This window comes from Tubulanus polymorphus, chromosome 9 (genome assembly GCF_964204645.1).
Source record: "Tubulanus polymorphus chromosome 9, tnTubPoly1.2, whole genome shotgun sequence".
Lineage (NCBI taxonomy): Eukaryota > Metazoa > Nemertea > Palaeonemertea > Tubulaniformes > Tubulanidae > Tubulanus > Tubulanus polymorphus.
The window spans coordinates 10,857,398-10,929,486 of NC_134033.1; the positions used below are offsets into that span (position 1 = coordinate 10,857,398).

Here is a 72,089-nt window from a genome sequence, read left to right on the forward strand (position 1 = left end):
AGCTATAACGCCCGGATATCAAGTCAATTTGAGGTTTCTTATTATCGGGTCAGAAGCGCCACGTGGATGTAACCCCCCCCGCATTAACTGGCTGTAATCATAATGATCATATCAATCATAACAATAGATGCAACTGTCAATGTTCTTATCATTAATGAGTTAATGATCTCTACTTATTGTGTTCTCTAACTGATAAGTATTATCGGTAAGCTTGTCCAGACTGTATAAAATGACCAGTGGTCAGTGTTGTGGTTAGTGCTTCAGTCTCCATAGATACTGCAGGCAATGATGAAGTGGTTAATTGTTGTGTTCGTGGTTGCATTGGTGCACCAATCAGTCGCTGGTGAGTTTTCAGTTCCAAAGTTCTGGATTCAGTTCCACAGTTATATATTGATTCCACTTCCACAGATCTAGATGAATGTGGAATTCCCCCTGGATCCAGATCCACGGTTCTGGACTGTGGAACTGGATCCTGGAATGATTCCACAGTCGTGCCTTCAGTCCGAAAGTTGTCTTCGTTTGATTAAGGGAGTACTTTAAAATATTTGAACCAAACGCTTGAGGTTTTTATGAATTATCGAAATTTGTTCTGTCTTTGTGTAGAGTATTTCGAATGCGACAAACAACTAACACAACACAGCGCCACCATCGACTCGCATAGAAACTACGGCTCGGTAAATTTACCAATCGTCGACTGTCGCTGGATCCTCGTAGTACCGAGCGGATATGACGTCATCATCGAAACGGAAGAATTCGATATACCGAAACAATATCCATCTTACAGGTAAGTTACGCAGTCACGTGACCGCCCGCTTCTGGGATATTGAGGGCCACTTTTAAAACTATATCATCAACAAACCGTGGTGAATTTAGTTAACAATACGGCATATCGACAAATTTTAGTTCCGCTATTATTCGTTTGATGGCACTTGTCAGAACCGGAAATTGAAACCTGAATCCGCCATGTTTTAGTTCATCTGAAACAAAAAATCTCTCGCTTCAAGCGTTATTTGACTAACTAAACCTCGTCACGCATAACCCTTTATATATTTAATACGATAAAATTCCCAAAGACTACAAAATCATTATATATTTACTGCTTTGATTTCAGGTTTAACACGACTCATTTACCAATCTCTATTATCATTGATATGAATATAATTGATATTTCTGTTTCAGTTGTCAGTCTAACGATGGATTGCGTCTGATATCTCTAATGAATTCTAATTCCTGGTCCCGATATACGTATTTCTGTGGAGATAAAGGACCGGCAATGCGCATTAAAGACGTTCATTTAGTTTATCTGATGGTAGTAAACAATCACTCGAACGCGAAGGGTTTCCGTATTAAATACCGATTTGTAGGACCGGACGCGAGTAAGTGAAATATGATATCTTTACTTACTCGGTTCAATGGTATCATCTCTATTGTGATATCTTTCAATGAAATTGCCAAAAATCAATCCGATTTTTAGGATGTTAGAAAATGGAATTAGTTTAAAAAGCTGAATGAAAATCAATTTATTTATGCATTAAACGAGTGATAAACATGAAACACGAACAACTTATTCGAGCAAATTTTAAATATGTTTTAAACTAATATCCATTGATTATTTGCCTTAGCTACAACTCGTGCCCCGATAACGAACGGACCGAGTATTCCCTGGGACGGTGAATGCGGCGTACAGAAGATCAAACCGATTCTAGGAAATGGTTTAGACGGATTCCGTATTGTCGGTGGTCGGGAAGCTCGTCCGGGTAGTTGGCCTTGGATGGTTCGTATGTATGGAGTAGGTTGTGGAGGAACTCTCATTCATCCTCAATGGGTAGTGACCGCTGCTCATTGTATCGGCATGTAAGTTTCAGCTCTAGGGGGTAGAGCGGAGAGTGTGAGCGGGTCAGAGAGGGAGGGGAGAGCTAGAGAGAGTGCGGGGAGAGAGAAGGGGCCGAGAGTGGGGGGAGAGAGAGAGGGGAGAGAAAGCGCAGGGAGAGAGAAGGGAATGGAGAGAGTAGAGGCTATGAAGGGGAGAGATGGTATTTTCATACTAAGAATTCTTGCCGCTTATGATTCTTGATACAAAGATTTTTCAACAACTTTAAAAAATTCTAATAACAAACTGTTTAGAAGAGATAAATACACGCTTAAAGAATCAATCTTGAAATAAAGAGTCGTTTGTTGATCGCTGATGTTTGTATATATATTTCAGCGGCGCTGACCCGAGACGTTATCAAGTCGCTTTAGGTATGCATACACGCAGAGAATCAGACAGACAAGTGATACAAGTGGAGAAAGTCTTCGCTCATGAACTTTACGACAAAAGTCGAACGAATCGAGACATCACTTTATTGAAACTGGAACGGCCGGTGAAACTGACTGATCGAGTTTGGCCTGCTTGTTTACCATCGTCGGACGTGTACGACGGGCAGAAATGTTACGCTACCGGCTGGGGTGCTACGAAAGGTAAATGACAAGATTAAAATCCACAAGATTAAGCAAACGAAATTTACAAAAATCTAAAATTACAATACACGACGTTTTGGACTCAACATCAATAACTTCAGTTGAATATCAAACTGTATTTGATGAAAGCTGAATGAATTACTCAATACATTTTGCTGAATGTCAATTTTTTATCAATAGCAATGATTTGAACTGATTTGATTTTTATGTTTTGTGAATTTCTAGGAACGAGTAATCACGGTAACTTGAAACAGGCTTTATTACCAGTTATAGCCAGAGATAGATGCAACAGGTACAACTACGGACGTGTTACTGAGTATATGATATGTGGAGGTTATGTAGCTGGAGGTCACGATTCCTGTCAGGTGAGTGAAGCTGGTGCTGCTCTATTTTTGACGCCGTAAAACACAATGATAATCCATTTAATACAATAGTAACTACTATGCATTTTCTGAGGTGAAGTGTGTCCGTCGGTGTGCCGACATTAATATTGAGGTCGAAAAATATGCATACATATTTTGGCGTTTATTTTCTAATTAATCAAATTTCATGACTCATTTTCTATTTAATAAATTCTCATATATTTCCAGGAATGAATTTTGGTTGAAATTATATTTTGTGTTATATTTATATATGTCATTTTACAAGGCGTCCAATAAATTCGAAAATTAGTTCCCTTGTTTTTAACCGATTTTAGCAGACGATCACGTAGTTTTTCGTGTTAATGATTTTGTAGGGTGATAGCGGCGGACCATACGTGTGCGAAGTGAACGGACGCTATGAACTGAAGGGGGTCGTCTCCTGGGGCTACGGTTGCGCCCAGCGGGGTAAACCAGGAGTTTATACAAACGTCATCAAATTCGTTGATTGGATCAATGAGAAAATCGCCAATAACTAAAATCTCGATTGTATTATTGCGAATTTCGTTAGAGCAAAATAAAATATATTCTATAAAATTCTAAATAAAGAAGCATCTTTTTGTCTGGTTTCTGTTCTTTGATCTGAAAAATGCACGAACTCAGATGAGTTTGACGAGGAGCGATTTGTAAATGAACCGTGTTGACCTCTATGGTGTGAAATCAGTAATCCTGAAGACAAATAGTACTGCGAAGGCTAGCTTCATTTGACTAGAAATTACAAGCTTTATTTCATAATGCAATGAGTAAAGCTTCATCAGGAAAATGACGCATGATGAAGCTATTGTGTGCACTAGCAGCGAAAGCTTGTAATTTCTAATAAAATCACTTAACCTACGTATTACTACCTGTTTACTCATTTACCTGATGATAGAAGCACTAGTTGCAGAAGTTCATGCTTGTTTACTATCATAACTATTTTCTATATATAATAGTTACGTACAATGTATACTACCACTGATAATCGACGAAGTCCCACAATTGGAATTTCTAAAAGATATAATCTATTAAAACGAAACCACAACGTTTCGACTGTTGACTAACAGAATCAGGTGGAACCACAACGTTTCGACTGTTGACTAACAGCCATAATCAGGTGGAACCACAACGTTTCGGCTGTTGACCAACAGCCATAATCAAGTGGAATGATCCATTCGAATTGTGGGACTTCTTCGAATATCTACAGTGGACACGGAGGATAAGAAGGCTTCATTCAACTATACTTGGGATACTTGGGATTTTCGCTGATATTCTTTTTCAGCGCACTAATCAAAGGGTGCAAACGTCAAACGCTATGGTCCGTATTGTCCTGCTGGTGTGGGAAATTATGGTCGTTCAGTTGTTAGTCTGGTAACATCAGGAGGACCGGTTACTGTAGTAACATATACGCTTACAACTGGCATGATATAATAGTGAAAAGAAAACAAGGTTTCTTAATGTTTGTTCCTACTGACTGTGACGGTTATGTTCTACAGGACGGAGAACGTCAGATCACTATGACGTCACATTGTCTCGTGATTACACTTGAAAATCGACGCCTACCGATAGAAAACATAGATGTTTTATCAGAACATGGATATCAAAATATAGCTGCAAAGCAGCGATGACGGTTTTCTGCAAAGCCATTCACTAGGACGATGAGAATCGTAGTTAATTGAAATACTGTTACATAGAATAAAATGCATCGACAGATTCGAACCTAATATGCAACCAATGTGTAAACGTCAAATGTGATTCAGCTTTGAAACCGAACATACGTGGACATACAATCAACAAATATAGATTTATTCGACCAGGCATTTATTTTGGCATTCAAACATCAGTTACTCTACATGCCACCAACCTCGGGGCCATAGCGTTGTCGATTATGCACTAGTAGATTATCACTTGGTCGACTCACTGTCATGTTTTAATATCTCTGATGAATACGGGATATCGACAAATTCAAGTTCTTGAATTACTCGTTTGATGGCGCTAGTCAGAACCGGAACTTGGAACCTAAATCCGCCATGTTCTAGTTCATTTGCAATAAAAATCTCTCGCTTCAAGTTTTTGGTTAGCGATATTTTACTTACTATACAACGGCACGCATAATCCTTTGAGTATGATACCCTGACAATGTGTTGAATTCGATAAAACCTCAATTCGAACGCTAAAGATCACTAGAAATGTAAAAAAACTACCAAAAATCACAAATTTAGCGATGACGCTCCAAGCAGCTAACGGAAGTAATGACAGGTGCCGGGTGTCAACACTTTGTTGTTGAGTTTAAGACTCTTAAGGTAAATTTATTGCAGGCTACACTGATAAATATGAAATAATATTATGAAATGAAATTGATTTTAGAAGGACTAAACTCGTAATATGAAATGTACCAGGCCTCAAACCAACAATCAAAATTGGGCCGTCAAGTGCTGCCACCATGTGATACCTGGCAACCAGTCCTTACATCGTCAGCAGTTGCAAAATGTTTTTTGATAATTTTAGGACACTTATAGTGATTTATAGCCTTTGCAGTGAGGTTTTATCATATCCAACGTAGCGGTAGGATATCATATTTAAAGGATTATGCGTGACGATATATAGTAAGTAAAATATCGCTCGTTAAAAACTTGAAGCGAGAGATTTTCATCGCAAATGAACTAGAGCATGGCGGATTTAGGTTCCAATTTCCGGTTCTGACTAGCGCCATCAAACGAGTAATCCAGAACTTGAATTTGTCGATATCCCGTATTGCCTTTTACTGATCATTGTATGCTTCAAATTTCGATATCCTTGACAATAGCTAGTCGAATTGAACGCCACGAAGAACCAGAAATTAATCACGCTCTAGATATGGCTATTGGGCAAAATGAAGTCTTACGTGCCATGAAGATGTTGAAGAGAAATAAATCTGCTGGGGTCGATGGACTAAAAGGAGAAGTTTTCATTGCCGGAGGGCAACCGATTATTCAGCAAATAACAATTTTATTCAATATTATTTCAGATAGCGGCTTTTACCCGGAGGCATGGAGTCAAAGATATATAGTGCCCATACATTAAAGTGGGCCACGAAACGTAGCCAATAATTATAGGGGAATATCTATTTTATCTGTTTTTGGAAAACTATTCTCTACCATCCATCAACCATGAATGACAGATTATCGTCATGGTGTGGTTTCTATCATAGGTGAATTACAGGCCGGTTTTCGGCAGATTTTTTGTACTAAATGCTGTTATAAACCATATTGTCTATATTAAACATCGGAAGCTTTTTGCAGCCTTTCTGGATTTCTCAAAAGCATCTGACCATGTCGACCGAAAAAAACTGCTCCAACAACTCGTGTCTAATGTAATTGAGGGGAAGCGTCTACGTATCATCAAATCTATGTATTCCTTTGCTAAATCATGTGTTAAGTCGAATAACTCGTACTCTGATCATTTTCAATGTAACAAAGGAGTTCGCCAAGGCGAATGTCTCTCGCCTTTATCATTTACTCTATTTATAAATGATATGGAGGAATGTATTAGATCAAATAACTATGACGGTGTTGATTTAAGTTTGTTAAAAGTAATGATACTTCTCTACGCAGACGATACTGTCATACTAGCCGAAGCAGAGGCAAGTCTGCAGGTAGCACTTAATAATGTATCTGACTATTGTGAAAGCAGATAAATTATGATAAGACTAAAATCATCATTTTCCGTAAAACTGCCAGTAAGGGTCCCAATTTTCTACATAAACGGGCGTGCCATTGAATGCGTTAATAGGTTCAAGTATTTAGGTCTTATGTTTAATTTTAATGGAAAGTACAATGCTGCTGTTGACACTTAAGCCGAAAAAGGAGGTGCAGCTTACCATGCTTTTCTGAAGCACTCACAGCATTTCCCACTCATGAACTCGGAATTGTTATTAAAATTTTTCAATAGTCTAGTTGTATCAGTCCTGAGTTATAGGCGTGAAATATGGGGTTTAAAAAACAAATGAAGTTAGAGAGAATTGTGATGAAGTTTTACAAATCTATCATAGGGTTAAAACAAACTACCCCTGACCGTTTTGTCTATGGTGAGCTCGGTATTTTCCCCTTAATTATCCAGAATAAGGTGGAGATTCTGAAGTATTGGCCAAGGTACTAAAATCCAAGCCAAACAAGCTTACGCGAAAGTTATATGAAGTTATGCTTGCTGATATATACAGTCACCCACGGGTACGCACGCGATCTATTAAATAACCTAGGCTATGGACAGATATGGCATGACCAGAGTATAGAAAATGAAAAATGATTTTTCCGCACTATTGAGCAGCGACTCAAAGATCAATTTACCCAGGCATAACTGGTTAAATAATTCCAATTTAAGCCAAATTTTGTCGAAGTTTTAAATCATCAATTATGTACGAGCCGTATCCAAATTTAAGAAAACACATCCGGATATCAGTGGCCAGATTTAGGTGCTCCAATCATAATTTTCGTGTTCAATCTTGTCGTTGGCTACGTCCTGTCTTGCCCTATCATGAAAAAATATGCCAACACTGTGATCTAAATGTTGATGAAAACGAATATCATGTACTAGTAATCTGCCCCTTGTGTAGGGACAAAAGAACGAGACACATCCCACAAAATATTTTTGCAACCCAAATATTTATAAAACTGTTCGTTTTCTAAAAAACTCATGTATTATGAATGACCTTCATTTGTTTCTTTTAAAAGTCAAAATTAAGCGTGAGTCAAAATTAAGTATTTCTATTATTTAAATGATTTGTTCTCCGTCATCTGTATAATTTGTATGTATCATGATTATTTGTCATAAAAGAAATATTTCTTCGACAATGAAGTTTATTATTATCAAACTCTGTGCTTAAAGGACGACTCCCAAAAATAATTGAAAGTACCAGATGTTCTGACGGACTAATGCGAAATACACGAATCAATAAACGAATCTAACGACCGAATTCAGATCTAAGAGCTACGACTTTATTGTTCACTGCCACGTAACAAAAAACTACTTCACCACCACCTCAAAAACTCACTTCCCTTCAAACCCCCAGAGGTAGCCTAAAGTTGTGTTATAGTGGTTCCTCGTATACAAAGTAATACACCAAAGAAGAAAGTATCTGCTACGTGTGTGTAAAAAGAAATGATGGCTGTAAAGGAAGCTTAATGACGAATAAAGAAATCACTGGTCCAAGAGAAACCGCTGAATTTAGTCATTGTAAAGATATGACAGAAATTGAAGACAAAAGCAAGATTCCAGATGAAGAAACGAGCTGAAAATACGAGAGAAATTCCGAATACATTCAGAAATAATTTCAAGATTTAACAACCCAGATGTACAAAGCCGAATACCTCACGCTGATTACTCACAGGCACGAAAGTAATACAGAGAGTTCGATGCAAGAAATATCCGAAAGATCCTGCAACCATGATGAACTGTTCGTTACAGATATATGGTATCTCAGAGAGGACGGGGAAGAGTTCCTGAAGTATGATAACGCGAGCACAACATCAAGAATCGTAATTTTTGCAATAGACGTATGTTTGAAAAAAAAAACTCAGTGAAGCTGATACGTGGTTTTTGGACGGAAATTTCCAGACGGCACCAATCAACTTTGTTCTTGTATGTAATCCATATCCCTCTGGCTGATTCTGCTATTTCTAAAGTCTATGCATCCCTTCAAAGGAAAACTCAGGAAAAATAAGAAGAATTTCTCACCGTATTATGTGAAAAGTGCGATGAGAAGGGACCATATCTCTTGTCGAAAACTGTTGTGATAGATAGGCAGACAAAGGCATAGATTGACATAAAACATCATTTATTTTTGGCGAGGAAATTGGCAAACAATAATCAGTCATCTCTTCGTGGTTGTCTGATGATACTGTCCGGTCCTTCCGGTGGAAATTCTAAATAAACCGCTTCACCAGTTTCATACGACACCCAACCGCAAAGTCTGGCAGGTTCACGTGACCCAGTGTATGCCGCTAGTTCGCCGTAAAAATTCCAATCGTTGCTGATAAAACCATCGCAATAGATCTTGTGATCTGAGAAAATTGAAATACTTATACACAAAATAAATGACGGCTCGAACGGGTTGAAATAAATACAGTGCTGAAAGAACATGTCAATTGTGTAAAAATGGGATTGGGGACGAATTTCGCTACCCTTTTTACTCAGGCGCGGATCCAGAGCGAAGGTTTTAGGGGTCGTAACCTCCCCCCCCCCCCCCAGCTCAGCTACCAAAAAGTTTTTTTTCAATCGTTTTCTTGAATTAATGTACTCAAGACAAAGCGGGTGAACAGTATTACATAATCGGTACCATACCATCTTATATGCCAAACAATATGCCCCTATATTGCCCCTATCAGATATTTTAGTCGGTTGTTTAATATTAACATTCTTTATGAACCCCTCCTGGAAAAAATCAGATCCGCGCCTGCAACTGTACACATTCAAATGATAGTAGGGTATTATATCTGGACGGAAGATCTTATACGAACCCCAACCTTTTCAAACATAAATCATTAAAGCAAACCAAAGGCAGAACCGAACTTCGCAAACTGTGTATTTTCATTGGTAGAATTATCGGGATTTTCACTTGATTCCCTAAAAATAGCTCGCATATAAATTAATATTTAAATAGGTATCTACCTACTCTACGTCGTATAATGTATTTATTTCTATGTACCGTATAAATCACTCAAATTGTCTTTGTACTAAGACCAAAAGTTTATCAAATAGAGTAAAGTGAAGGAAAGTTAGTGAAGTATAGTCATCGTAGTTGGGAGGATCATTGGTGGATGGTGGGTTGATATATATTGAATATATATTGTCATCAGCAGAGAAAAATATACCGTATTGTTTATTCTTCTTTATAAGTGTGTGTACTACACTTAAATGACAGATAATCAAGAACACGCACGTATTAACAAAATACTTTGATATATTAAAAAAATAGAACATCGTTGATGGGGTAGCTATATTTTACTCAGTATCGTCGCCTCGGAGTATTCTAGCTCCGTAATCTCACACCTGACGTTAATCTTTAGGGTGAGATCGAAACGTCATGTCTTTTTTGAATGAATAGATTCTCGATTTTGATATACTCTTAATTTGTACGTAGTGGGTTTTTATCTTATTATCTTCCAACAGATTTAAGTTTTCGGAATGAATTAGCAGTTAAAAACTGGATGAAATTTGCCTTGCTACAGTGTTCTATAGCAGTACATCCTCGTTTGCCAAGGTTTGATTACCGACGAGCTCACGCCAATACAAACCCTGGCCGCAAACCCTTCATTGTTCTATTATAATCGCCCACGATTTCTTGGGTGGACAGGTTAACGTTCAGCGCCCACCAGTCTATCTAGCCAATGAAATGCGCGGTATCTTCAGAGCAAACGTCGTGCGGTATAAACGCATCTGAATTGGCACGCTGTTTTGGCACTAAGGATCGAGTGAGTGGTTTAATTGTGAACTCGCATTCTAATTAGGCATGGGCCAAATTTGGCCCGGGCCAAATCGTCTCCGTGTGATCGCGGCTTTAGGCTGCCAATCCAAAAATCATAATTGAGATTGGCCTTCTCGATCAATTTATCGTACAGATTTTACTTAAAATTGATAAACTACGTAATGAGAAAGGTTGACTCTAATATGAAATATGGAAATTGAAGGCGTGGTAACCCGACCCTGGTACCCCAGCGTCACTAGCTCTAAAAGACTTGCCTCCTTCACACATTTCAAAACAGTAATCTGTAGCTTTTTCACGTGGTTGTCCGCCCTCTTCACACGGTCGACCCTCTTCATCGTTACACGTTCGTTCTTTTTTTCCGAGTCCGCAGTCTACACTACAACTACTCCATCCCGACCACTCGCCATACAAACCTGAACAAACGCATACGAATTAATGTCTTGGACTGCGCAATGATTATCTGTATATTGATACGAAGCTATGTACCAAATAGTGTCGACGTGGAGAAGAATTTGTCTTTGAAATTTTGTGTGTGGTAGTCAATCATTGTATTACGTATTATATGTATTTTGTTTTTCTTCTCGTTTCGAGACCATATATAATGTCCCCGGACGGAGGCAGACACAATTTTCGCAGGAATTCTAATCATAGACTCTCACTGCATCAAAACGATTTTACAGAGCAACTCCATTATGCAGTCACAATGGCCCAAGAGTTCGAGTCCCGCGTAGCTGCGCACATATTTTGTTCACCCCGGATAGTTCCCGGTTTACATCGCACAGGTCACCATAGCTCATGCGGTCTCCACGGGCATGGACACATTAGATTTTTAAATGGCCTGAATAAATTCCGTTGCCAATATAATGAACAGTTTGAAATTCTGGGCCAAAGGAAATCACCCGTGGTTTCCACGGGTATAACTCTAGTATATTTTTGTAATAGGGGCTGTTGAAAGATTACCTAACGCGTATGGGGTTAGCAGTAGGTGTGTCAAAAAGTTTGTTACAGCAGGTTAAAGATTGTTACAAAGGGGCCTGATGGGGTTGTTTGGTGTCTGATCATCTGTTGAATTACAACTGTTGGAATTTCTCGGTAGATGAATCGCGTAACCCTTTTTGGCGTAAAACCAGGACAGGATTGAAGATGGGCAATTTTCTAATGTTGATGCTCTGTCTAACTCTGGAACTGTTAAACATTAAATACAACATCAACATAACTCATTAAGAATCAAAAGTTGAAGTTCAAAACTGGTACGTGGTAAAGAATTTAGCAAAAATTTAGCAAAAATTTCGGGGATGTGACATTATCGTATTGTTATTTTGATCATTATCGTAATTGGATTGTTAGGTAATGTAATAATATAAAAGGGACTCTGCCGGGGCCGAATTGGCACCGATCAGGCCCGATTTGACCCGTGCCTAAACAGAGAGCGCGCTCACGCGCAAATCGCTCAATTATCGATACTAAAAAATGCTCGAACAAAGCGAAGTGAATCATTTCCAAATTTTAGCACTGGACAAGATGATTGCGTTTGAATTGCAACAGGTTCCGGAATTGACTCACTTCGCTTTGCTTGAGCATTGTTTAGTATCGAGTGAGTGACACGGGCCAAATTTGGCTCGAGCCCTCTCTGTGCCAATTAAGCCCGGGCCAAATAGTCTCCGTGCGATCGCCACTTACCTAATGGGAACTGCGCCGAAACGATTTTCGTTGATACGAAAACTAACGCAAAGAAAAGTAACAAATTTGTACTGAAATATAAAATCCCCATGGCGCTGTAGAGGTGGACTACGTCTGTTAAGTGTCCAGTCTGCGTGGTGTTTGTATATACGTGATATTTAGTGATGTGATGTGATGTGTAAGGAATTGCAATCACTGGTGTTACCACCAGACACCACGCGATGATTGATTCGAATAACCGCATTGTTCACCGGTAAATTAAAATCAAACTTGACCAAACGATTCGAAATATAGATTTTGAACGATTATGAAATACGCGGTCATAACCGTTGAGAAAACTCGGATAATTACATTATATACTGTTTCATTGTCAATAAATGTATAAATATGTAAATCTTGCAACTAATTTTATCGCTACAATAATTTAAATACAATATTTATTTTGTCATGTATGTATGCAGTATATATTATACTAACAAGTTACATACTGAGTATATGATATGTGGAGGTTATGTAGCTGGAGGTCACGATTCCTGTCAGGTGAGTGAAGCTTTTTATGCCGTAAAAACAAATGTTTCTATATATCGATAAATACCATGCGTAATTTAAGGGGTTCTGTGTGAGTCTATGTGCACGACGTCATCAATATTGACGATTCCAAATGTGCATACGTTTGTTTTCTAATCAATTAAATTCTAATGACTAATTTTCTAACACATGAATCTTTGTACTTATGAAAATGAATTCTGATTGAACTGGTATGTGTCAGGCGTCGATAAATTTGATAAAAGGTTATACTGATTTTTACCGATTTTAGGAGAAATTCACGTATTTTAGTCGTATTTATGATTTAACAGGGTGATAGCGGCGGACCTTACGTGTGCGAAGTAAACGGACGCTATGAACTGAAGGGTGTCGTCTCGTGGGGTTACGGTTGCGCTCAGAGGGGTAATCCAGGAGTTTATACAAACGTCAATAAATTCGTTGACTGGATTAATGAGAAAATCGCCAATAACTAAATTCGCGATTTCATTATTGTGAATTTCGTTAAAGCAAAATAAATAATATTTTACGACGAAAATGATCATTACTTTGTCCGGTTCTGTTCTTGGATCTGAAAAATGTACAAACTCAGAAAGAGTAGAGAAGCCGTGTTAACCGGGTGTCAAATCGGTTGTCATGAATACAGATAGAACTTTTATAGGATGACTTTATGTTATTTTATTCGAGTAACTTCATGCACATCAGCAGTGAAAGTTCTTAATTTCCAATGAAATCTAGTGAACCTACGAGGCACTATTTGTATTTACTGATCCGCAATACTTATATTTAGAAAATGAATTTCAAACGATGACGGAAATCTTACTGCACATCAGTCCGAAATAATTTCTCTTTCATGACGAAGTGGTGGAATATAGTTAGCGGATCATACACTAATGTGGGTCGACTCTGGCAATCAACGAGTGTTTCAATGCACGTCGACTGCCAGAGTCGGCTCATGTTAGTGTCTAGATAAACGGCTAACGACGAGCATTGCGGGAGCACCTCACGGTAACTCGGTAAGACAGTAGATTGTGCTTAGAACTGAGCCGAGCATGAGGGAGATCATTTCGGTTGCGGTTTGTGTAAATCCCTGCATCCGGCCTGTATTTTTTCTAAATTTGCACCGAAAATAAGCCAAGACATTGTGACGTATTTGATCATTTTAGGCCCAGTCGCACTGACAGATTTGACCGAGATATAATTCTCAATAATATATACAGTGCAGAACTGAAGCTGTCCTTATGATATATATTACAATAGTGGACGATAACATTTCAAATGAAACCGTCTGCTTATTTTAGGGTGGAACCGTAGCTAGACCGCACCTAGATACTACATATTATAGTAGACCCGGAAAAACTACTACTATTTATAGGCTAACCCTTAAAGCCCACCCTACCCCTAACCCTAAACCGGCCTCGGCTGTGATTGTGAAACACATATTATATAGTGTTGTTAAAATACAGTGTTTATCTATGATAGCGTACTGAGGTCTGTAAAAATAGAAAATTAGACGTAATCTACGGAGTGATAGCTTTAGTGATTCAGACGAAATTGTGGATTAAATCTGCAACTCCTTGGACGATTATTTTACAATTAATGATCATTACAGAAGGAACCCCACCGCTACTGAGGGTGTTGTTTTATTGATTAATTGGTTGAACACGTTAGAGATTTCATGTCATCAAATTACATGATTATTTGCGCGTGACTCCGAATAAATCTGTCATATCGGAGCGGTTCATACCTTAGTGCGAGTTACGTCTAGGATTCGCTCTTCAAAAGTGATGATTTATAGGTTTAGAATTCAGACTCGAGCTTGTAATATTATTCAACTTCGATATATTTCCATCTTTAATTCATCGACCGCAGTAGCATCAGCTACAGCAGCTACAGCATCAGTTCATCATCCTTCAACCGCTTCAGTGATTCTATTCTATCTAGTTCTAACTGTACAGTTTATGACGTTGCATGAAGATTCGCGGGATGAATAATCAGACATTTATAGACAAGTCGTTGTATTTTATACCGTATGTAGAAGCATTAGTGGCTAATCACGCGAAGAGTCACGCGACTAACACGATTCGTATTATTGATATCACTGTTTTGACGGTTATCTGTATTCTAGGAATATTTGGTAATCTTATGATTATAATATTGATGATATCTCCAGAGTTGTGGAAGTTGTCTTACAGTCGTTTCTTCCTCGCTCTTGCCATTTCTGATATTCAAGTTATTCTACATTTTCTCATAATTCTAATCAATACGGTGACGTTGTCCGATACGGTAAAAGCGACCTCGTGGTTAAGCTGCGCGATGCAAGAATATATGGTGTGTTGCGCAGGTGCTTTTAGTCCTAGTTTATTGATTTTGATATCATTGGAAAGGTTATGCGTCGTACGGTACCCGTTCCGCGGACCTCGATTCTGGACACCTAAAACCGTGTCTATATCGATATTTGTACTGTTAATCGTTGTATTAGGTGCCTACGGATTCATCTTCTTTACGATAACTTACAACGATATGATTTTAAACTGTGTTCTATCGGAAAGCGCGATTTACGCTTATTCTAAAATAGTGCCGTTAATGTACAGTTACATACCGATAACTTCATTAGTTATATTGAACTCTTTATTAATCGCTTCAGTAAGATCCATGCAACAGAAAGTCGACTCTACACAAACAAATAATAATCAAGTTACTAAAATATCCATTTTAGTTTGTGCGTTTTTTCTGATTACAGTCATGCCTAATATAGTAGTAGCGACGTTAGTTCTAGATCCTCAGTGGTCAGAATCGTTGAAAATTCCATATCTCGTCACTCATCGCATATTCTGTTTTAATTATGCCGCAAATTTCTTTATCTACGTCATATCCGGTCGACGCATTCGAATGACGATAAAAACTCTTTTTACTAAATCATGTAAATCATAAGTTTCTCACTCAATACTATCTCATCCCCGCACCCAAAATTATGGTTCACCTAACCTGATGATATGGCCGTGTCGATTTCGTTGGTTGCCAGTTGCACAGTTGTGACTTAAGTCCAAAAGTGGTCTGAAATCCTAAGACTGATTGATCTTTATTTGTTAGATTGGCTATAGAATCCAAGTCGGTCAAGGACTGATATCAGATCTAAGCCATTACTGTGCAACAGACGCCAGTATTCTTATTTAAGTCTCAATCACTTCCAATAATGTTCAATAATCGAATGGAATTGGCTGGCGAGGATAGAAATTACATTCAGAAGCCGAAAAACAGCAAGCAGTTTGTTTTAAAGTCGAACTACCCGTACTCACTGGTAAATGCCAATTTCACGTTGTTTGGAGCCATTTTAGAACAGTGTCACTTCGACCTAGAGAGATTTCACCTACCCTGAGTGTTACTTGATAAAAGTTCCTGTGTACCAAGTTTAATCGTAATCGGTCCATTTGTTCAAGAGATATAGACATTTATCCAAAGCGACACCTATGGAAAAGAGTGGAAATGGTTGCATACCAACCGTTAAGTAGATATTGTGTTATATATATATATATTGAATAATGTCACCAACTCTTTCATTCATTTAGAAATAAACTACTGTATTGAGCGAAGTATCCTTTAAAATAAGTGGCCTTTACTAGATAAAGGATGAAGCAAATATTTGTGTTCAAAATATATAAGTTAGTAGAATCCATTGATCAAAAAACAACCCGAGTCAAACAGATGATCATCATACTACAAAGACCTCGCTGGGCCAAAAATTAGCCCCAACCCGAGGCACTAACCCTAGTTAAGTTATGTATTTATTCACAAAATAGATTGATACAAAGCATTTAAGTATACATGTATAATAAAAAACAGTGTAGCAATAAATTATGCGAGGGGTTAGGAAAAGCCAAGTTAACGGCTTAAACAAGTCCTTTCCCCTCCACAACATACAAACCTTCTCTCACCCTCTCACAGCAATCATTCACTCGTTACGCAATCATACTAGAAAAGTAGCATGACAAATCTAATCAAGAATTATTAGATTTATTATGATAAAAAAACCGAAAAGAATCCAAAGGCTAACATGCTAATGGGCTCAGTAATTACTATAATTAGATGAGATTTTAGGGATATAGTGAAAATATTCAGTTGACGTATAGATTTTAGATTATTTGGCAGTGCGTTCCAATGTTTAGGTCCTTGAATTTTGATAGAGTTAATTCTGAGATTTAATCTAGCAAACTCTATGTGCAGGTTTTTGGGTCGACGTGAGGACCACCTATTACGTGTAACATTACGAAAAACGAAAAACTCGCTAAAAACTGAGGGCAGCAAATTATTAACTGTGAAAAAACAAATGTAATCAGTTGAAGTTTGTAAATATCATGCAATTTTGGGATACCCAATTTCTTAAAGATCGGCGAGGTATGCTCGAGCCAATCCGAGCGTGTTATTATCCTGACTGCCTTCTTCGAAATACGAGAGTTCCCCCAAACGATATTGGAATATTGCAAATGTGAATGAACAAGACAAAGGTAAAGATTTTTTAGCACATCAGAAGGAACGAAATACTTGAGCCTGTTAAGGAATGATGATATGATCTTTCCATGTTAATCTCTGATCGAATATAACTCCCAAAAATTTTGCGTTTTCAACACGGGTTTTTTTTTTGTCCACCGAGGAAAAGATTGAGATGGATATGGGGTTCAAAACAAAAAACCATAAACTGTGTTTTTCAAATATTAACAGAAAGCCTATTTTGCTCTAAACCATTGTAGGAGTTTATCTAATTCCGAGTTCAATAGAAGTTCTAACTCATGTGGATTTTGCCACTTACAAAAAAATTACTGTCGTCCGCAAATAACACAGAATCCAAAAGTTTACAGGAAGATGGGCAGTCGTTTATATAAAGCAAAAAAGCAAGGTTCCTAAAATTGAACCCTGGGGAACCCCTGAAGTTATGTTAGCAGTGTTGGAAATATGTTTTTTATATTTTACGGCCTGTTTTCGTGCTGATAGATAACTTTTGAACCGAATAAGAGGTTGGCCACGTATTCCATTATACTCCAATTTAGCTAAACGGATTTGGTGGTTAAGCGTATCAAATGCTTTGGACAAGTCGATAAAGACCCCAACAGTTGTATCACCCTTTTCCAGGTAATTTGATATGTTATCTAGATTATAGGACAAAGCCGAGGAAGTGGAATGCTTCTTCCTGAAACCAAACTGATGATTACTTAAAATATTAAATTTTTCTAGGAAAGACGACAGCTGATTGTAAACAAGGTTTTCAAGGATTTTAGAAACCGACGGAAGAACCGATATTGGCCGGTAGTTACTAAAGAGTGACTTGTCGGCATCCTTATAAATGGGAGTAACGTGGGCAACTTTTAGTTGGCTAGGCACAATGCCTGCAGAAATGCTGCAATTGAAAATTGAAAAGTGATTGAAAAGTGGTTGTGATATTATTTCTATAATAGATTTTAGTAGTTTCAAACTAATTTTGTCACTGCCACAGGAGAATTTACTTTTCATTTTTGAAACTAGACTTACAATTTCTCCTGGGCTAGTTGGCATAAGGAAGAAATTATTTGTGAATTTCTCATCCAGAAAATCATTAAAATCATACGCGGAACTAGGAATATGGGATTCGAGCTTCGACGCAATATTTACAAAGTAGTCGTTAAAGTGATTAGCAATATCCTGTTCGTCAGATAAAATCTCATTATCATATCTAAATTCAGCATCAAACCTGTTTTGTTTATCTTTTTTCAGTAAAGAATTTACAAGTTTCCAGGTTTCTCTCTGGTCATGTTTACATGAGAAAAGATTTTTCTCTGTAGTAACCATATTTACCTTTCTTAATTACAGAATTTAGAATATTACGATATTTGCAATAGATGTCTTTGTTTTCTAGAGACCTGGACTTTATATACTTTCTGTATAATTTTTCTTTACGTTTTATAGAACATTTGATTCCAGACGTGATCCAAGGTTTACTAATACTACTGGATTTTGGAGAAATATACTTAAAAGGAAAACAGGCTTCATTATTATCTACAATATTATAAAACTCATTGTACGATATTTTGGGGTCATTACTGTTATAAACACACTGCGAGTTACTAGTTGAAAAGACAGCGTGAAAGACGGTCGATAGATCTAGGGTTTATATCACGGATCTGAATTTCAGGCGTCAAGAGATTAGCTTCATGTAAAATTCCAGTGATAATAGCAAAAACGGGGAAGTGATCCGTGATATCAACCAAGAATACACCGCTATATATCTGGAATTCTTCATAGAAATTTACTAGAATGTTATCAATAATGGTCGCTGAGTGGTCAGTGACCCGAGTAGATAAGTTTATAAGCGGAGCGAAAGAATTGGAAATTACTTCGTTTATAAAAGAGTCACGTATAGCACTATTTCCATAATTACCACAGTCAATGTTGTAATCACCCATTAGATATTTTTACCATTAAAGATTCAAACTCACTTAAAAATTTATTAAGATCTGATTCTGGTGGTCGGTAGATCACACCTATTAATATCTTTCTAGAATTGCGACCGCGGATCCCTATAAATAAGTTTTCAGCTATAGATAGATCTTTCTAATTTTAAAAGGAATTGAATCGTTGATCAAAAGACCAACTCCACCCCTCCTTTATTAGATCTGCAACAGAAAATACTAGTATAATTGGGGAGGTGGTACAAGGACTCGTTAGGAGCATTGCCATCGGTCCATGTTTCTGTTAGCCCGATAACAGAAAATTTATGAGTTAATAGATTTAAATAGTCCGTCTGACTCCCAAAGTTTTTCCTGGCGCTACGCACATTTGCGTGAAAAACACTCAGAATGACATTATTGCCATGCTTTCCCGAATTTGCGTTAAATTCGGTAGACGAATAGTATTTACAATTGTTGAACTCGGTTTCCATAGGACACGGTCTATTGGGACGAGCGGATATTCCGGGATAATAACGATTTGCCACAGAATACAGTCATATAATAGAGCGCTAGTCTAGCCATATGTGAAGTCACATTAAGAGGTTTAACTATCATCCACATTTTGTTTTTTAGCTTGTTTCTCAGCGCTAGGTGGGGTCTCTGTTGATGACCGGCCTTTTCGCTTCTTTGGTAATGAAAACATCTGCATCTGATTCAGACTTCCATGCATCTACGAAGTTCAGAAAGTGCCGATTTACCAAGATCGTTTAGATGTATGCCAGTCATGTCGCTGATATTGTAGAAACGTTCTCGTATTGCTCCCAATGGTTTGAGAACGAAATCATTGTTTATATACATGATGTTCTGTTTAGAGCAGAATTTGTCCATAAATGTATTAACTGTTTCAGATGCAGCATTAAAATTGGCAGCAGCGGGAGTTACAGCTTTCCTAGGTATTATGCTAGAGAAAGCTATTTTTGCATTTGGATAATGTTCGTGTACTTTGGCCATCACTACTGTCAAATTCATCTTCGCAGCGTCGATTTCGGACCTATAACGGTTAACGTCATTGGTACCGAGATGAACCACGACGTTAGTAACGGAGTCGGGTTTAGGGATCTGAGAGTCGGCTTTGTCGAATAGCTGCTCGATGTTCTATGCCGTTGCTCCAGATTGATGTATTACAATTCCGTCAGGATACTTTAAGTTTCTCATGTTAGAATCTCCAATCATAACAACGTTTTTGGAGGATTGTTTACTCGGTTCCGGTACCGGTTCCGATTACATTGTCGGTGATTTTTCGACGGAGGTCAATTCCGTATTGTTGCCCTCATCGGGATTTGATTGACTGTCACGAGGTTCACGATTTAACTGACAGTCAGGGGCTTTATGGTCTAAAGCTCCACATCTGAAACACTCGATTGATCTTGTTTTTGATTTCTGGTGACATTCGTATGAGCTGTGATCACCTAGGCAATGTTGGCAACATATGCCTGTACAGTACAAACGAACTTTATAGCCAAGTATATTCGTGTATGTCGGTATTACATCGGTGACTTTTTTAAGTTTAAGATACCGCGTACCAGTAAAAATATCAGTCCCTTTTATGGTACCTTTCCTGGTTGATCCGTCCACATAATCTCCGTATTTAAAAGTTCGCTATGGTTTATCGTCCATTTCTATCGGAGCATCCACTACCTTAACGGTCATATAATTCTCATCAACATCCATGAAGTTAATAGACACTCCATTAATATCTAATCCCGACAATTTCAGTGTTTTTACTTTCCAAATTCGCTGTTGTTATCACAGAGTCTTTTGCTGTTATTTGAACAGAGTAAATTAAACTTACATCCATTTTGTGCCTTATCGCCTCGATAATTTGCTGGTGAGATATTTTTCTTTCATTTCCTAACTCCTGTAATCCAAATTTAATGGACATGTCCCTTGTTAATCCACTCATATTTATTATCTTGCTATATATGGTTGAATCTAGACGTTATAGATAGAGTAAACTGACCAAAATCATAGATTTACGATGAAGAGCTCCCTAAGCACGGCTGCTCATATCCGCCATGTTCTTTTCTTTTACCTAACCCTAACCCTAAAAGCCAACCCTACCCCTAACCCTACTAACCCTAAACCGGCCTTGGTTGTGATTGTGAAATACATATAGTGTTGTTAAAATACAGTTTATTTTTCTAAGATGGCGTACTGAGGTCTGTAATAATAGAAAATTAGACGTACTCAACGCAGTGAGCTTTTTAATTCGAACGAAATTGTGGATTAAATCTGCAACTTCTTGGGGGATTATTCTACAATTATGATCATTACAAAAGGAACCCCACCGCTACTGAGGGTGTTGTTTTATTGATTAATTGATTGAACACGTTAGAGATTTCATGTCATCAAATTATATGATTATTTGCGCGTGAGTCCGATTAAATCTGTCATATCGGAGCGGTTCATACCTTAGTGCAAGTTACGTCAAAAGTGATGATTTATTGGTTTAGAATTCAGACTCAAGCTTGTAATATTATTCAACTTCGATATATTTCGATCTTTGATTCAGCTACAGTAGCAGCAGCAGCAGCCGTTCATCATTCCACCGCTTCAGTGATTCTATTGTATATAGTTCTAACTGTATAGTTTAGACGTTGCATGAAGATTCGCGGGATGAATAATCAGACATTTATAGACAAGTCGTTATATTTTATACCGTATGTAGAAGCATTACTGGCTAATCACGCGAAGAGTCACGCAACTAACACGATTCGTATTATTGATATCACTGTTTTGACGGTTATCTGTATTCAAGGAATATTTGGTAATCTTATGATTATAATATTGATGATATCTCCAGAGTTGTGGAAGTTGTCTTACAGTCGCTTCTTCCTCGCTCTTGCCATTTCTGATATTCAAGTTATTCTATATTTTCTCATAATTCTAATCAATACGGTGACGTTGTCCGATACGGTTAAAGCGACCTCGTGGTTAAGCTGCGCGATGCAAGAATATATGGTGTGTTGCGCAGGTGCTTTTAGTCCTAATTTATTGATTTTGATATCATTGGAAAGGTTATGCGTCGTACGGTACCCGTTCCGCGGACCTCGATTCTGGACACCTAAAACCGTGTCTATATCGATATTTGTACTGTTAATCGTTGTATTAGGTGCCTACGGATTCATCTTCTTTACGATAACTTACAACGATATGATTTTAAACTGTGTTCTATCGGAAAGCGCGATTTACGCTTATTCTAAAATAGTGCCGTTAATGTACAGTTACATACCGATAACTTCATTAGTTATATTGAACTCTTTATTAATCGCTTCAGTAAGATCCATGCAACAGAAAGTCGACTCTACACAAACAAATAATAATCAAGTTACTAAAATATCTATTTTAGTTTGTGCGTTTTTTCTGATTACAGTCATGCCTAATATAGTAGTAGCGACGTTAGTTCTAGATCCTCAGTGGTCAGAATCGTTAAAAATTCCATATCTCGTCACTCATCGCATATTCTGTTTTAATTATGCCACAAATTTCTTTATCTACGTCGTATCCGGTCGACGCATTCGAATGACTATAAAAACTCTTTTTATTAAATCATGTAAATCATAAGTTTCTCACTCAATACTATCTCATCCCCGCACCCAAAATTATAGTTCACCTAACCTGATGATATGGCCGTGTCAATTTCGTTGGTTGCCGGTTGCACAGTTGTGACAAAAAGTGGTCTTAAATCCTAAGACTGATTGATCTTTATTTGTTAGATTGGCTATAGAATCAAGTCGGTCTAGGACTGGTATCAGATCTAAGCCATGACTATACAACAGACCCCGGTATTCTTATATAAATCTCAATCACTTCCGATAATGTTCAATAATCGAATGGAATTGGCTGGTGAGGATAGAAATTACATTCAGAAGCCGAAAAACAGCGAGCGGTTTGTTTTAAATATCACTCAAACTACCTGTACTGGTAACTACCACTTTCACATTGTTAGGAGCCATTTTAGGACAGTGTCACTTCGACCTAGACACTGAGATTTCACCTAGACCCTGAGTGTTACTTTTTAAAAGTTCCTGTGTATCAAGTTTAATCGTAATCGGTCCATTGGTTCAAGAGAAATAGACATTTATCCAAAGCGACACCTATGGAAAAGAGCGGAAATGGTTGCATACCAATTGTAAAGTAGATATTGTGTTATATATATATATTGAATAATGTCACCAACTCTTTTATTCATTTAGAAATAAACTACTGTATTCAGCGAAGTATCTTTTAAATATGTTTATTCACCAGGCCAACACTAAGGTTTCTGCGTTGATTAAACAGGCCAACACTAGGGTTACTGCGTTTATTAAACAGGCCAACACTAGGGTTTCTACGTTTATTAAACAGGCCAACACTAGGGTTACTTCGTTTATTAAACAGGCCAACACTAGGGTTTCTGCGTTTATTAAACAGGCCAACACTAGGGTAACTAGGTTTATTAAACAGGCCAACACTAGGGTTACTTCGTTTATTCACCAAGCCAACACTAAGGTTTCTGCGTTTATTAAACAGGCCAACACTAGGGTTTTTGCGTTTATTAAACAGTTATCCATAAACTACTGATATATAAAGAGACTTTTGCGGAATATATTATTCGACTGTGATGTCTTAATCGAATTCTTCGCGTGGGCCCGATACAGTTTTATGAAAAGTACCAATATTTTAAATCACCGAGTATACGGTAGGTTTTTTTAATGAAATTACGAACGACATTATCACCAGTGGTGATCATACAGTGACATCATCACTCCGATCTGGATTACATTGGAAGCGCCGTGACTTTGCGGTTCTTACGATACTTTTCGGATGCCAGTGGAGCGAGTAAAATTAGTACCCCTTAATGAAAACATGAGTCTCTAAACAAAAAACACCACATTTTCTTCGATTTCTACCCGCCGCCGTTCCGCGGGAATTTACGATTGCGATTACGATTTATTTACACTCCAACCATTTCCATGGTATATGGAGGAAAACTATTACACACGTATATACAAATATTTACAAAACAACACTGAAGTGATTAAAATTTAGAGAATGAAAACGTAACAAAATATATATACATCAACTATTTACAATACTATATATACTATAGGAGGGATCTATATACATCTAAGCCGGTCTTAATGAAGTTGACCGTTGGGTTTTTCAGAATATCAAGGGTATTGAAGGTATTCAAATTCAAATAGTTTTTCCGGGGTTCGTTAAGTAAGGTACAGTCAAACAGAAAATGGGATTCGTCACCTAAAGTATTACAAGTGGGGCATATTCTATCGGCTCTGTCTAAATGAAGGTTCGAAAATTTGTTCACAGGTAAAATATAGGACCCGACCCTAAATTCAAATAAACTAGTTCCTAAGTCATCACCAAGTTCTATTATATACTGCTCTAACCTAATATCATTTTTATATTGCCTAAAGTTAGTGTATACGGTTTCTTGGAGGTGCTGGTCACGGAGTATCTGTTTTATTCGTTTTGAAAAAGATTTACTGTTAGTCATGAATTGATGCGTCCAAATAAAGGACAAACCACAGTCATCAAAGGTTTTCTTTATATCCGAATAACCATAGAAGCGATAACATTAAAAACCTCATTTTCTAATGAGTAACTACAGTTTATTAACACGAACGTTTTCGGGATCATATCCCCTCATCAGGTGAAATACAAGTGGATCAAATGATTAAACTACAGGTTTATATACAACATAAGTTACAAAATTACAAGTGCTAAATTCTAAGCTAATTACAAACCAAGTATTTAATTACAAACTAATTATTTGAATACATTTAGGATAAAGGATGAGCCGTTTTGAAATAATTGTTGATTTAAAGAGGGTCGTTGCGCTTTAATAAACAGGGCCTCCCTAATTTTACAGTCGAGATCAGATGAACCTTTGTCTAGAATTTTGAATTTGTTGTTACTGAATTCCTGATCACAAGTGTGACAAATTGCGAGATGTTGTCCAATCGCAGAAGTCTTTGATCTGTGTTCCTTAATCCTGATGGCCAAATGTCGTTTAGTTTTCCCAATATAGGAAGTGTTTATATCACATAAACAATTAAATTTATATATGACTTTAGCCTTCAGCGATTTAGGGGTAGCACATTTCAAAGAGAAAAAATTCTTAATTTTGGTCGTAGTGAATGCACATTTCAAGTTGATTTCAAAATTCCTTTTAAATAGATATTTTAATTTTCGGGCAAATAGGATTGACGGGTTACCAATATACGGTAATGAAATGAATAGATCAATTCCATCTTCAACAGGTTTCGGTTGAGGTTCTGAGTTCTGTTTTGATTTATTAATACATTGATCGATGACATGAATAGGAAACGCATTAGATTTAAACAGATTTTTCAAGAAATTGATTTCTTCTGAAAAGATGGTCCAATCACTGCAAATATTGTAGGCACGAAAAAGCATGGTATTGATGAGTCCTATTTTCCATTTATACGGACACATGGCGTTGAAGTTCAAAACTAGGCCTGTGTTGGAAGCTTTCCTGTACACTCGAGATATAAAGTCACTACCGGTTTCTAACGGAATTTGTATTTCGGTATCGAGAAAAGGTAATAGATTAGGACCTAGTTCAAAAGTGAATTTAAGGTTAGAATGGAGGCGATTCAATTCTTCAAAAAAAGTTTATAACTGGATACATTTCGAAATATGCCGAAAATATCGTCCACGTATCTCAGGTATAATGTCGGTTTGTAATTAGTTTTGGAGAGGAGCAAGTTTTTAAATCAAAACAGGAGCAAGTTTTTAAATCAAAACAGAACTCAGAACCTCAACCGAAACCTGTTGAAGATGGAATTGATCTATTCATTTCATTACCGTATATTGGTAACCCGTCAATCCTATTTGCCCGAAAATTGAAATATCTATTTAAAAGGAATTTTGAAATCAACTTGAAATGTGCATTCACTACGACCAAAATTAAGAATTTTTTCTTTTTGAAATGTGCTACCCCTAAATCGCTGAAGGCTAAAGTCATATATAAATTTAATTGTTTATGTGATATAAACACTTCCTATATTGGGAAAACTAAACGACATTTGGCCATCAGGATTAAGGAACACAGATCAAAGACTTCTGCGATTGGACAACATCTCGCAATTTGTCACACTTGTGATCAGGAATTCAGTAACAACAAATTCAAAATTCTAGACAAAGGTTCATCTGATCTCGACTGTAAAATTAGGGAGGCCCTGTTTATTAAAGCGCAACGACCCTCTTTAAATCAACAATTATTTCAAAACGGCTCATCCTTTATCCTAAATGTATTCAAATAATTAGTTTGTAATTAAATACTTGGTTTGTAATTAGCTTAGAATTTAGCACTTGTAATTTTGTAACTTATGTTGTATATAAATCTGTAGTTTAATCATTTGATCCACTTGTATTTCACCTGATGAGGGGATATGATCCCGAAAACGTTCGTGTTAATAAACTGTAGTTACTCATTAGAAAATGAGGTTTTTAATGTTATCGCTTCTATGGTTATTCGGATATTTGAACTCTCTTCCTAAGATCTTTTTCTTTATATATGATAACCAAGGGCTCTTAAATTTATCCCTTAGACATCAATTGAAAGATATTTTATAAAGTATTGAATTAAGTTTGGTTTGCTTTCCAGAGATACTGTTTTAACCCAAAAGTTAATCATCCTGCGTCTAACATCTATATTCAAAGGATAACGTCCTAGCTCTGATAAAACTTGTAAGTTGCTAGAATATTTCGTCACTTTCATTAAGATTTTACAGAAGAAGCAATGGATATTTTCTAATAAATCAAGATTTTCGTATCCCCAGATCTCACGCCCATACATGGCTATTCGTATCGTATCGTATCGTTTTCGCAGTCATTGAAGAAGGCCTATTTGCCTATAAATTTGACTGCCTCGGTGTTTCGCTTAAGTTGCCAGGTATTGCCAGCACTTTGGTAATAGCGGAAAACATAACAACATCCGTGAATTCCGATAACATTCAGGTCCAAGTTAGTAGTGCTCGACCCGTAGTAGGAAATGCTTTTCTTGCCAGTGTTTATCGAGACGTAATTTGAAAGCATTTGTAGATGGAGCATTCACTATATCTTCCGTGAGCGAGTTCCAGTTGTTCACCACTCTGTGACGGAAGGAGTATTTCCTGATATCCTTCTTAGCTCTCTGTTTTTGGATCTTCAGAGAGTGTCCTCTTAGATTCACTCTTCGTTGATCTCGTGGCACTAAGGAGTCTCCAGCGCGGTAGTTGTTATGAACCAGATTGTAGACAGTTATCATATCTCCTCTTGCTCTTCGATAGCTCAACGATGGAAGCTTTAGTTGTTTTAGTCTTTCGTGGTATGGTAAATCGTACAGATGTGGTACTAATTTGGTTGCTCGTCGCTGAATTTTTTCGTAATTGTCTACATCTTTTAGTAGGTGTGGGTTGTATGCGGGGATAGCATACTCCACAATTGGTCTTACTAATGCTTTGTAGACAAGACTGAATGTTCTTTCATCTAAACGTTCAAATGATCTTTTGATCATTCCTAGGATCTTGTTACATTTATTCATTGTCGTGGAGTACTGTGCCTGAAAGGTGAGATTATCATCAACAATTATTCCCAAATCTTTCTCCTCTGGGACCGCCTTCAATTCGTGTCTTCTGTTTCCTGCATCCATAGTATACTGAAAATGTTGTCTATTTTTTCCTATGTGCATCACCACGCATTTGTCTGGGTGAAAAGTCATTTGCCACTTCTTTGCCCAGTCTGATAGTTTGTCCAGATCCTCCTGAAGTCTGTGTTGATCTTGGATGCTGTGTACGATTCTATAAATTTTTGTATCGTCAGCATACATGAGAATATAACTTTGAATTTCATCAGGGAGGTCGTTGATGTAAATGGCAAACAATAAAGGACCCAGCACGCTGCCCTGCGGTACACCACTTATCACTGGTTTAGATGTGGATGTCGCACCATTTATATTAACCACTTGGTTCCTTTCACTTAGGAAGTCTTCAATCCATTTCAAGGCTTTACCTGTGATACCACAATTTTCAATTTTCTTTAGAAGTCGTTTGTGGGGCACTGTGTCAAACGCTTTTTGAAAGTCCAAAAAAATTACGTCAATGGATTTTTTTATTTCTAGGGCTTGTGTCCAATCATCCATTGATTTCAGTAATTGTGTGAGCGTAGATCTACCCTGTACGAATCCATGTTGGGCATCTGTTAAAACTCCATTAGTAATTAGGTGACTCATGATGTTATCTCTTACAATGGATTCCAGGACTTTACATACAATACTAGTCAGGCTAATTGGTCTATAATTCTCCACAATATTTTTTGGGCCCTTCTTGTGGATAGGCGTTACATTAGCTTCTTTCCATGATGTAGGTAATTTTTCTTCTTCTAAGGTTTTCCTGAAGAGAATGCTCAGTGGTTCTGCGAGCTCGTCTGCTGCTTCCTTCAAAATTTTCGGATGCAATAAGTCAGGTCCCATGCTTTTATTTTCATTCAGACCTTTCAGCTTGTTTGCAATCAGTACGGGAGTGATCTCAATGTCATGTATTTCAGGAATTTCATTTATTTGTGCATTGGGTTCTGGTATGTGTGAGGTATCCTCTTCTGTAAATACACTTGCAAAGTATTCATTGAAGGTGTTGGCCTTGGTAATGTCCTCAGAAATGGATGTGCCATTCTTTTGTAAGTCTGGTATACTTCCTTTTGGTGATGTCTTACTGCGGCAATATCTCCAAAACGCTTTCGGATTTGTTTTTACCTCTTGGGATAGTTTCTTTTCATAGTTCTTGATTGCATTTCTTGTTTCCTTTTTTGCTAGATTCCTAGCTACTTGAAATTTCCTGTAATCTTCTCCATCTTTTGTCCTGAGATACCGCTTCCAGGCTTCGTGTTTCTTTCTAACTTTTGACATTGCTTTTCTATTCATCCATAGTGGGGAGTGCCTTTTCCATCGTGGTGCTTGATAAAGAGGAACATGTGTTCTTTCTGCTTTAAGGATATTTTCTTTAATACTTTGCCAACATGACTCCATATCCAGTTGAAGGAGGGATTCTTTTTTGAGATTGTTATTCAATTCTTTTCGTAAATTGTCGTAGTTACCACGATAGTAGTTCCGCCTTTCGGTCTTAATTGCTGTATTTCTTTCGAGTAGTATATTCAGGTTAAACATTAGACAGATGTGGTCACTTTTTCCTAGTGCAGCCATGTAATCAACCTTCTGAACTATTTCCTGGTCATTAGTGAATAGTAGATCTAGCAAACTGGGTTCCTGGTTTTCTCTAAATCTGGTTGGGTGTTTGACGTGTTGTTCGAGAAATGCATCATTACTTGCTTCCCATAGCTTTGTGGAGACATGAGTGTCTGCTTGTCTACAGTGGTTTGTTTCCCAATTAACTTCTGGTAAATTGAAATCACCACATAGTACAGTTTGATATTCCTTTAAGGTTCCTAAAGATATAATCATATCTCTGAAATGGTTGTTATTCACCAGACTGCTGTTTGGGCTTCGATAGGCGCATCCCAGGAGCAAAGGCCGTTTGTTAGAAGTATGATGAATTTCTACCCAAATTATTTCATTAGTCATTGATGCCTTCAGTCTCTCTAGAACTCGCACGGGCGGTTTACATGGTTTCATAGTAGATCGGATGAAAACGGCGATTCCTCTTCCATCTTCCTCTATATTGGTAAATGTTTCATATTCTTCACAACCATTGAACATAACATCACTGGGGTTATATGCTAAGGTACTATATTTCGGTTTAGCTTCAGTGATGCATATAATGTCTGGATCGTGTTCGATCTTTAGGGCACTCAACTCAGGTTTTTTATTCATCATGCTATCAGCATTAGTATATAGAACTTTAATATTTTTCTCTTGGTTTCTGTAATAACAGTTGTTTGAGTTTTTATTGTATCCTTCATTCTTTGGTGATTCTTTTTGATTATCTTCATTTTCATATAATATACTGTCATCTGCAGGGTTATGTGTCGGTCTGCTAGATGCAACATTCATTGACAGTTGATTATTGCGATTATTATCGAGTGATTGTTTTGGTACTAATAATTTCTTTTTCGCTGATCTATTTTGTTGATTCTTATGTAATTTGGATCTTTCATGATTCTTTCTCGTAATTTCAGTTGATGATTGGCTCCTATCATAATTTCCTGGTTTTTGTTGATTCGATTTGCAATTACTTTTTAACATTGATTGGTTACTTTTCAGATTTTGATCATTTTTTCTTAAAAATTTTTTTGACAGTGATTTGTCTGGTTGATTGTCCTTATGGTTGGTTTTGGTTTGCTTGACGAAATGCCGGCGGTAATCTACTGACTATATCATTCCCACGAATGATAAGACCTCGTTCTCCATTTTTTGTTCTTTCCTGCAGCTCTTCCCTTAATTTCTGATAGTGTTTTCTTTGGTTCATAGTTCTATCGCTGGATACAGATACCCCTGTAATAGATGGATCTCCATTTCTCCTTAATTCGATAAATCTGTTTATGATCAATTCTTTATCGAGTTCTGTAGCTAGTATTACCCGAAGTGGGCGACATTTATTTTGCTCATACCGTCCTACACGGTTCACTAATTTAGGTTTATGAAGATCTGTTAAACCTAAGCCCTGGGTGATAAATCCATAGAGATTTTGCCACTCTTTTTTACGCCTTAATTTCACCTGTTCCTCGCTTGCTTCCTGTAAGCCATATATCAGTATATTATTTCGTCTGATTTCCGTCTCCCAAATTTCACATCGAACATCTTGGATTTCTTTGTCTATTGCTGATTTTACAGTCTCGTTTACCTCCAAGTTTCCTTGTGTAATCTGCAAGTTTACAGCTTTATTGATCATCTCATGAACTCTGTCGTCCGGGAGATTGTGATTAAGTTGCTCAATTCTGTCTCTCAATTGTGTTACGTCTGATGACAAAGAAGTGACAGTTGATTTGTCCGCTTTTTCTTCCAGTTTGTTCAGTATTCTTTCCATTGATTCATCGTAGTTCTTCAGGATCTTTTCCATCCTATCTGCGTATCTAGTGAGTCGTCCTTCATCAGTTTTTCTTCCTTTACATTCACGGCAAATTACTGCTAAGCAGCAGTCATCCATGTTTGTTAAATCAACGTCATAACCGCTTGGTAAATTTGAGCAACTAGAGCACAAACTTTTTTCACAGAAAGTACATGTTAGTGAACTTGAGAATACAATAGGCTTCTGACATATTGAACAATAATTGTCTTCAGTAAATTCAGTATCAGGAGTGGTGTTGGCTTTTTTAACTGGTGAAATTAGTCTGGGTCTAGACGTGGCTTGACTTAGCTCATCATCTGCTTTATGGTCTTCCCTTTTTCTTTTATTTTTCTCCTGTGCATCATCGCGGGTATTTACAGTTTCTAAAATACCTGCGCTTAGTGCAGCTTCAGCTATGATGTCAGACAAAGATTTCCTGACACTGTCTGACTTAGATTCTGGTCGCTTCTCGACATGCACAAAAAACCGTTTGCCTTTAGGTGCAGTTTCTTGGCTTATTGTACGGCTATTCGGACTTACTTGGTGTTGATCCGTTGTTGTTGTTGTAGATTGCTCAAATCTACCCCCCGTTTTTCCCCAGGACCCTATCTCATCCTCAGAATCTGACTCAGCCCAGTGGGTAAGGGGGTTCATACTTTCATTCCCTCTACTAGCCATGTCTTCGTTGTTGATTTCGGGTTCCCGCCCGACAATAAAATTCTTTCGATTTGCTTGAAACTCTTTACTCACGTTTCGACGACTTCGGGAAGGAATAAGATTTGAACTCACTTCGCTTGTGCGTTTCCTTAATTCTAAATTACACGTAGAGCTCACTGATGGATGAGGAGGGGTATTTTCTCGTATTTCTGTTTCAACCAACTCTTCAAACAAGCTTAATCGTCTTCCAGGAATTCTAGTTTCCATAGAATCCATTGTCGGCCATGTTGCTTAGATCAGCTGTTCTCTTTCCAGGAAGCTAGTTGGCAGGAAGCCACAAAAACTTGCTGTTTAACACCCAGTCACACTCAGAGACTTTTCCACACACTCTCACAAAAAGAAATGTGTTAGTATATTACTAAAAAGCTGACTGGAAAAATGTGTTAGTATCCAAAAAACTGTGAAAATCCGCGGAGCTGATTTTTTACCCTGTTACCACGGCCAGCGTCACCTAGTAACTCCGGACAGCGTCACCTAGTAACTATTGGAGCAACACACACATCAAATAATTTAAACATCAAATCTATGGGCAATTTCAAACGTCTGCCTTTTTGAACGATCGAAAACATAGCTCTCATAGCTTTATCGTAAAGATACTTTTTGCCTTAGCAAAGTTACCATTCCAATTAAATTTAGTGGATCGTCGCGCGCGTCGCCTGCTGGCTTAGTCAGAAACTCTGTGGTTTAATTTCACGATCGGAAATTTTCACAAACCACGTAAGTATAAGCCACGTTGGTATAAGCCCATCCGCGATTATAAGAAGCTTACCACCAACGATTAGGTAACTAACTAACATAGTGTATGCCTAAGTAAAGGGCTCGAGGAGGCAAAATTAACCAGTTAAAAGAAGTATGTTACACAAATTTCATCTATTACCAAGGGTGGGGACGTTTTTGTGTTTTTTTAATCACGTCAAACAACCCGGCGTTACTGACTGGCTTGGAGTCCGTTCCCGCAATGTAGCGTTTCAAATTTCGACGGTTACTAGCTGTATTTAGTACAACATCGAAACAACACAGAAATCCGTGTCGTCACATAACACATAAATCGACTACGTAGTTCACCAAACATAAAAATCGATGACGTCTTTCACTAAAACACACAAATCGACGACGTATTTCACATCGAGTTTTTAGTAGAGATGAATTTAGGGAGTTTTTAGCGTTAAAATGCCGCCTTAAAGCGACAAAAACCAGAATCGAATGGCTCTGAATCTGTATATCGTTACTTGCCGCCTCGTAATGCGGGCTAAATCGCAGAACGGTAGCGATTTGAGTGAAATCCATCGCTATTTGCCCTATTTACGACAGGCCTTGTCTTGTTGCGTGTGCTCAAATCTGATCGTAATACCGACAGGTCCCAGTAATTCCTCGTGTTTACACTATGTGTGTCGAGATTGTAGAGGCGGAAAAATGCGTTTACGCCCTTCGTGCAGTTGGTGCAAAAACCACGACGAATTCGTCGAGAATCACTTACTGCGAATAGTCGCGCAGTGTTACAAGAAATTATGCGAATATTTATCATCGTCACCGGATTTACTGGATCGTCTGGCAAGTTTTGGCCGATCAGAGGAGAGCGGCGCTACGACGACGGATATCGGTGAGTTAATTCGCGAAGGCGCCGCATTAAACGACTCGTTCGATAACGGGACGACCTCGCAACCGCAGCTGAACCTCAGCCAATTCGAAACGTTACGATCGTCGAACGCGTCGCAGTCGGCGCTCGCGAAAACGAAGTCTCCGTCGTCGTCGGGCGGTCGCGGTAAAAGTAGCCGCAGATTTAAATTCCGTAAAAGACTGAAAGAGAAACGAGCGGCGGCCGAGCGAGCGTCTAAAATCGACGAATCGGCGAATCGGTTAGACGGCGCTTCGGACGATTCATGCGGCGAAACGAACAAAGTGGAATTCGACGAGATGACGAGTCATCGTTTGAATAATACGCGTAATAGTTCTACATCGGACGGTCATCGCAGTAGCAGCAGCAGCGGTGCGGGAGGGCAGCTTAATCACGTCGGTAACCGCGATGCCGGTTTAACGCCGGTCGAAAGTCCGGCGGTCGTCGAGCGCAAACAAGTCAACGACCACGTCGACGAAATAATCCGTTCGGTTACGGAATCGGCGGCGAAATACGGCGAATCGATCGACCGGGAACGAACGAATCATCAACAAACGCGTATCCATGACAACAATCGCTTAGATACGGGATCGGTAACCGAGGAACGGTTTCCGGCGTTGCATTCGGAGTTGAATCGACGTAATTCCGGCGAGGCCGTGTCGACTAAACAAACGTTCCGGCTGGAACACGACCCGCTCGAAGCTTTGAGTCCCGAGAAAATATCGGCTCGAGTTTGCATCGAACACGACTACATGAAAGACTCGTCGACGTATTACAGCGTGACGATGTCGTCCGACACGGAACCGAAATTAACCATTCGCCGGCGACCTGTAACGGACGTTTACCCGAATAAAAAACCTCAGCTTCAAATCGACGGTATCAGTTTAGTGTCGTCATCGTCGCCGTCGGCGATGACCTTGAACAACGACGCGTACGGCGGTTTATCGGCGAAACCGCGTAAAATTCCACGCGCGCGGAAAGACAAACAGCAGAAGAAGAAGGGTTGTCGCTGCGGTACGGCTACCCCGACGCCCGGTAAATTAACGTGTTGCGGGCAGCGGTGCCCGTGTTACACGTCGTATAAACCGTGCGTCGATTGTAGCTGTCGCGGTTGTCACAATCCGCGTAAATTCCCGTCGTCGCAGCAGCAGCAGCAGCCGGTCGTGTCTACCGTAGAACCGGTAACCGGCGGCGATGAACCAGAGAGAACAAATCACCAGCAGACGCGCGTTGTTAACTCAGTCGATGAAATGGAAGACGTCGAAATTAGTGTTGTATAATGTTCGTTAAACGTAGTCATTTTCGTTGTTGAGTTTGTATTTATAGATCATGGTCCGAGTCTGTTATAAACTCTTAAATATTGCATATGTTCACATTCGTAAAACCATCCAGTTGTTGCCGCGGTAAAGCGGTAAAAATTAACCCACTTCGGACTCAACCCTTTCAATGCGTCTACACCGCAGTGCGGTGTATGAATCGGTTATGGATTTTGCTAGTACACCGCATTGCGGTGTATTGATATAATTAGTAATTAGCTTTTATCTCCATTGAAAGATGGCAGCACCTGTCAAACATAGTGAAATTTTAGTAACTAACGATACACCGTGCCGCGGTGTAGACGCGATATAGTGGTATTCCCGTTATTCAACACACTAGGGTGGAATTTTTAAAAATTTTCAAATTATCTCCAGCACTATAGGGTATTGATAAGTCAGTACTGAAAGGGTAAAGTATTGAAATATTTTGTAGTTTGAAGTGAATTTGTTAATGTTCAGAAGATATGGAAACAAATCGTGATGCTATTTTGATTTATATCAGACTTTAGCCAATTATTAGCCTGTATTATTTATTGTATTATGAATCATGAATTTTCAGCTCAGTTCTTTCTCTCAAACCAATCACATCGTAGGATGAAATTCTCCGACCATTCAGATTGCGAGTTGAAATTCCTCGACGACGAATCATGTTTCGAGGTGAAATTCTCGATCTAATCAGATTGGAGGACGATGTTCCTCCTGTGACCAAGCTACAGAATGTACCAAGATTTTTTTGTCCGGGAAGAGAGAATTGAGCTTCTCAGAATTTTTACGCATCAATACTATGAATTGTTTGTTAAAGTGATTAGGTGTTAAATAATTACTGTATTATGAGATGTTTGAGGAATGTTTACGATGTTAATGAATCCTGTCGAATGCTTCTAAGAATGCATTTTGGTTCTAGAAATTAATGCAAATAACAATCAGCCGCCTGCTACCACCAGCCCAGATATTTAACAATTAATTTATTGTGTAAAGAATCATGGACACTTGTAACCAAGACTAGAATTGCGGTAGGTAAAAGCTGATAAATCGAGATTTCAAGATGACCAGAAGTTCCACTTGATAAATTCGCTTTGATGTGAGGTGAGGTCCTGAATACTAATCAATAATTAGAAGCGGTGGATCCAGGCTGCGGATTGTATGATTAGTGTTAGAATAGAATAGTAGTTTTTGGATGTAAACAGAAAATGTACCGACGTAATATGTAAATCAACTTGACCTGTACGAAGTGGTTTACTGAACGTGGTCGATTGAAAGTTAGGACCTGTCTCTTTTCTTGATCAAAAGATAGTTTCATGAAATGATCTATCATTATTTTCCGCTTGTTGAAATATGTAAGAAAAAGTATTTAAAGGCATTTTATCCTTTTGTTTCGTTCTTTCATGTTTTCATTGCAATTGATATTTGCATGATTCGAGATTTTTTTTTTTGAATGAAAAAGTTTAGGTCGGTTATAGGCCTAGAAGAAGAATCATTCATCGTGGTTTTTTCCATTTTTTACTCAAAGACAACTAAACATTATGTAAATCTAATATTTATTTTTATTGCGATCATGATAGAATGAGACGTATTGAAAGGATGTATTGTTTTTATCATAGGATGATTTTAATGGTTTTACTACTGTATTCTCCACCTGACTCGGTAGCGTTGGGCTCTTGATATTTCAACCGTTTTTAAAGTTGTTGAAAATAAAACAGTTTTCCAAATCAGTGTTTAGTTAAATTCTCAACTTGAGGCAGTTTACCGAGCTCACCGCGACTATGTTTTGATGGAGTGTAGTGTAGGCCTGTATTTTATTGCTTTCTTAAAGTTGTTTGCCAATATTGCGAGCTGCAAGTAAAACAAACAAAGATATTCGAATTTGATAGTTCTAATGTTCTTGAGGTAGACCTTCAAAATGTCCTCATCTATTTTCATGATCTACATTATTCTGTAGATTGCTCTAAAAATTTGGCACTTTATAAACAGAAAGTTCAGTCTAAACCCTGTTATTCGTCGCGTACAGTTGACAGCAGAGGATGTAATAGAATAACAGCTTTGGGTGCAAGAACCTCATAACCTAATTTCCACTAGATGGCAAACTAGTCAAACGTGGCTGCTTCAACTTCATCAGTGAGTGTCTTACAGTTGTGTATACGCGCTAGAACTCATAGGGACAGCTAATCAAATTGAAAAAAGGCAAAAATTTGTACTTCAAGTAGAATTCATAATTAGAAAACATTATTAGCCTTGAAAGGGTTTAATCTGGATCATTTGGGTTCAATATAATTAATCCAGTTTTATGCAGCAATTTTTTTTAGATTTGTACATCGGGTCTCACATGACCTGAGTTCTTGAGACTGATCTGAACAGCGATGTACACATCACATGAAAAAACTGAGTTCTGCTGATGTTTGCTCAAATGATCAAACATTTTATCGGTTGTTAAATTAAGCATTGAATCGTCGCAGTTGAATTATGTATTTATTTATTCATATAATGATTAATTTATTTTCATCTTAAAGTAAAGTTAAATTATTTACATTTGGGAGCTGAAATGCTGTAGTCTTTATTTATTTATTGGCTCCATTAGATACATGTAGCATTTTCATTAATCGTCACTAGATTTCTATTTCTACCCCACTTGGGACTTAAGTTACAGCAGGCTATTGTGTACTCTCTTTTCATCCATTGACTGCTCTTTCAGTGTATTTGACTCCTAAGAATCCCACAGTTCCAGTTCCTTAATTCCGAATCAAAATTTTTCTTGCAAGTTTTTTCATCAAAAATGGCCTCGTGGTCACTTGAATTGGTTTAAAGAATTATATTTTCACAGTACCTTGGGCCCATTTTCAAGGATTTTTCCAAAGATGTTCCCACAGTTAATGAAAATGTGCTTTTGTTCCAGCTTACCCACAGTTGCCATTGATTTCATATTTTTAAATGAGGACAAATATTTCGTGCTCACAATCTAACTTAGTATCTTGTTTCAATCATGAAAAAATGATACTAATTTTTGGTTCACTCGAATTATCAATTAGTCTATATTTTCAATAAAGGTGTAATAATCTAAACGAAAGCTTAAATTTTTCATGAAAATAAAACTGGACCCAGGGCTATATCTTAAATGACTAAATTTTTTTTGTTACAAGCTTCTTGGTCTCAGCAATTTTGTGAAAGCCTTCAGCCAAGAAATTAAGTTTTCATTGGGTGTTCTACGTATTAGTTTGTGCACATGTTATTTTGATTGGAGTCATGATTTAAAGAATATGGGTGTGCTTTTAAAAGTTGATAATATTCATGAATTGATTGTGTGCTAAATGTGTTTAAAAAAACTGTCAAATGTAAATATAATGAAGATTGATTTAATGTGTAAAAGTGAAAGTAATAGAAGTGCTTAGAAAATCTATTTTTCCATGTTTTTGTTGTTTTTTTCGCGGGACCCAGCAGGATTTAAGGCGTTTTTATTTAAGCAACTCGAATCAACACGGATCAAATCGTCCATTTAAGCAACGCGCCTACAACGATTTGCCTACAATGTCCATTATTTAACCAAATCGCTTTGATTCGATTTGCTACGACAGTGGAGCGTTCGGTGATAGATCAAAAACAAAATGGCGGCTTTTTCAATCACAGAAAATTCAGGTTCCGGTCGTGGAGAGTAGGGTCATTTATTTAAGGCGATTCGATTTGTACCACGTGACAGTAATCGACGGAACAAAGCGATTTTATACGAGTTGCTTAAATAAAAACGCCTATGGTTACACAGAGAAATCCTAAACCATGGACACTAAAATTTGTTTTGGAGGCCATGCCTAAAATTAATAGGCCCTGTGGACTACGATTTTGGGTTTGCGCGACACTAGCGCTTCTGTCTGTCATGCGCAATTGTTTGTCAGGATTCTGAACTCAAAACGAACCACTCAAGAGTGCTACATCCTCCCTCGGCACGGATTCGAACGTGATGGCATCGCGACTCGCACCGCGCGGAGGATGAGCCCGCTGCTGGAGACGATAAGGCGTGATCGCAACGGGATGCATCCGACTCTGGCAAGCGAGGATGTACTGCGATACGGAATTGTTTGTTTGACGATAGATGGCGAATGCGCGCGAGAATGGCTGCAGCAGCTCTAAGACACGCAAAACCCGCATCACTGGACGTGGAAAAATCGACTGTTTTCAGCGTCTATAGGAAGGTAACCGATGTTTAGATGTGTCAATTCGACGCGTATTTCATTTTCCGTCGTTGGTTACTTATGACATCGTGCTGACATTGCTTTTTGTCGTTCTTATCGACGGTCAAATTAATTTTTCACCCTTGCTGGATGGATGCATCTGTTCGCGGTACCAGGGGCCGCACCTTTCAGCAGGTACGAATCCCAAATTATTAATCTTCCATAGCTGATGACACGCGGCGTGCGAGCAATATGTGTAATGTCTGTGAATAACGTGCAATAAATAGACTTAGTGCAGGGCCTAGCATTCACTCAATTGTGAAGACAATAATTTACCTTGCCTCTCTCAAAACAATGTCAATTGACCCTTGTAAATGCAAATTACCGTGGGCCCTATTGGGACGAATGTTGTTCAAGTAACTCTTTAATTCAAATTTTACACATGATAAGATTGTCAACTGTCGTCCCTCCTTTTAACTCTTTTGTAGGGCCTACCTAACTATGCCCAACTTTTATCCTGTTAAAGTTTCTCGACATTTTATACAGCATCTCGTGCTCTGGTATTAACAAATCAAATGTAGTAGTAGGCTGAAACCATTCGATCAATCAGAAAAAGGATTTTTTCCCCGGGACTCAGTCAAAATTGTTTTCTGTTGCATTGATTTGATACTTTATAAAATACTCTAAGGGCTTTTGATGTGACTGCAGAAATCCTGATTTGGATTCGGAGATAATTAAAATCAACTGATTGTTATTGATCAAGGTTTTAATACTTGAAAAACATATTCTTACACATATGAACAGATTACTAAGATTTTAACATCTTTCTGACTTCAGTATGAAGGATAGGCCTATTTTGGCGAGGGGGCGCTCTAGCACCCAAAGCTTTCACGTACTGGTCCTGTAAGCTATAACTCCCGCTCTAAGAGGCCTTGGAAAAATTTGGAAAGGAAGGAGCGTGTAGTAATGATAATTAGCAAAATCAATGACATTTTCCTATTTTCAATTACTTCTTTTCTTTGGTTTGTTTAGATTAGCATTTACGAGTAAGCCTAGTCTGATAATTATACGTAGCACGTCCACCTGAGAGCAGATTATTATAAAAAACGATTTAAAGCCTTAAGTAAAATTGATAATGCGCTTTTAACAGTCTTTCTTGATTTGATCTAAATCATCTCCACGAATATGATATAATTGATATAATTATTATCGAAGAGAGCAGTTTGAACCGTACCTGAATTTTTCTCATCAATTTTCGACGACATTTCGGTGACGATGTCATCATTAATTTTGTTAATTACCGATCTGCGCGGGCGCGGGATACGTGTGTACTCGCCGTACCAACGCGGCTTACAACCATATTTACACTGTATTACGTTTCAATCGAAAAATATGACGGATGGCCACCGCCCCGACGAACCAGACAGCGATCGGGAGCGAGGAGAGCGGGAGCAGGCGAGACGGATCAAATTTCATCGTCGTCGGTGAAGAACAAAGCCGCGACAAATTTGTTTTAATAGCGTATTCGATGACAAAGTGGTGAATAATGCGATTTCTATTTTCAATCATCGGAATAATTCCGACACGCATCGAACGTATTAATCATCTCATAATTGTGTCTTCTTTGGTTTCATCATCGCGACTACTGTGTCTACATTCTTTACAAAAAAATACAATATACAATACTTAAAAGGCGAGGAAAAAAGCAATGGGCGTAGCCATATTTCTAGAATATTTCTAGAATATTTCTATCTGTAGAGGAAAATAGTTAGTAGGTTAGTTGAAAAATACCATCTTGAAATTTACCATGAATTTTGATACTAAGATTTTACAAATCAGTCAAATGCAGTGAACGTGGCCTTTTTAAGTAAGACCAGGGAGTGTGACCAGGCAGTGCTTTTAAACACTTCGTACACAGAAGCTTAATCAATTTTTTAAACATTTTCCATTACCCTTAGTTTAGTTACAATTATTTATTTACAATTAGTTTCTTCACTGGTTGAATTACTATTGCCTTTTTCCGTGGGCACCTTATAAATATTCCTTGCCAGTGTGGTTTAGGAACTGAGGACCCTGTCCATTGGATTCTTCTTGTAATGTAATGACCTCAGTGTCGCAGGCTTCATGGCATGCACAGCTAGTTGAAAATATTGTTGTATAAATATTTGTTAATTCCTTAAGCATCAGCCTCCTCCTTTAGCAGGGATTCACACTTGGTGGCATCACCAGACTCAGTCAGGGCACGAACGTGTGCCTGAATAACCCGATTGAGCCGGGGGGGGGGGGGGGTTACATGCCGACAGTTGATTCTGTTGCCAATGATTGTGACAGAGAAACAAATGGCCGTAGTTCATATCAAGCTATGAGGTGCTGGAAATTAAGTGCAGTTGGGGGCAAGCTTCTCGGCCATAGTCGGCTTCTATAGCCCGAAATTAGGCTACCAAGGGTTTGTCCATAGGTTGGATTATTTTCATATGTTGGAAAAAGCAATGCCCAAGTCTAATACTGCTGCGTGCCAGTAAGTGAAATTAGTTTTGTAGTATTTGGTATTTGAACTTCACGTACCTATCCGAGTATGTAAAAAAAAACATTCGTCTGTGACTCACAATATGCTACGATAGCTCGTTCTAAGTAGAAAATCTTTGATGAAAAAAATTGAACGTATAAACAATAAAAACGTTTTGAAAAATAAGTTTAAAGGGTGACTTGTTGAATGATAGGCAGACGTGCTTGTTGTGAAAGTCTCTATACGTGTAGATATCTCGATTTCTTATGCAAATTGTATATTCCGATGAATTCTGGGTAGCGATTACTCATAATTCGGCACGATTATTCTCAAGTTTCATCCTCCGAAAAATTTATTCCTTCAGTCGGCGGAACTAGGAATAAAAACTTAAGATTTCAAAGGTTAGTTACGTCTTTTTAGCAAGGTGCCAAAGTGAATGGCGGATATATATCTTACGGATGGGGCACTGTAAATTTTGTTGTCTATACCTGACACTTGAAAAATAGATATTTAGGGAAACTGACACTTTTTTCATGGCATTAACTATCGTAAGTTTTAGTATAGTATAATATAGTATACATTAATGATTCATTAGTCCTTGTTTCATTCAGTGTTCATCAGTTATAAGAATGCAACATGCAGGGCAAAAGCTCATTGTCTTAATGAGTTATATTTATAAAACATACGGTGACCGTCAATTAGCTCAGATTTTATCTAGTCTATTTTTGAATGGTTTTAGTTAACAAACTAATTCTATTATGTCCGCACAGGTTTTTTATAAAGATGTCCCATAGTATATAGAGTATATAATCATGTTTTGAAGCTGTTTTTATATACTTTATAAATATTCGTGTAAAGAATGTATATGTGTGGACCAGTCTGAATCATGTGTATATGTGGACCAGTCTGAATCATCATGTGTAAACTGTGGACCAGTCTGAAGGCATATTTATTGAAAGGGGGTGTTTGAGTATTAGGGGTATTAAATCGTCCAACATTTTTCATGAATGCTGCTTCAGTTGTGTTTAAAGGTTTTATCCTAGAAGGTTAAATTTAACTAAAGGTTAAATTTAAATAACTAGTTTTGTTTTGAAAATGACTTATTGCAAGTTGAAAGTTTTTCTGGACAGTTTTCATCATGGATCTGTCATTGTGTCATCTTTGAAACTGTCATTGTGTTATCTTTGGAACCGTCGTTGTGTCATCATTTCTTGAATAGATTATGTTAAACATACAGATAGATGAAAGCGAACGAGAGGGCGTAGGCCTATCGTACCAGTCTCCCTCGATTATTCACCACCCTTGACGGTCGATGAAATATTTCGACCAGCAATTCGTGAATTATTACGTTTACAGTAAAAAATATGAGTAACCGTTGGTTCCAAATGACAAATCTCCTCATTTTATAATTGAAACTAGTCATAGCTTTGTTAAGCTGGGCTTTGGTCTTCCATATCTTCTATTTCAGAATTTTTTCAAGCTCATGAATATATGAAGTAGTTAATGGGTGCAAATGTCATCTTCTTGCGGACCACGTTTGAAATCTGATAGTCTGGTAGCCTATATGTATATTAAATATTAGTTTTGAGATGAGATTCTGTTCACGTCTCCTCGAGTCAATGAATTATGCATATGGTACTAAAAGAAGCAATGACGCGCTGGACGGCTGGACTTTCCTCTATCTGTGCTGGTCGATAAATCGTGACCTTGGTCTGGGCTTCCTTTCAAATATTGGCGACGAGCACTTCATGGAATATGCTTAATTGTGGATGAAAAAAACAAGAAAAAAAACAAACAAACCAATAATCTGGTCTCCTGATATTTCCTCAATAGGTAGAGCAAAACTTCATGAAGATTATGAATTTTTCAAAGAAAACTTTTGATTTTCTGTTACCACGGATGTTCTACAGGTAACTGTTCGTTTATAGCAGTTTCTTGTCTCCCTGAAGTTTCAACCCAGCAATAATTCAATAATTTGATTTAACAGCAAACTATCATAAGCAAATGATTTCTGGGTTCCCCGAAGAACCAGATTCCATTGTATGAAAAGGCTGAGAAATATTTTTGATAATCTCATTGTTGTCAAGTTTATTAAATATGCTAGAACTGGTCCTAGTTGCCGCGACCTAGTTGTCTGATTTGATTGTTGCTGATGTTGACATGAAGAGGAGTCGGGATGTGGGAAGGTGATCTCTGCTGGGTTGGTTTGTTTATTCCCGGAGCACTTCATCCTAATCGAGTTAATACTAATAAAATCAGTATTCCGGATCGGACAGCAGACGCCTGCATTTTAGTAACTTGTCCCATCAACCGATAGACTGTTAACAACGATGACTCGTCTCTTGAGAGAAAAAACAACTTCCATATTTTTTCTCTGAGTATTTTCAAGCATCTAGTGATGGATTTTAGAGGTGAAATGTATTATTGATGAGGTATTTGACTTCCGACCGTATTGCCCTATGCCTGGATACATACCTAGGCCTGGATATATACCTAGGGCTAAATTCTGGGTGATTTATTTTCCTCAGCGGCAATAGATCTTGAAAAACACCACATTTGTATTGCCGAAATGGCGAGTACGTACCAGAGGCTCGACGCAAAATGGAAGGGAGATAATCTTCAAGATCTAAGATCATATTTGTTGCATTTGCCTAAATAGCTTTAGTGTTGCTAGAGTTTTGAAGGGCCTTGGAAATCTAGACCATTGACCAATACAATAATTATGGTCCGGGTCAGTCATTGGTTCCAATCTGACATGAATTTTGACAGTGTGACAGCTTAATAAACAGAAAGAGGCCTTTACAGCATTTTTATAACGTGCTTGTAGGATATTATAGGTGTATATAAGTGTTGTGACCTTGTGGTCTCTTTACTGATCCCATAAAACCTTTCATTCCCATAAATGCTCAAAGCCTCATTAGTGGTCGAAGCCTCATTAGTGGTCGGTTGCATTTTCGGTTTTTCCTAGTTGTATGATATGTACGGTAAAACCAAAAAAACCGTCTGTCCAGAAATGAGGTGTTAAGTTTATTTATATAGATGAGAGATGTAAGGAGTAGCCGTGAAGGAGGCTTAGAGGAATTGTCTGGGGGACTAAGCCGGTGATTTATAGTCAGACCATGAACGTGAGGCACAATAAAAATGCAGGTCATCTCGCTACGGGCGGCGGTGTATCAGACAGTTTTTATCACTTCCTAACAGCGAATGTTTACTGACCACTTGGCGCGAGTCAGCTCGTGAAAAATGGGCAATTTCCTGCTGCGCGGCGTGCTATGGCTGCCACCACTTCCAACTTGCAATTATTATTATGGACCTACGGATCGATTTGAAATAGGTCATTAGGCACATAACCTTGTGTGCCTCCATCAGGCATTGGGTGAGAATTAATAGTATTTTGATGAAGATGTAACACCCGATTTGCCTGTGGACCCAGTGTTCTGCTGGCATTGGACTGATCGGAAACTTCACAGAAAGATGTGGGTCCAGTTTCACGGTTTAATTTGACTCGAGCCTGCTCCCGCTGGGGTTTATTTGACTCCTTAGTTAGTTCCACAGTTCTGTGACTAGATCCAGAAAGTTGTAGGTTTAGTTTGATTCAGCACCCTGTTTATAATAATAATATAATAATAATAATAAGTTTATTTCTTCACTAAAGAGATACAATACAGAAATACAGTCATCACTATTACATAAAAGAAAAGTTACAGAAAGTACTTCTACACTGTAAAGCGTAGTAAAGAAAAAGGACAAAAAGGGACCCCAAAGGGGGGTATACTTTGGCAGTTGAGGTCTAATTAAATTCAGTATTGGTGGGTTTAATTTTACTATACAGCAAGAAAGTTGAATGTCTTTAACCTATCTGTGAATGTTGTTGAATGTATAATCATTGTTCTGTCCAATTCAGTACTTATTGATGTTATGTAGTGTATGGGAACCACTCAAACCTCACCGACACCTCCAGTCTATTTCTCTAGCTCTAGGGGTTTGTCGGCTACTTCGTTGATTCGAACAGAAAAAGGCAGTTTTTTCGGTGTCGATGTATTTTCATGATGTGAAGTAGGAATCCGTATAAGACTCTTGTTTTGCCAGTATCAGGTTTCTTCACGGTTGTGGTTGACATTTTTCAAGTATGTCTACGTAATCATTACGTTTTATTGAGTGATAATTGACCTGAAATATTTGTCACAGCGATATGTCAGCCATTTCTGGTACTTTTCTTTTTTTTTCTCTGGCTTTCTCTTCATATCCTTCATTTCCTTCCTCTTGTCCACATTCCTCGTAGGTTCCTCCCTTCCCCTCTCTCCAGTTCTACCTCTCTTTCCTCGTCATTATGTCTCCCTGGCCTCTTCTCCCTTTTCACGTCGCTGCTTTTTCCTCAATTTCTCCATTTTTATCACCTATCACTCCTCTCACTCCCACACTTCCCTACTCTCTTCTTTCACCTCAACACCATCTTCATTTGTGGCCAACCTTGCCTTTCCATCTCTCCCCTTATATTCTACTACCCTTTTATTCGTAAATCTCTTGCACATTTTTTCTTCATCCTCTCAATCGTTTTATCTTCTCTGCGATTATGTAGACTCAATCTCCTCTTTTTCGTGGGAGCAACTCGACTCCGGACGTGTTGCATCTTCTCGTGAATTTCAACTTTATCATCGCCATCGGTAACAGGATACATCGGCCGCCGCCGTCGTCGTCGTCACGAGCTCTCGTTCGTAACGACAGCAAAATATCGGCGAAAGTGTCTGCGACGATGTAGCTGTTGTTACGAGGTAAGGATGGTCAGCTATGTTGAGTGTGTACTTAACACCGATTTGATGACGAGGGTTTTATTAATCCGATACCAATCGTTCTGGCAGTTATCGGACGAAGGAGTGGCTACATTGTACATACCATTGCTAAATATCTTTCTTCGTGTAACCTGTGAAGTTGATGATATTATCGGGTTGACACCAGTTCGTTTCTTTGATAATAAAAAAAATGGAGGATAGATGTAACTTTGAAAATGTTATGTCACCAGTCCAAAGTTTTGAGTATAATTCGTTGATAGTTTCAGTTTAATTTGACTCTGGACCAATTAGAGATTCCACAGTTCTGGGGTTAAATTTAATTCTGGATCTAGCTCAAAAACAATTTTTAAATTTGACTCGAGACCCAGTTCCACAGTTGTGAGTATCATTGAGGGTGCTATTGCTTAAGGTTTCATCATGTTGTCATGCTGTTTGGGGGGGGGGGTGGAGGTTTACTTCACTGAGCATAATAAGTAATGACACTTCAATGGAGTGTGATGTTCGAAGTAACTATGTATGTTTAGTTTGACTTCAATTCTATCAATACTGTAATATTTAAACTTAATACTTGTGCCAACGATTAAGATCATTTTCCGTAAAGACAAAGTGAAAATGAAATAGTAACGCCTTAAGAAATGAATTTTACGCCAAGAGATTCACCCTGTTTGTTTGTAAGTTGTCAAAATCCATCTACAGACCAACGAAATATGATAAAACGCGTGTCACAAATAGTTTTTAGAAAAGAGAAAGAAATTACGCAAAAATCCATGACAAAAGTACCCTAACAAAATGGCGGCTAATAACTGTAAAACGGTTTATTGAAAAGGATTTACATTACAACATATATTCGGCATGTACATCATAAAAAAGAATAGTTTTCCCGTTGAACAAATTTATCTTTTCATCTTTTGTTCTTTCTTCTTGTTTTTGAAATATATATATATATATATATATATATATATATATATATATATATATATATATATATATATATATATAACTATATATATATATATATATATATATATATATATATATAGTTATTATCGTTATCTATAGCAAGTATTTTTACCCAGGTTGAAAATGTTCTCTACACATTTCTCATCATCTTTCATCATCGTTGCCGATTCCAACGAGATGCTGCGTGTGAGACTGACTAGAATTCCTCTCTGCAAAGTGTTTTTGTGCATTGTTCATAATCTGTCTATCTCAGTGTTATCTTTATTTACCTGCATGCTCCCCTCCCCCGCGCTGTGTCGGAGGCGATGTAGAGATACATCCTCAACAAGTACACAACATTCCCTTCATTTCGTTGTCTGATTTTTTGAGGCGCAAATGAAAAATATCACATTCAAAGGTCGTTGGCATTTGGAAGCTGAGAGTAGAATTCACCATTGTTCTATAAGCCTCAGCTTTCGTAATCGATCAGACCTCAGAAAGTCGCTACCATTTTGTCCAGATACAATAGACTCTGCTTACCACAAGTTGTCGCCTACCCCGGAAAAATATTTAAATATTTTCCATTTCAATTAAAATCATTCAGAGTCACATGGTATAAATAATGCTGCTTTTATATCAAGAAATTCCTCCTCAATGTAGTATAATATAAACTCGAGGTTTCAGAATTCTAATCATTTTTGGTTTGGAGAAAATGGAGACTTCGTATCTTTATTCGGAAGAGGCTTTGTATTATGTGTGTTATATAATTTTTGTCAGCGAGTTCCTGACCTGGATGTATAGAGCTGAATGCAAGGCTTACATTCAATTGAAAAATATCTTTATTTCATTAACAATCAAAACTACTTTTTCCATATGCTTCAAACAGCGCAACAACGGTAGACCGTTCGGCTATACTCTCTTCCAATTGTCTGGAGCAAAAATATTGATAAACACCGTGACAAAGAACAGACTAACTTCAATTCAGTCGTAGTCATTCCCTCTTCAACTCACGCCAATGATGCGACTCATACTCGGTCCATTCATTCGTTGATTGGCATCGCAACTTCAAGAATATCTATCACTAGGCAACCGTTGAAACTTGGCAAAAATGTTTCAATACAAAGCGAACACCTCACTGCCGACCCACCCCGGGTAATACCACCGCATTACTATAACCACTTATACCACTGCATTATCATCGGAACACGAAGTTTATGTTTGGTGCATCATCATGTGTTGTTATGTGGCTACAGTAAGTTTGTGATGACCAGGACAGGGCGTTTAATGGTAAGTCTGATATACTGGACCCAGTTCCACGGTTGTGAGTTAGAGTTAACTGTGAGTTAAAAATAGTTCATTTTCAATGAGTTAACTCAGGGTCAAATCTTAACTCCGAACTGTGGAACTGGACCCAGATGTTTCATTTCAGCTAGTTTAAGACATCTTAGATGTCACAAGAACCAGTTGCTGCGTATTTGAACACTTGTTATAACTAGCCCTGTAGCGTTGTCATGAAAGAATGGTTTAACTACCAGTTACGTTACCTTATCTGAGGTTGAAAATTCCACTCAATCTCTTAACATTTGAAATAACCATCTTATCCATTTAGACAAAGGGTACAATCTCTTGAAAGAATAAGATTAGTTGCCAAACTGTTCCAAAGTACTTCAGTGCATCTTTTCCTTATGTCATTACACCAACTCCAGAAATTTAACGCAGTTTCCATCCCTTTTTTCGATAGGTATTCAACATGCTTGATAGCCAAATCACTGAACTCGTAGCTCGTGTATGCAGGGATGAAATAGCGTTGGACAAAGTTATAAGTATTTGCCTGATCACATTGACCGTGAATGTTTCGTAGAGACTGAGCTGAAACTGGTTTGGAAGTAGGTTGAGCTCAAAGCTCTCAATGTGGAGCTGAAATGGTGTTCGAAGAAGCTTCCAGTTGAGCACGTAGTTTATAGACATGGGGCTATAGATTTTTAATTCTCAGTTGAGAACAATAAAGGTTAACGCTTTCAGTGCTGGCTAATTAATACCCTATAGTGCTGAAGATAATTTTAAAATTCTGAAAAATTCCGCCCTAGTGTGTTGAATAACAGGAATAGCACTATAGTGTGTCTACACCGCAGTGCAGTGTATCGTTAGTTACTGATATTTCACTATGTTTGACATGTGCTGCCATCTTTCAAGAGAAATAATTAGTAATTACTAATTAAATCAATACGCCGCAGTGCGGTGTACCAGCAAAATCCATCACCGATTCGTACACCGCACTGCGGTGTATACGCACTGAAAGGGTTAACATGCAAATATGACATCAAGCCGTTTCATCACTGGCCAAGTGGTGCGCATAATTTCACTGTTTCCCCTTTGATCTTGCCTTTTGGAAGGAGTTGTATTTCAGTCGCTAGTGAAGCCGAAACCGTGTTTGCAGGAGCTGTGAGCTATAATTGTCTTCGAACTAAGATCATGTGAGTCGGACTGAAGGAATTATGAAGGAAATCTATTAATTCCGTGTTGGAAATCTAAATCTGTGCAGGCCGATAGTTACGATATAGTTAATGAAATGACAACGATAGATATGAAAAAAAACTTGTTGGTTTGTGATTTGAATTTTTCACTACCGAATCGGAAGTTCGTTTTTTTTATTTGCCGCGTTGTTTTCTGTCATCTTTGAGAATGATTGATGGCTGGAAGGCGAGTTGTAACGGCTTTACGTCATTCTGATTGAATTTTATGCATCGCTTGAAGGAAACCTGTTATGCAATAGTAATAGAATGTACTTTTTTCGTGCTTTTTTCTTCGTTTAATGATTGGTTCTTTTGGTACATGCTGTTGATTTTGGGCTTAGCGATTATGGCATTCTAAATAGACTGGAACTAGGGGCAAAGTTTCTTAATATGGTTTGGTTTTTTTTCGATAATACCACTACTGCTCTTCTTGGCATTCGAGGGTCAAACACTCACCACCGTTCCCCACAAACGTCAACAAACCTCAAACCCTCCAAATTGAACCACTCAGCCATATTGTTCCCCACAACTTACATCTTTAACCACTCATCATCCATACCACTCATCATCCACACCACTCATCATCCACACCACTCGGCCTCACTACACCACACACTGCCTTATATGAACAGGTATCCCAGAGAGTCCTATATGAATTCAAAAAAATAATTTAAAACAGTTCTTAGTAAATCTGTCAGCTTTATGAATTCATGGAATGATCCTTACTGCAGGGACTAACTTCCTGTAAATGATAAGACATTTTTCACCAGTATATTCTTCTCTGGTCATTCGTAATTATTAGAATTGACAGACAGTTCATCTGTCTGTTCATATTACCATGGTTACTCATGGTTGACCTTGATTCACCAAAGCTCAAATGATTGGTTAAACCCCCACAATGAGAATTCTGCAAAATAGATTTTCTAACAGCCATTTTGTGAAAGCTGATTGTTTTTACTTTAGATTTAAAAGAGAAAGGTACATAATTCACTAGCAGACAGAACAGTCTGCGTATCGGGTTTCATCGTGTACATTCACAATAACTACTTTTTTAGAACCAGGGCTGATTTACCCGAGTTCAGCCTGGGGAATTTTACATTTTTCAGTCTTCACAGTAAGTATATGTAGCTGCACCTATGATCCAGGGGCCAATTTTATCGGCTGATTTCAACTGAACCCTTTACTTTTGACTTCCTTAAGTTTTAAGTTGATAATTAATGATTTATTAAATTCTGTTTGATTGCAAAGTGAGTGTTATTTAGTAATCTTTCATATCTTATATTCATATTTCTTGTTCAAACTAAAAAAAATTCATAATTTGAAATCAAAAGTACTTGCGACCTTTTTAAAGTGCAATCTTAACAGTTGAGTTCTTGTAGAGTCCTTATATTTTTATTGGTCTCTGCATGTACTAACTGTTCTACTCCAGGAATCACATGGAAAAATTAGGGAAAACTCGGGTAATTTTTAAATGGGCAGAAAGTGGTTGTCCTGATTATTTGAGTTAACTCGTGGTTTTGAGATTAATGTCTATAAAACTTATCCCTCCCCCCCCCTATTCAGTTAACAAATAAGATGAAAATGTGCGTATGGAAGATAGAAAAGGTTCCCAGGTGATGCTGTTTTTATGGCGCAGAATGTAATGCTTTACCCATGTTAATGAGCGGAACTGCCTTCATAAGCTTGGACTTTCTTCGAACCCGGAATCCCCCCTTAGTTACGGGCCTGATGTGATCTTGGAATTCACTCAGTCGCTCCTATGGGGCACTGTGGTCGGGCAGCAGTGGCTCCTTGGATGACTCGGGGAGCAGTAGCTCCTTGGATGACTCGGGGAGCGGTGGCTCCTTGGATGACACGGACATCGAATCTGTCTGATACGAGTCAGTCAGTAAAAACATTGCATCGCATCGAGCTGTAGTCTGAAGCAAGGTTGATAAATGATGAAATAATGTTAATTACATCTCTTTCTCTTACTCCCAGACGACCTAGCTCGGCGTGACCTTTCGTGAAGGTTGCCGTCGGAATAAAACCGAGGCCACAGCTAGTCAATTCCGTGATTTCAGCTTTGACTCGTTATTTGCTTTGTAACAATTTCTTTAACGGTAGCGCTATTTGAGGGATGACATTTTTTAACGTCCAGGTTATATGTTTTACTACGATGCAAGATATAATGATCTAGATTAAGTTAGGCGGAAATCTATGATAATAATCCATGAATAAATTGAAAGACTAAACGATATATTGAAATTAAAACTCTACGCGACTTTAATCAAGATTAGAGCAAGATTTATGAGAAATTAGTTTCCTCTTTTGCCATATGCAAAAATAGCCGCGCGAAACGTAAAACAAATGTTTTGTTTCACTCGTCGAGAATCATCATGAATCTTACTTTGGTGGAGTACCTGACGGCGATCACGTTACCAGTATACTGCTAGGCAAACCGGTTTACCACTCTACTCGTCAGCACGGGCAGACGCACGGCTGCTGCTCATGAATAAATGAAAAATGTATATTAGCGTTGACCAGGGACCGTGGAGCTGTACTGGAAAAAAAGTATTACCAACAGTAGCTGTCGTATGAGGTCTATAAGATAATATGTGAGAAAGTTTCAAAGTTGTGTTAACTGGTTACAGTGCAATTGTTCTTTCCATAATAATTGTCACTGTTTGTCCATGAAAATGGTTTACCGTCTATACAGATATTTCAGTAGCTGAAATGGTAAATCACGGTGGAATGATCAGAAATATAAAACTGGTCATTCCAAAGGGCATTTCTGTAAAGAGGTGTTGTGGCTGAGTGGGTTAAGCCGCAAGTCTCAGGTCTCGTCAATTCAGGGTTTATGGTTTCAAATCCTGGTGGCGACTGAGTTTCTTGGTCAAAGATTCTTCTCTGGTCACTCAGTGGGTGGAGCGAGTTTTAGAAAAAATATTCAGTAAATTTTTCAAACAAGAATTCAGATTTTCATCATTTTTTTCCTGCAGGATTCAGTTGATTTTTCGCGTTGATTGCTGGCTGCTGTGTGGGATGTTTTGTATATACGACGCACCTAACTACCAGCTCACAAATCACCTGTCATTTCAAGAATATACGATGGAGTATTTGTCTAGAATTAGCCGTGTTCTATAATCTCGTCGCGTCTCTGGTATATCCACGACAAACGAGTACCACTTATGTGCACTTTTTCTGATGCACTCAATTTTATGTTTCATCATCAATATCTTTCTGCCATTTTGCCGGCGAAAGCAATTTTTTTACTGGAGAGACATTTTTTCATTGGTATTTTCGCTGTTTTTCTGTTTCTGATTTTCAGTTAGCCCTCGTTATATAGCATTTCATATATGTTACTCGTGGCATAATTCTATTGTGTACTGATCCACAATCTTAGATCATACTCAGTGCTGGGCTCCAAAACTTAACCGAGGCTGGTGGACAATTTTCCCATCTTTTAGTGAGGATTTTTTGATTTGTTTGCCGTAGATTTACTCGAAGCCGTTGCGCGGAGCTTTTTTGTCACGTCGCATTTTTATGGGAAAATAATTTCGTTGAAACAGACATATTTCATGATTATCGTTTCGTTATCTTGTCAAGGTCAATAGCTATCAGCCGGCTGATTCCTACAGGACTGGCTATTAGCACCTTTTATTGCCGTGTACGAACTCCATGAGATGTGGAACATTATTTATACCCTCGCATTAGTCGTACTGATGCTGGGTAGACGGAAATAGAAGGCGTTCGTCGCGGCTTTCAGGATTTGATATCACATTTAGATCACCCATCCCTGCTTCTTTATTTGAAGGAATTCCTTAGGGTTAGAACAGCAAGAAATAAACCAGCGACGAGAACTAGACAGTTTGCTGGTTCGGTGGTCCAAAACTGGAAACGTGGTTTACTGAAAGTATGGTGTCGGTTGTTGTGATGGTCAGTGTAGGCACGTAATAACCAATCAGCATCAGCATACAGATGACGTGACTGATGACAAAATGGCTGACCTTTGTGTTGTCGGTTTGCTACGGCAAAACAAGTGATAGTTAACCACAAATTGGTTTCAGTTTTCCGGTTTTGTCTTGCTCTTGCTCCTTACCAGGATTTCATCAACTATTCAAAGCTGTTTAAATTTTATCATGATTAATGAAAGTTTAAATCTACAGATCTCATTCAAACATCACAACCCCAGAAAATCTCTTGATACTCGGCGATAAATTTGAATAAGACGACCGGTATTTTTTTAGGCCACGGCGACTAGACCAACTTCAGCGTTCATGGGTTAGATCTCCACCTACTAAAAGTGATTAATTCAAGGGGAGGGGGCGGGTGAGTTGTTCACCAGATGAAATTGAGTGCGCCTGGGGATCGTGTATTCTCTTGTCTAGTCCTTGCACTGTGCGTTGATTAAAAAATGCTGTTAATGTCGACGTCAATTAGGGCTCCATTAATGAAATTATTTGCCGCCATTAACGCTCCATGATTATTGATTCGTTTGTCATTTAGTATCGAGGATACGCACCTATATTCATTCGATCCATAACCAACCGGAAAAAAGATGGCTGACTAATGTCGCGTGATGACATCATCAAATTTCACGTTCCTACCTAATCAGTAACAGATTAGCAGCCGTTTATCTCAAAATGTTTTCGTCTCCTAACTTTGTTAAAAATTTGACTTATATTACAGGGAAATTATGTTTATATTGAATATTGCTGAATTGATATTTTGATATTTTTGTCACTTGTATCGATACTTTCAATGCTAATTATCGTCCGGAGTTGATGTTATGTTATAAATATATCTGTAACATGCAGTAGAGAATTTGCTGCGTCGGATGATGATATGCTAAAGATGGTTATGAAAGTTAGAGTTGATCGATGAGATATGCATTAGTTTTTTGTTTTGAGTGTCAAGCAACAGGTTTCATACTGAGTCTTCATCGTTTATTTGATACATTAGTCATTTCTTTCAGGCAATGAACTCCTCCAAGGTCATGCGATCCACTTGACAGACGGACAGTCAGACGTGTAGGTGTTTATATCAACTAAATCCCTTTCTGGTTACTTCCTGCATACAAAATACCGGCAGGCTGGAGAAGGTTTGTTCCATTCTATATTTCTTCTGATAACTGATTTGAGCCATAATGTAAAATTCCTGCCAACACCAAAACATGGAAAAACAAAGTATGAATATTCTTTGATAATAATAAGAAATTATTTGTTTTAGTGAACAAAAACTGATTATTTTAAGAAGATTTTACCTTTTTTGGTGCCAAAGCATAAGATCTTTGTTTTAGTGTGCCAAAATGGATTTTATTAGAGGATTTGGCTTTTTTGGTGTTCTGGTATTTAATGTCCTCATTTCATTTGCATGTCGGGAATTTAAACCAGTAACTATAGAAACCTAATGAATTAAAGAGAGTACAGGAAATAAGTTTTGGCTATTGTTTTCCTCAGAATTTGCTGAACCTTCGTATTTTGATACACTTTTGGAGCCAGTTGTTGAAATGTTTACCGTAAGCTGGTATTTGACACAGGGATGGATACACTAGGTGATTTATATCGCTTAGTGTATCCATGTGTCTGTGTCTGCAAATTCGTGCTAACGATCAAGATACCTGAGCCTGCAAACCAAACTTACTGATACCTGGTATCAGGCATGTTTGGATAAATATGCTGACAATTCCAAACATACTTCTAGATATCTAGTGTGTCTGCGCCAGATCCATCTGGATGCAATCAACTTTTTGATCTTAAAGAAATAGGGATTGTCCCTCTGATTTATTGGATTGGATTTGGTGTCCCTTACTATTAACCTATCACACCTGCCGGGAGCGAAACAGAACGGTGGGACGTTCTGAACTTTTACCAGCTCCAGATACAATCCGAGCATTTGTGTTTGATTTTAAATTCAAATATAAATTTCCACACATTGGAAATAAGAGGATCATATTTATATTGGAGCTCTGTTCATCCACGAGTACGGCTCAGTAGGTGCGATCCACCCTCGGTGAATCATTAGGGAAATTTCTAGAACTAGGAGTGGATTCTTCGCGGAAATTGCATCGTTTGTTGTCAGCGGACGTTTCAAGAAATATCAAGTCGAATTGGTCACGTGATCAGTCATGTGACTGAATCGGTCACGTGATCGGTCACGTGACTGATACCAGTTCTCAACCGCTAGAAAAACTGCCTAATGTGTTGAGTACGTCGTCTCACAAGTGGCAATATTCAGAATCAGGGTGATCCGCAACAATACACCTCAACATCCCCCCTGGCCCCCCGGCTTATGTGTACAGAACAAGGCCGGTTGCTGAAAGCTTGAAATAGTTGCGCGTTTATAAATATTTTACCTCACAAAACGCAGGTAAATTGATCTCCACTCGACTGAATATTGAGTATGAAAAATTAAACCTTTTGTCGGCGTGACAAAAAGACAAATGATAGAATCGTTTGTAATACTGCATATTTCCGGCGTGCGACCGGTGAGGCTGTCGTCGTCCCCGGGGGTGATTGGATGCCGTGTTCGGTTGCCGTTATCGCAACGATACACATCACCTGTCCGGTGGTTAATGGTCCGATCGCGGCCATTAACTGACAAACTGCGTTCTTCCGTCCTCTCTCTATACGCCGTGACTAATACAAAAAATATCCGGCACGTTTCTCAGCAGCGCGTTGCGTCTAGTCAAACTAGGACTGACCATCAGCGTTACAGCCTGTTTCACTAAGTTAATAAGGGTTCATTTTAATTGCGCAAAGTGAAAGTTAGCAACTCCAGCGTATCTAACCATTTGCCAAATATCTATAGTGAAAATTGCCCCCGGAATTGTAAGGGACCATTCTGAATAATTTGACTGCTGCTATAAGGGGTTACCTTATGATACTGGTATGCAGGGGTTACCTTACGATACTCGTGTGTAGGGGTTACCTTACGATACCGGTATGCAGGGGTTACCTTACGATACCAGTGTGCAGGGGTTACCTTACGATACCTGTGTGCAGGGGTTACCTTACGATACCTGTGTGCAGGGGTTACCTTTCGATACCGGTGTGCAGGGGTTACCTTACGATACCTGTGTGCATGGGTTACCTTACGATACCTGTGTGCAGGGGTTACCTTTCGATACCGGTGTGCAGGGGTTACCTTGCGATACCCGTGTGCAGGGGTTACCTTACGATACTGGTGTGCAGGGGTTACCTTACACACAAGTGTCTAGACAACGAGTGACATCACTCACTGTCACTGGAATAATCTTCAAATTACCGCTGGCGACCTGAGTCTCGGAATTAACTCAGCAGCAGCAACAAACCGCGCCCGTAGTTATTGTTACCGATCCGAAGACAAATGAGTCGTCTACGAGGTCTACGATCATACGATCGTTTAACGCCGATTGCGTCATCAATCTTTTGCTCGGTTCGGAATTTGTTCTAATCTGATTGGAACCGACGATCGGCAGCCGAACGGATGGTGGATGACGCGTTTCTTTACCCGCGTGATTTGTAGTCGGTCTACTCGTCCTAATTGTAATGGGTTATTTATGTGTAGGGTGGACGAGCAACGATGCGCGAATAACCGGCAGGAAAATCATTTCGTCATTGGATAATGGCCGCCGGTCAGTAACCGTCGGTAACCGTCTGCTCGTCGTCAATAACGTCGCCACTGACGACGACGTGCGGTCAATAGTTTTGATAGTATTAAGACAAACTGCGGAACCTCGGGGGTTTCTTTATGTCGCCAGAAGACAAATTTGTAGAGGATTAATCAAAATGAATGAATGCAAATAATTTTTAAGCTGGAAGCTTTGTACAACTCAGCTCGGTACTTACCCCTACCTTATCCAAATTTGATAAATCATAATTGATAATTGGTTCTCAGGTTTCCGTGAGACCAAAAATACATAAATGTATTTTTGGTGAGACCCATACTCTCATACAGTCCATCGGTGTGTATCTGTCTGTCGGTATGACTGTCTGTCTGTCTGTCGGTCGGTCGGTCTGTCTGTCAGCCGGTCGGTCTGTCTGTTGGTCTGTCTATCTTGATGAAATTTGGGTACAATGTTAGTATGGGGGTTGTGCAGTGCAAAGAATAGGCGCCACCTCGCGGCAGAACTATGCACTAAAGAATGTTTTTTCGGTGACAACCTTACAGATGACCTCATGACTGAGGGCTCGGTAAAAATTCAAAAACTGTTTTGCCAAAATTTAGCTGTTGGCCCTAGATGCAACACATCCAAAATGAAATGGGAACTAACGCATGGTTATTTCAGAGTTCAAGCCTGAGCCCAAGAATAGTTTTCAATTCTAGGGCTCCGAGAATTTCCAAATCATCGTTGACATGAATGGGTGGCTCCGGGTAAAGCTTAGAATACGACATCTGTCATGGAATCTCTTTCAAACAACAGAAAAATCATTGTTTCTAGGTTTGTTTTTAATAGGATCGACTTATATGAATTTCGGACAATTTTGACGAATTATGTCAATCCTATTAAACTTTGAATGGTTTTGAAAATGAATCTCATTGCAATAATATTATTGTTCTCTTATTGTCTCTGCATTTGTATGCGTATTCGTACGCATCGTGGGTGGGGGGAGGGGGTTGGCGGCTGTTTGGGGTGAGGGGTTGGGGGTATGATGCGTCACCTGTTAATCAGGTACTGCTGCATCTGACATCATTATGTACCAGTCACATTGTTATCGTATGTTGTGTGTTGACTAACGCAGTCAATGATGCTGATGACTAGTTCTTAGTTCATCTAGTGAGATGCATTGTCATTGTTTTTTTTTTTAAATCGATTGTTGCTGCTGTGAGTAACTTTCCTCTCTTTTTCATCACGGTTTGCACTGAAAAACCTTAATACTACAGATTTATAACAATACAGGAATTATTTTAGGGAGGTTGTGGGGAGAATGAGCTGTCCAATGATATTGATGTGAACGCAATCACAAGTTTGAGGTTCACTGACTGTTCAGCATTCAAATATTGGTCTCTCATCAATCCAGGGTTCATTGGTTTGAATCTTGGTGTTAGTAGTCAGTCATCATTCAGTCTTTCACATTCTGGTCTCATGTATTTGGGATTCATGGGTCGCATTCTTGTGTTAGCAGTCAGTCAATTTTTCACGAATTTACTCGGCCAGTTTTACAGCTGGTTGAAGGATAAAAAATTAGTTTCAAAAAAAATATTCTCATCTTTTTAATCCAGATTTCATTGGTTTGAATCTGTGGCATCAAAGATAGTTCTCTGAGGGGTAGTGGTGATCACATTTTAACCAGTTGAAGACGCTGATTATGATTCCCATTGGACCGGACAGCATCGCTTTGTGAATCTCATCAAAAACGGCTAAAATATTTTCATACCCCTGGCTAGACGAGCAAAGCCTGAGATTAATGTTCTACTAATTCTGCGGATAGAGCTAAAAAAGCTCGAGATTATTTTTGAGGGCGGTATATCATCTTCAGAGTTCACTTTGTTTTTCCATGTAAAACACTGAAACAGTTAAAGACCAACCGACATCTCGAGGATTGGTTTCCTCCAAATGAGAAAAAATTCACACACTTCTTGCTGTTTTGTTATATGTGTGATAAGAATAAATACATGCAGACTAACAGACATTCAGTTTGTAACTAGGCATTCTTTCTATCAGCACTAGGGTTGATATTGGTAGGTATTGATGCCCGATGAAATACAACAAATAAGAGGATCACAAAAAGATATTGTTGGCTGTAAAATGAGAGGGTGCCCTGAATGATGTTATTTCGGCGTTCATGAAGGAATAGTATTTCGATTCAGAACTCTTTTTCTGGTCTGGTTGCCGATTGAGTTCAGGCTAAGAATTAGGACGTTGTAGTGTATTTGCACCAGGCCCTGTTCGTGCAGTCAACAGACTGCTAGTTAGTTACTATTCTTGAGAGCTCAATTACTACTAAATATCGAAATAATCTCAATATCAGAATGATTTCTTGTTCCTTCCTTGTCAATCAAACTGTTATTTCCGATGTCAGTAATTTATGCTGGAAACTTCTAAAAAGGGATACATTAGGTGAGTCTGGGTTTGAGTCAAGGAGCTTTAAAAAGCACTGTCTGAGATCATGATTTTGATTTTGTGGGATAATCTAACAATGTAACCGGTCTTAAGTTATTGCCGATTTGTTTTTCCTCTTGGTCGACTAATTTACAATTGGGCGGTAATAACAAAAATAACTTCTCAGCGGAATTAACACACCGAGGAACTGGCTGTGTTTGGCCGGTGCTGCATTCTCCCGTCTATGAAAAATGCAGGTGTCATGAGGTTTTTTCTCGTAGCTTCTCGTATTCCAACGTCCAATGAAATCATTCGGTAATGATACGCCACGCCGGTGATGTCATGTCTGCTGGAGGTTGTGCGGAGCCTAGAACTAAGCAGACGATTTGTTCAAGTATCTCGTAACTAGAGACGACGTTCGGATAAATCCGTCGACAACATTCGGAATACGAACGAATTCCCGATTGATCCCAGATACAACACGTTTAAAGGTAAAAATCAGGTGTTTTTATGTATTTTTGGAAGTAAAATTCGCAGTCGTATGAACTGAAGATCACTTTAAATGATGATAATGTATTTTATTGATCTGGCGCTGCTGTCAGCGTTGAGAGAGAGGCTCGTGAAGGGCTCGCTCGCTCAGCACTGTTTTATTGATTTTTTGCACCCCTGATAGCAGACGCTTTAGAGAGCTCTTTATATTCACGTATTTGCGACAACTTGCAAAAAGTTCACGAGTTTCAGGATTAACGGCTCCAATTATCAGCTGTTAATTGAAGGATTCACTAATGAGTCGAGTTATTAATGTAGGTTATAATCTTTTTGATGAGTTTGTGCACAGAAATACTTTACATTAAATATTACTGACACTTCACGTTATAGAAGGGAACATTACAGCTAATTTCGACTGACTTAAGTCTGAATTATGATGAAGTCCCAATTCTTGGTTTGATGAAACAGTTTAGGCTTTAGTGGTTTAGGCATCAGTGGTTTAGGCTTGTTATGGTGGTTTTGCCGAAATGGAATCCATCTGTCCAGCCAGGTGTTTACCTATATTTAGAGTGTGATCAATGTTTTTGAAAGTGTGCTGTTGAAATATCTTATGTCTGAATTGTATAGTAATTTGGTAATTCATTTTCTATTAGAAATGTCCAGGTCGAACATGTCTTGTCTGGATACATCACTTTTTGAAAGTGTGCAATGTCTGGTGTTTTTAGTTTATATATTCAATGATTGATGTCTCAGGTGATTTCCTGGATAATCATTATTTTCAATTATGGTGATGAAGTATTGAAAGTCTGTGGGGGAGGATGATGGGTCAAGCGAGCATGCTTGACACGTACATTGAGTTACTTTATTAAAGTTACACATCTATTTGATTTCATTTGCCTTTGAGTGGTACTGAAGTACGGAACATTTAGACACAATAATTTTTGATTAGTAGGCCCAGTTTCACAAAAAGGTTTTAATCTTAAATCGATTTAATTTCTTCATTAATTCAGTTTATCTTATTCGATTTAGGCCTTAATCCTTTTTGTGAAACCGGGCCCTGGGCTTACTCTACCAATTTTCTGATATTTGTTGTCGAAGGTCAAGGTGACCTGTGACTGATTTGTCACGATGAAGTCACTAGAAATCAAGTTGTTTCCGGTTAGAATTTGTGTCATAATCCTGAGCTTAGCTCCGATATTAAAACACTTGCCAGTTATGAGTCGAAATCAGGCTGCGTTGAATAACAAAAAACCGGTTTTCCTTATGTTCGATGTCGACTAGAAAAACAATGTATGCAAAATTAAGCTGATCGTGAAATTTATGGTCATGACATGTAAATTCCGAGGTAGATGTAGCTGGTATTAGAGTGACTGTGTTATTTACATATTTATGTGTCATGGCCTGGTGCTACAGTTTCTATCCCTGGTTCATATTTTAATATGAGCAAGAATTTTTTTTCAAATTGTGTTTAATACAAATTTTTTTGTATATGGTTTTTTGTGCGGGTATAAAACTAGCGTCATCTTTCGTCAATGCCTTTAAAAAATTTGAATTTTCATAAGTCCCTATTCGAATATGTTGCCATTGCAAGTTTAGATTTTTCGAGAGTATTATAGCATTGGAATATAGCATTTCAAATTTTTGTTTTTCAAATATGGCAGCCGCAATAGAATTACTGCGTGATTTCGTGAATTTGTAAATCTCTTAAAAACATGAAACAGTAGACCTTAAGTTACTGGGCTTCCTGAAGAGCCCAGCACCTTAAAGAATGATACCATATTTCTCCTAATCGACTGGATTATTTTGTAAATTGCAATAAGATTTGTAATCGGTTCGTTTCTAAAACTGCTGGGTCTGTTGTTGTTGTTAGCTTGATCATGATTTTTAAAAAGGTAATGTACAGGGTAGATAGGGGGCCTGATCAACTTTAAAGCGCAACAGAAATGAAAAACAAGGTATCAATTTTTTTCAGCCTATATTCTGAGGAATGATTCTAGGGCTGCTTTTTCCAGTTCACGGATGTTCAGACACTGTATCCCGTAGTAATAATAGCTGGAAGACGTTGAACGTGTCTCGGCAACTTCATACGGCTTTCTCTCTTTAAGAAAGGTGAAGGTCATTTTGAAATTCTAGACTGTATTTTTCAATCAGGATCCACAGCCCCTCGGGCGGGCGACTGTCTGAGCCAGTTGTACACATTCCTAGGATTGTGATTTCAGGCCATCTGTGGTCCGAATCGCGCCGTTATCAACACAGTGAAACTAGACACTTCAAAGTAAACCAGTGGCAGTGTCTGTAGCTATCAGAAAATATTAGATATAATAAACTATATAATATAACGAATTGTAGCTATACACATTGACTAGTTTAAAGTTTTGAAACTAAATTTGGAGGTCAGTTGTATGCGGTCAAATCTTAGATTTAAGACCACTCGATCGGGGCCATTTACCAGACCTGACTACCACTCGATCGAGGCCATTAGACAACCACTTATTAATTAAGAATAGTAACTTATCTTTTAAAATTTCGGTTACGACACTAAAAATACTCTCAAAATCAGAATAATTTATAGTTCAATTTACAATTAAAAACTACAAAACTGTGGTGAAAACTACTACAAAGGTAGAGACACAGACGCGTCTGTATTTACATTCAAGAGTTACCGATAAGATAGATCAGACCAGTTTTAGATCTAAGATCATTTTCTGCCCAGAATTGGACGTTGATATTTTGGAACGACTTGTTTACGTACGAACAAAACGCGACCCGTAATTCTATCCATTTAGAAATGAATATAATAGAGATTTTTTGCTCATTGATGTCTGCATGCTTTATCTGCGGTAGCTATGAATTATCAATGCGATGACAACAAAGAATATATACTACTCTATATACGGGGCGCCGCGAGACAATTCAAACAGGTTTTTTCTCCTGAAATGGTCCCCTACACCGGCAACCATTGATTACATATGTGTAATGCCTGTTCACATGACCTGAATTTTTTATCGGTGAAACAAACTGTGACTAGCGGTTGGCTGTCTGTGTTATACGCTGCTGCCGTCGTCGGCGTAGTAATTCGCGCAGACGCAGACTGACGCATCGCGCGCTGTTGTCGTTCGTTCGCCTACTTTTACTATGCTTTAGCTTCGGTCGGGGAAATTCAGTGCGCATATCGCTTTTGAATGCCTTAGTGTTATATTAGGAACCGCGGCTGATGCTTTTTCAAAATACGCTTTCGTTGTTGAGATTTTTATACACGTGGACCTCGTCTAATCGACTTTGATAAGGTAAGAGAGAAAACGCTTTTTTTTTCATTCTGAATATTTCAATTCTTCGCAGTCGTCATCGAGTTTTTCTCGATGATCCGTCTCGGTCGTCTCGGCGCGATCTCGTCTCTGTCCGTAACTACGAGAGTCATTGGCGCAATCGTAGACGACTTCGGGTTGTCTGGCCGGTCTTAGAATTCTGAAATTGCGAGGTTCATTGGCCTGAACCTTTTTTCGCTCATAATTTATCAGTAAAATCAGCTACCGAATCTTGTCTGTCATTATTATTAGTTTGATCTCATATTTTTCGTACATTGAGAAAATTTGCTTCATTTGTTGCATGTTAAAACCAAATTCCGAAAACCTGTCTACACCAAAAACCTTGCTAGGATTCTTATTGCCTTATTATTTTATTTAAGTTGTTCTGTGGGCCGATTTCATGGACCAGCAACTTAAATCCTAGGGTTTAAATAAATAAAACTTAAATTTTAAGTTGAAACTTTGGACTGAAATGAAATCTGGTGTATGATAGTTATTTCTGTCCCGATATGAAGTAAGTAATTTAGATTTTTGTGGTTAGAAGCGAATTTATAAATCGTCGAAGAGTTTTAGAGAATTGTGTTGTTTTTAAATCCCGGGCAAACGCTGCATAATTTCATTACTGTTGAGTTAATCTAATTCCAATCATCGTGAGAATCATTAATTTGTGAACTATGAAATGATTTTTTCCTCAGTTATTGCCATTAATCCGGTCCAAACTGCACATATTTATTACTGCATTCTTTTCTACCAGGATCAAAAATCGATTGTCTAGGGTTTTGTTGAGGATGATTTTTTCCTGATGTTGTTTTACCCGAGAATATGACAATGTTTTTTTCCGGTTGCCAAGGCAACTTGATTTCCCGCAATTTTCAGCTTTTTTCACGTTTTTTTGCGAATATTTGCAGTCCGTGACATTACAAAAATTTTCATTCAAATTCGAATTTAAAAGAATTTTAAAAGAGTCTAAACTCAACGTTATTTTCAAGTTTAGGTTTAGAAGTTATAGCGGTGAAACCAGAAATTTAGAATGTTTTAAGATAGAGTATTGGGGTAGAAATGATGATAATTATATATATTGTGATGCTTTCATTTTTCGAGACAGTACACGATAAAATATTTTCTCAAAAATCTGATAGTTCATTAGTGTCATATTTTCTAAAATTAAGGATTAGATTTAAAGTTAGGACTAGAAAAAGATGGAATGACTCATTTTTGTGGTATACGCGCTAATTTTGCTTAAATCTGGAGTAAGAAAATCAGTTTCTGTAATTAATTGTTTTGCTGTGAAGGTTTTTTACAGAAAGTTGGAAAAACTAAAAATATTTGGATTTTAATTTCAGGGAATTGCTAGTCGAGTTAGAAAAATAGCTGAAGGAAAACTTGTTATCTTTATATATAATAAATCCTAAATTGATAGGACATTTTTAAGAGCGACTACAGATATTGAAAATAACAGTTATTTCATCAGTTTTCATTCATGATGCTAAAGCCTATCATTAATCTTTATTTTTAAGTCATTCCTAAACGGTTTTTTTTTCTTTATTCGTTAAAAATGCATCATTCATCATCGCCGATTGTTACTATATATCGAACGTGAGAAATTAAATGCCCTTCGTATATTCGAAAATAACTTGATTTATTTCTACCGGTTTCATTTTGGAACGAACTATCGTAATAAAGTTAGGAGCAGCGCAAACAGTGAATGAGAAAAATCTTTGATATTTATGAAATGTCAGACGAATATAGTTCAGGGGTTTATTATGTATATTTGGTGAGATAGCAAAAAAATGAATTTCCTTCGATTAATCTTTTTTTTCAAAATTATGCACAATTGACGACTATTGTCGGACATAACAAGCGTTATTGAACGTCACTGTTTATTAAAGATATTCTCAAGGGAACCGTTTCATTTTGCGAATATTTTAGAAAATGAACTTCCAGAAATAGATCTTTCATTCGATCTAAACGCTTGCGGAATGACGTTCTTAAATAAGGCGTCAGCGTTTTTTCAACCTAGCTGATAAATCATTCAACCAGAACCTTTCAGTGTCATCCGTAGATAATTCTTTGTGTGAAGCCGTGGTTTGGTTTTGATACATGTATCCAATAGGATAATATATTCATGAATACTTATATCAAGATATTATATTTTGTAATTATACTTATATATATATATATATATATATATATATATATATATATATATATATATATATATATATATATATATATATATATATATATATATATATATATATATATATATATATATATATATATATATATATATACGTGACAAATAAACAATATTATTAGGGATGGCTCCAGTTTAGACTTATACTAAGCTTCATCGAAGGTATCCTAAGCCCGCAGCAGCTACCTTTTAAAAAAGCAATTTGGAACGTTCATTTTTTAGTCGAAGTTTTCTTGCCCTTTCTACACGAATGAGGTTTGTATAAAAATGTGTGTTTTACTTCAAAAGATAAAAGCAATATTTTACAGTTATAGTTCTTGTTATTAATCTAAACATTTACAACGTAAGGCAAACACATTACTAGCCTTGATTCAGTATTATACCATCAGTTACAGTAGAGATAACCCTACGTCGTGGAAAGATCTACCGTAGGAACCCTAAATTCTGTGAGCGATCTTCCCCGAAATCATCGATTTGCGCATTAAAACTAAAACTAAAGACCACAACTTATTTCATCGACCTATTTGAACTATTAAGTCTCGTGGGATATATCTCTAGCCTTCGTCTAATCAAAGAAGGACAAGATCTTCAATTTCTCCGAATGAGATGTGATACTTAGAATGTATGTTCATATTTTATTACAAATTCTAGCTATGTGGAGAAATTTGAGCCCAGAAGGATCTGGTCTCACCATCCTATCTCTCTCAATCTCAATGAAAAACATAAAGTGTTCAGTTGACTGTTTATGAAACCGAACACCAATATGTATTACAGTAGTACAGGGTTTAGATGATAAACGAGATTTTATGTTTGGTAATATTTTGGTCCCGATTATTGGGCAGAAATAGTATAATGAAATGATTCATTGCTCAAAACGGAGATTTTTAATTGTTGCTCTGACTCATCCGTCCTGCCTCTGATTTTAATACTGACTACTATTACTGACTTGGTAATATTTCGCTGGGTTGTTACGACCGCGTACCAAATTATCGATATAAGGGTAAATTGAAAGTCTTTCCGAAATCCTTTGTGAAAGTAATCGACTCGAGCAGTAGGTACTGCTACGTATGAGTGCCTGTAAGTTTTTGATTGTGTCTAGTTATTATACAAGGCATAGTTTGGCCACTAAAACATATGAAAGTATAAGAATATCGAGTGAAAAGAGGCAAGTTATAAAAATCTGCTACACATGTGCATGTCTGATGCGTGTCTAACCGATTTAACTATAGATCACATAATTTTGCTCCAGTTGTTTTGTCAAAAGACTCGATACTAGGTAACCCCATTTGTGGATTTCCCCGATTTAAACCCGGACATATTTTGGTTAATCACAATGGAACGGGATTCCATTGTTCTGATCGCTTTATGACTGATGTCAGAAGAAAATCTGCTCATATTAGGAAAAATACTTCACACATGTTTTTTTAAGGAGAGAGTTTAAAGTTGTTCCTCCGATCTATATCTATATCCTCTGATATACGTATATCAAATATGATGAAAACGATGAGGTTAAGGTTAATTCATGATTCGATAGTTTGATTTCAACTCCGTTAGACCTAGTCATGGTATACCTAGTTCAGGCAGATTCCTGAGGATAAAATTTGATCTGACACCTGCGCAACTGGTTTACATAACGGTGGCATAATAACATACTATTTCGACCAAAAACAAGTGTGTGATATAATTATTCAAAAGCACATTTTGTGTTAAGGTTTTTCAGTCTATATTTATGAGGTAAATATGTTCGGTCTATCATTAAGCCTTGTATTGTATTATATGTACTTTATTACACAGTCACGTTTGTAATTTATGATCTTCTGTCGCCCGGTTTTATCAGTAGCATTCGACATACACCCCAGATAATTTTAAGAAAACTGTTGTTATATAGAATAGATTCAGATAATATCTATTACTGTTGGTATCGAGTAGTCTGGTAGATTGTGCAATGGAAAATTGTTAAAAAAGGCTAAAGTCAAAAACAGGAAGTCAAACGAGATATCACGCACGGGGCCCATGGGTTTTTGGACTTCACTCTAAAATCAAATTCAACTGAGTCTGTCAAAGCCGGGTTCAGCGATGTATGTTATATCCTATGATATATTATAATATAGGCCTACAGATATATGTATATATTTATGAATAATTGAGCAATTAAGATCCAGCCCAATGAAACAAGCGAGTAACTAATCATGTCATGCTATATGTATATATATTATGTAAGTTTATTTAGTTAGCCGGTTGGTGACAAAGAGTTTTTTGAATCACATGGACTCTATCACAGTATCATCGGTGGTATTAATGTAGCTAAATAGGTATGATTAATTACTGAAGCAGAAATAGATCTGGGTTAGTTGTTGATAATGGCAATTTTTGTCACAGGTTTCATGATGTGACGTAGCTCCCGTTGTAGTGATTTAGAGATAGCTCTTGATCGGAGATTTTTTTTTACAGGTTCATACATAACTGAACTTTTTTGTCACGAGTTTCTGAGTCGAGTTTTACATCATAATTATTGACTGTTGGAACTATGGGTCCGTCCGAGCCTTATGCCTTACCCCTTGGAAATGAAGAACAATAGTGAACCGATAACTGTGGAATAATGCGCCCAAACTGGGCTGACTGTCGTTTTGCAGATATATTTTGTACATTTTTATGATACTTTGTAATTAGGTATATGCTTATAGGCCGTTCTGGTGAAATAAATCTGTGTCATAGCTGTAGATAGCTGTTATATGATAATTGGTGTATTTAGTGTTCGACTGGCAGCACTTCCAGTCTCATATTGAAATATATAAATCTAGTTTTTTGTTCGTGTCTGCGGCCGCGGCCACCATTGTCGTCATCAGGGACCTATATTTTTGAAGACATATAAGATTTTATTGTTAGTTATTATGCAACCAGTTATTCGTACGTTGAATCGGATATGTACACCGATTTTTATTTTTATTTCGACTGTCTGGCGTGACATTTTTGCCGTAGCCAAGCGGGCATGCGCGCGCTCGCGCTCAAACTGAGTCATCGATTTTCGCGATAAAATCGCCGGGTACGCCGCGGCGCCCCTTGTGGCGCCATCTCGGCGTTTAGTCATTTCTGTGAGTAAGTCCCGCGCGGTCGGAGTGCAAACGTTTAAACGACAGATCGGGTTCGATTCAAATTTGTGCGATCGTGAAAAATCAACCAATATTTTTTCGATTTGTGTGACACATCTCGACACCCACAATCAGCCGCGGGCTGCATCTACTGTTTAATATCTGTATCAAAGTATTTCAATTACATCTAATGAAATGACGAATAGCAAAACAAGACTTAAGAATTTTAGCATTATTCGTGGGCAGGTAACCACTGCCTTTCGCTAAATGTCCAAATAAGACTTTGCCCAGTTCTAATATGGGAAATCTTGAAGCTGAAAAGGAAGGAATACTGGTCTGAAATATTGTTTTATTGGGCTTTCGGAGAGATGCAGTGGCCGAGTATTCGAGCCACACTCATCTCGTCAATCCATGGTTCATGGGTTCGAATCCTGGTGGCGACAGAGTTTCTTATCGGAAGATTCTTCTCTGGTCTCTCTCTCCCCTTTCCATAAAAACGAAATATCAGATCCGGTAACGAAGCCGTGCGTGCGCTCAGTATGTGGGTGACAGGAAGATAGAGAGGAAAGCAGACCTCTGCATAAACTATATGTGACAGCTTCACTCTTCCACTGGCAGAATCTCAAACTTATCACTGTTTCCAATACCGGTCACATATTTTTGGCTAGTGTCAGATGACCAGGGGTGGATCCCGGATTTTCGAACTGGGAGTGCTCTGCTGCTGGTCATCCCCTAGTAAATCATCCCCCCAAGCCTCAAAGAACAGCCCTGTTTGAACATCTGTGTTTATATGTATGGTACATTTTGTTTGAAATATAGTGTAGAAAAACTGAAAATAAATGATTTAAAGGAAATTTACCAAAAGGCACAATGCCCCATCACCCTACCCCGCCATCGGATCTGTGCCTGAAGACCATCCAGTTTAACTGGTGATATGGATAGGAAATGGTAAAGAACATGTGCACTGGCTGCTGGTGCTGCTGCTGCTGCTGCTGCGGCGGCGGCGGCTGTGATTTTTTTTGTTGTTACATTCCGATTATGTAAGTCATGATTCTGTATAACTAGGGTAGCCGGCTGTTAGTATTAACGCTAAAATTAGCAATCATCTCTGTAGAATGCGAGTCGGTAACCCTCGCTATGTCTGTGTGCGTTTTCATTTTTACGAATCTTGGTGGGAAATTTTTTCACGCAGACACAATATCCACAATATCCACTGTATCCACAATATCCACAATATCCGTATTAACATTCAGCTAAATACTAGAAATAGTAGCCTTCATCAGTGAAATTTTAGTGATCAGTTCGACCGAACAGGATTATCTCTAGTCGATCAGTAGATTTGCTTTAGACATTTTGATTGTGTTTTTTTATGTGTTTTTTTTTAAATGTAACATTAGCAAAATTTATCAGTGGATGAATCTTTCTCAGGAGTATCGGTTTTTGTTTCATTGTAAGCTAATTATTCCATCAGTCCTGACGCGAGGATAGACCACTTCCTACCATCATCTTTGTTTCAGCTTCCACCCACATTTATATCCTTCTTTCCGTATTTATTTCTTTATGATTCAATGTTTGAACATTAGACACTTGTTCGTTGATACGTGAGATTTTGAGGGCTCAATTTATTGTTCCGGTTTCTTGATAGGTCTATATCTGAAATTTATTTTACCAGGGGCTGCAGTTACTCAAAAGTTGTTTACTGTTAACCAGTGGATAGTTGACATATAAAAAATTAAAAGTTCATTGTTACTATGGCATTTATCCGCCGGTTTTCTCTTGAGCAACTGACCCCGTGTGTAAAGAGAAAATATTACTAACCCCCTTTTAAGATGTAAGTAACTCAGGTGAGGAAATGTAGAAAGCATTATTACGGAGGGTTTCAATCTGTTGATTCATTTAGCAACATTATTTTTGTCACATACGATTAGTTCGCATAGCCCTTGATGTACATGGCTCCCAGAAAGAAACTTTCTGATACCTATCTATAAAATCTTCCCTACACTGATTCGCTTGAGGTATAGATACCCTTTTTCCTTAGATAATAAGTCGAATTTGCAGCGAATATCAAACCAGTTTCACTCTTTAATTACCGTAGCCTGTATTTTCTGTTTTTCCCTGGAGGGAAAACGAAAAAAAAAAACGACATTTCATTCAGCATTTTTATACCGGGTGATACTTTATTCCCCGAGGTCAAGTTTCATATGAAAAAAAGATCTGTATCAATTCCATTTACATGAAACTAAATCCACAATCTTAAGAAATTCAGCTGTGTTTTATCTTGGAGTAATCATTTGACAAATGATTACTCCAAGGTTTTATGGACAGTCTCAAACAATGATGAGAGAAGAATGATTTTAAAATGACCGGTCACTAATTGTTTATTATGTGTGTCAGTGTATCTACTCTGATATCACAACATGGAAACACAGTGATGCAGTTTCATAGACTAACCCTAAAGACTGGCTGGCCTCTGACCTGGAAAACCTGGAAAATATAGGAAATCAGAAAAAGACCTAGAAAAAACAAGATGTACAAAATCTACCAAAAACCTGGAGAATTTGGATAATGCTGTTCACCGCTTGTGTCTATATCAATATGTGAGGAGAGAATCCCACAATGATAATAAAAAGTCCGAAAATGAAACTTCGAGATAGTAGTTTATTTCAACGTTTCGACTATATCCTAATAGTCATCTTCAGGAATAATGATAGGCTAATGATAGACTATTAGGATATAGTCGAAACGTTGAAATAAACTACTATCTCGAAGTTTCATTTTCGGACTTTTTATTATCATTGTGGGATTCTCTCCTCATCGCGTCAACACGGATATTGTGTTTACCTATCGTGATATCAGTATGTGATTCAATTAAAATTGATGAATTGTAACATTTTAAACCTAGACATTTTTCACGGAGATAATCATATGGAAAAATCATCAGGAAAAACTCAGGGGATTTGTAAATGGGTGGAAAATGAGGGTGTTGGCTTTATGTGATAGTTAGTGTAATGGTGTCTGCTGTGACCCGTGTAAATGGTGTCTGCTGTGACCCGTGTAAATGGTGTATTCTGATTAATTACGTTAATTATAAAGAAATATTTATAATGTAATTTATATAGAATACATGTGATAATGATTACTGTATCATCAGAATGTGTCTGCTTAATACCTGACCTAACTAACAGTAATACTGTGACACTGGAATACACACTAATCAACCCATATGAAAATAGAGAGATCTTCTTCCTATTTTCACAGACTGTAAATATGTAGGTTAGGTTTAGTTTTTCCATTGAGTTTGTTTTTGTTATCAGTGATCTGTTAGAATGAATAAATAGCCATCATCATCATACCTCCTGCTGTGAGAGCTGTTCTATTTTTAGTAACTGATCGATCAATACTATAAAATGATATTTACGTAACACA

General features: G+C 37.9%; 2 protein-coding genes across 2 annotated transcripts; both read left to right on the forward strand.

Moving 5' to 3' along the window:
• Positions 1 to 288: 288 nt before the first annotated feature.
• LOC141911157 (trypsin-like) lies at positions 289 to 3,387 on the forward strand. Its single transcript, XM_074802129.1, has 7 exons — positions 289 to 343; positions 604 to 784; positions 1,180 to 1,376; positions 1,623 to 1,854; positions 2,207 to 2,460; positions 2,686 to 2,825; positions 3,197 to 3,387. The coding sequence occupies exons 1-7, from the start codon at positions 289 to 291 to the stop codon at positions 3,356 to 3,358; spliced, it is 1,221 nt and encodes a 406-aa protein (XP_074658230.1). The 3' UTR covers positions 3,359 to 3,387.
• A 29,515-nt stretch (positions 3,388 to 32,902) lies between these two features.
• LOC141911313 (E3 ubiquitin-protein ligase MSL2-like) lies at positions 32,903 to 37,984 on the forward strand. The gene has a single exon (XM_074802304.1). It carries the CDS (start codon positions 32,945 to 32,947, stop codon positions 34,634 to 34,636), a length of 1,692 nt encoding a protein of 563 aa, XP_074658405.1. The 5' UTR covers positions 32,903 to 32,944; the 3' UTR covers positions 34,637 to 37,984.
• The last annotated feature ends 34,105 nt before the right edge of the window (positions 37,985 to 72,089 follow it).

What these genes read in the sequence shown, in the direction of transcription:
- LOC141911313 (XM_074802304.1), top strand. Translation starts at nt 32,945, where the DNA reads ATGGCTCTGAATCTGTATATCGTTACTTGCCGCCTCGTAATGCGGGCT.
- LOC141911157 (XM_074802129.1), top strand. Translation starts at nt 289, where the DNA reads ATGAAGTGGTTAATTGTTGTGTTCGTGGTTGCATTGGTGCACCAATCA. An exon ending in GCTGCTCATTGTATCGGCAT is followed by an intron (nt 1,855 to 2,206) that starts GTAAGTTTCAGC and finishes TATATATTTCAG; the next exon opens with CGGCGCTGACCCGAGACGTT. An exon ending in GAGGTCACGATTCCTGTCAG is followed by an intron (nt 2,826 to 3,196) that starts GTGAGTGAAGCT and finishes ATGATTTTGTAG; the next exon opens with GGTGATAGCGGCGGACCATA.